This window comes from Patella vulgata, chromosome 7, assembly GCF_932274485.2.
Source record: "Patella vulgata chromosome 7, xgPatVulg1.2, whole genome shotgun sequence".
Classification (NCBI taxonomy): Eukaryota; Metazoa; Mollusca; class Gastropoda; family Patellidae; genus Patella; species Patella vulgata.
This window is the reverse complement of record NC_065885.2, coordinates 64,136,212-64,190,989: the sequence shown is the minus strand read 5'-3', so window position 1 is coordinate 64,190,989 and position 54,778 is coordinate 64,136,212. Positions and strand designations below refer to the sequence as shown.

Here is a 54,778-nt window from a genome sequence, read left to right as displayed (position 1 = left end):
ATTCGGAGAGAGAGAGAGAGAGAGAGAGAGAGAGAGTTTCGCGTCCTCTCGACACAAACTAGGTCATTTCGGGACTGACACTTGGTTCAATTTTATTTCAATAATTCGCTTGTCCATAGGGATCTTTAGCACTGGGAGGAAACCGGGGGATCCAGAAAAAAACCGCGAGGTTGGACAAGCGACCCTACTCCTTGTCACGTACAACCGGGGAATCTAAATCCCGCTAGTTGACTCAATGACAGACTTTATGATACAGCGCGCACGTGCTAACCATATACATCTACCATCCAAACGCCCCAAAAATGAACAAATGTGCGAGCCGTCAAGACGAATTCGACGATCCATCCTCAAATACAGGCCAATTCGGATATTTTCGATTTCCGGTACGAACTATCTCACAAGTGCCGGAAGTGGAATACATAAACAAAGCTTGAACGGGAAAATCGGAAAATGCCTGATGTTTCGGCGTGTTTAGCTGCGGCAACCTTTATGTTAATATCTATTATTCCTTTTTATTTTAGTAATGATGCCCAGCCTAAACCATATATGGATGAAATATTCCATGTTCCACAAGCCAAGCGATTCTGTGATGGCAATTATAGCTATGTAAGTACAGGGGGGCCGGGGATGATTATTCATTCAGTCATCATAATGTTATTGTTTAAGCAGACTACGTCAAATCCGACACGTGACCTATTGTTTCAGCTGTTCATTATTATTTCATTGCATGATTAGATAGATTTTACTACCTGATCAGCAGTGAATATTCGCTAGGCCGATCCAAGGATCACATCCGATGTGATTTTAAAATTTTAGAGACCCAAATATAGATTTTACTACACTGAATCTAATCAGATGCTAGGTCGCTACAATCACTGATAAGGATGACATCGATGCGACTCAATAAGCCCAAAATATTACCTTTTTTCCTCCGACAAATTAAATTCTTAAAAATATTTTTTTTATGTATTAGAAATATAAATAAACACGTTTGAAGTATTTGTACTAATTTGTAGGTAAAAATTTATTTCCTATTTAGTGTAAATGGGTATTGAAATGAGTAAAAGGCACCATTCTGCCCGAACCAGTAACGTCATATGTAAACAATGCACGAATGCATTCGCCATTGAGACAATGATTGACGCTGCGTGATATGACGTCACATGTTGAAGACAGTCATCTTTTACAGAGATTAGAAGACTTTTGTAATCCTCTGTGAAACAGATTCAGATTTTACATAAAAAACATCAAACTGTAATGGTCGACACATTTATATGGTCCAGAAAATAAAAACTATTTCGAAATTTGTTTCATGCCATTTGCCATGCATATTGAATTTCAAATCGATACATCTATCACATATAGCAATATTTACCACGCATGTAAGAAACCATTCGTCAGGACTTTCACTGAAAATGGGGGGTTGGATCAAATGTCTGTCATTGAGACGAGAGTCTTGGTTTTGTTTCCCCGCTTCGGCGATGACAAGAAGGGATACCTGTCTAGTTCAGCACTGAACGTAGGTCTCATTACACTCGCCCTGTACGTTCAGGAACCACCCTATTGAATTCTTGTCGAAAAAGTATCGGCCCCCAGTCAATTTTACTGGGCAACTTTTTACTGCTCAACGGTCATGTGTCAGTCTTTGTGAACGCCTGAACATTTTAGGGAGAAAAAGACCTTGCTTACTTCGCTAGAGCCAGTATTTGCATCACAACATGGTGTTGAAAATAGGGGATCACGTGGCTAAGTGGGTAAGACGCTAGCTCGCTAGCCTGGAGGTCGGGTGTTCGATCCCTGCATTGGCCAAGAAAGTTCATCCAGATTTTCCGGCGTGGTTCTCCCTTGTCAGTGATGCAGGACGGAGGGGCTGACAAGGAAAGCTGTCTAGTCGTTCGGATGGGACGAAAAACCGAGGTCCCGTGTACACATTGGCGTGCACGTAAAAGATCCCTTGGCAGTTGGAATTCGATATAAGAGTAGGCCGTAGTGCCGCTGTCCGGGCAAAATTTCCCTCATAGCACACTGTATGGCGTATGCCCGTCTTCATTAGCCCAGGTTAGGAGCAGAACAGTAGGACGTTAAACCCCATTTCATTTCATTTCATTTCGGTGTTGAAAATAGGTCTCCATCTGCTAAACGGCTTGGGAGAAGACATTGAAATTTGAATATAGGGTAACGCACAAATTTATGTAACTCGTCCATGGTAAGCAGGTGAAACAAAATTGGAATCTTTGAAAAAATTTGATTATAATTGGGCTAGGCAAAGCAATAAATGACTGAAGATTCTCAACTTTTCAAAAATTCCAATTTTTTCCTCCCTGCTTACCTGTGGGGGTTGGATGGTCGAATGGTAAGCACGTGCGCGCTGTATCATAAGACCTGTCATTGAGCCAACTGGCGTGGTTTCGAAACACCGGTTGGAGCGACAAGGAGTAGGGTCGCATGTCCATCCTCGTAGGTTTTCTCCGTTCTCCGGGTCCTCCGGTTTCCTCCCACTGTTAAAAAAAAAAACCTACGCGCAAGTGAATTATTGAAATAAAATTAATGTTAGTCCCGAAATGACCTAGCTTGTGTCAAGTGGACGTTAAACCAAATCTCTCTCTCTCTCTCTGCTTACCTGAATTCTAAAAATGACTAAATTTATTGATGTTTTGATTTCAGTGGGATCCAATGATTACAACACTTCCTGGTCTATATATAGTATCAGTAGTTATACTAAAACCATTGTCTCTAATACTACCACACACTCAAGATGTCTGCTCAACTCATAATCTACGAGCCGTTAATCTCCTGTTTATGGCGGGGAATATGTTCTTATTGTATCTCATTATCAAGAGGATTCACGTCAACAATAAGGTCAGTTACGTTATAGGAGTTTGGATGGTCGAATGGTTAGCACACGCGCGCTGTATCATCATAAGGTCTGTCATTGAGTCAACTGGCGTGGTTTCGATTTCCCGGTTGTACGTGACAAGGAGTAGGGTCGTCTGTCCTACCTCATGGGTTTTCTCCGGGTCCTTCGGTTTCCTCCCACTGCTAAAGACCCCTACAAACAAGCGAATAATTGAAATGAAATTGAACCACGTGTTAGTCTCAAAATGACCTAGTTTGTGTTGAGTGGATGTTAAACCCCATTTCTCTCTCTCTGTAAGGGGATCACGGTGGCTCGCTAGCCTCGAGGTATGGTGTTCGATCCCTGCATTGGCCGAGAAAGTACATCCAGATTTTCCGGTGTGATTCTCCCTTGTCAGTAATGCAGGGCGGCGGGCCTGACAAGGACAGCTGTCTAGTCGTTCGGATGGGACGAAAAACCGAGGTCCCGTGTACACATTGGTGTGTACGTAAAAGATCTCTTGACAGTTGGAATTCGATATAAGAGTAGGCCGTAGTGCCGCTGTCCGGTCAAAATTTCCCTCATAGCACACTGTATGGCGTATGCCCGTCTTCATTAGCCCAGTTCGTAGCAAAATAGTAGGACGTTAAACCACATTTCATTTCATTTCGTTTTCTCTCTTAGTAACTTCCCCCCATATCTCTCAACTAATCAGAGATGACAGATAGTCAAGTGGTCTAATGTGTTTGCTTCAGATCGTAAGGTCCGGCATCGAGGCAAGTTGTGTGGCTTCGATTGTCATGTGCCTATTAGTATGGTCACCTGACTAACTTCATTGGTTTTCTATGACGTGGTTTCCCCTTGTATATATATAAGAGTAGGCCATAGTGTCACTGCCTGGGCAAAATGTCCCTCATTTCGTTGGTTTTCTCTCCAGGTCCTTCAGTTTCCTAAAGATCCCTATTCACTATCAAATTATTCACTCATTATAAAAATTGAATGGTCAGCTTTAAACTGGACACAAGCACAAATTAGATGTTTTTTGGTGATTTTAAATGATTTTTTGAGTTTTTAACCAAAAAAAAAGGGTTATTGAATGAATTTGAAAGAAATTAGTGCAAAATACACGATTAAATGATATCCGGGTTACTGTAGTAATTTGCAGACAAATACGATAAAAATCCTTTTAAACTAAAAATATTTGTTGTTTGTATTTTTCAGATGATCTCAAATTCAACATTAGTTCTGAATGCGTGGACGCTTGCGTTTTTCCCAGTGTTATATTTCTTTTCGTGGATGTATTATACCGATCCAGGGGCTGTGTTTTTTACACTTTTAATGTACTATCTTAATCTCAAAAGTAGCCATTTTGTGTCGGCCATTTTTGGAGTGGTTGCCATAGTGTTCAGACAAACCAATATAATCTGGGTGCTGTTTGTGTTGGGCTTAACCAAGGGAAGACAACTCATAATTTGGATGGAGCAAGAAAAGAAAGATATTACACGGATGACAGACTTAAGAACTTTAATCACGTTATTCAATTTAATTTTCAAATCGGTCAGACACAAACCTTCTCGGATCTTTGAGCTGATCCAAGCCATCGTTAAATCAACTTGGTGTTATATTGCAGTGGTCATCAGCTTTATAACGTTCGTGTTTATAAATGGTGGGATTGTCGTGGGAGATAAAAGTCATCATCAAGCATGTTTAAACTTTCCACAGATCTTCTATTTTCTGTGTGTAACGTTAGCGTTTTCGTGTATGCATATCGCAAGTCCCTCGAAAATTGTCTACTTCTTGAAATTTTCGTTTCAGAGTCCCGTAAAAGTGTCTGTGTTTGTGTTATTAGCATATTATTTAATCGCAAATTACACCTACGTTCATGAATATTTATTAGCTGACAATCGTCACTATCCATTTTATGTCTGGTCAAAGATATTTAAACGTCATGAAAACGTCAAATATGGGCTTATAGTTGTTTATCTATTCGCTGCAATAGCCGTTTCCAAAGCACTCGAAAATAAAGACGTGTTTTGGAAGATTGTATTCTTAATATGTCTTTGTGCTTGTAGCATTCCTCAAAAACTGTTAGAATTTAGATATTTCATTATTCCATATTTAATATTTCGAGTTAATATTACAGTAACTTCTAAATTTAAATTATTTTTAGAATTGTTGTTATATATCAGTATTAACGTTCTCACCGTTTATATCTTTATTTATAAAACGTTTAAATGGAGCGATTCGGATGATCTTCAAAGATTTATGTGGTGATGGGATAGGAAACAAAATATTTATGTTGGTAATAGAGACAGATATATGCCATGCGGTGTGAGAGAGAGAGAGAGAGAGAGAGAGAGAGAGAGAGAGAGAGAGATCCACTGGACACAAACTAGGTTATTTTGAGACTAACATGGTTCAATTTTATTTCAATAATTCGCTTGCGCGTAGGAGTCTTTAGCAGTGGAGGGGGGTTGGATGGCCGAATGGTTAGCACGCGCGCGCTGTATCATACGGTCTGTCATTGAGTCAACTGGGGGACCCAGCAAAAACCCACGAGAATGGACAGACAACCCTGCTCCTGGTCACATCATGTACAACCGGGGAATCGATACCACGCCAGTTGACTCAATGACAGACCTTATGATACAGCGCGCAGGCACTAACCATTCGGCCATCCTATGTCCTATGAAGGAATTTCAGCAAGGGCACCAGCATTTTCATCTGCTCTACATCAAATTCCAACTGCAAGGAAAGGGTTCTTTTTTTTACATGCCTATGTATCCATGAAACCTCAGTTCTTGGTCCCATCAAACAACCTTGTTTTAAACATTTTGATTAGGCTTAATAATTTCTCTTACAGAGCTGTCATGACATTAGGAATTTTTAATGGGTTTGACAGGGTTTATAAGTTGCAAGCAAGAAATCCAAGACTGACTAACATGTACAATACATTATGAATTTTTAAAGAGTTTGACAGGGTTATCAGTTACAAGCATGAAATCCAAGACTAACTTACAATACAAATGAAATAATACTTAATTTATATTTCATCGAAAACAGGCGTATTTATTCATTGTTATCTGCTAGGCTTGATAGGAACTGACCATGTGATTGATCTATTTTCTATAAAAGTCTGGGACCAATAAAATCCAGTTTGATGTCACACAAAATTTTGATCAGCATACAATCTGAATAAAACACAGATCTTATTTCGTTTTGTTTTTTATAGTTCAATATTTCGTTTTACTTGTCTTTACTACGCCAGGATCTGGAAGAGTTGTTATATAACCCTCGTTCTGGTTGATGTGAGGGATAAGCCAATGAAACCGGTTTGTTGTAGCGAATTCTTGGCATACGATGCACGGAACTGTTGGTAATTTACCAGAAACATCAACGCTGATTGGTTAATCAAATATCTGATGTCATACGGTCGAAACCCACTCGTATGACTGCTGACGCGACCTTACACTACAACTGGTCAGATCTTCATGTAGTAGAGGCCATTGAAAGTATAAAAAAACCAAAACGAAATATAGATCTGTATTTTAATTACATGTAGATTGGATCAGCATATAGAATAGTATTTTTGTCATATCATCATTTATATATGTAGACTTGTATCATCGTGTTGTTAATAGGAAATATATATAGATTCCTACCTAACGTAAACTCATTTTTATCAACAGTCTTTTTAAATGTGTTCAGTTGTCTTACAATTTATAAATAATTCCATCTTTAATTAAAGATTATCTAAAAGCTAGATCTGCCTATTGCAGTCTTTCTTTTGGCTTCATTTGTTATATAAATTATTAATTAGTTATTTTTTAGAATGACAAGCCTATAATCAACACTCTAGATCATCCAAAGGTTACGTATTTAAGATTTTATTACTTACTTTGAAATGGTTAAATAATTTAGCTCCTGTTTACCTCTCCAATTTTTTGGAACTTTATACATCTAACCGAACATTACGTACATCAGATAAACTACTTTTAAAGCCCAAAACTGTTCAACTAGTCTCTTATGGTCAGCGCTCTTTTAGTTATCATACACCTGTTTTATGGAATAATCTACTAAGATATTGTACATCTCTATATTCTTTTAAAACACAACTTAAACACATTTATTTAATCAGGCTTTTAACTGACTCTGTATACAATCGTTAACATGTCCATAACCTTGTTGTTTATTTATGATTACATTGTCAATTTGAAAAGTGTCCCTAAGCATGTTATATAATAGGCATAGGCGTACGGGCTGGGGTGGCGGCCGTCCCCCCATTTTGGGCACCAAATGCTGGGAAAATTTGGGCACACAATTGTACTTTGTAAAAGTTGTATACAAAAATATTGTGTTCTTGAATGTGTCCAATTTAACAGCGAATTTATTATTATTATGTAACATACTAAGAACCTAACTACATTTTTGGGGCACCAACCACCACCGCCCCCCCCCCCCAGTCAAAAATTTCCCGTACGCCTATGATAATAAGATGCACTATAATAATAATAATTTAATCTGTTAAAATTAAAATGGAATATTAATTTTTTGTTGATTATTTGTTTATTATGTAGCAATATGGAAACTTCAAACAATTATAACTCAATTTGATTAAAACACAGATCGTATTTCGTTTTGTTTTTATAGTTCAAAATTTCGTTTTACTTGTCTTTACTTCACCAGGATCTGGAAGAGTTGTTATCATTGACGTGTTTTGGATGATATGAGGGATTAGCCAATGAAACGTTCTGTTACTGCAAGCTTTTGGTGTGTGGTGCACGAAACTGTGGGTAATCCACTAGAAACATCAATGCTGATTGGTTAATCAAATGTCTGACGTCGTAGGTTCAAAAGCCGCTCGTATGACCTCTGAAGAGGCCTTCCAAAGCAACCGGTCAATCTTCATGTAGTGTAGGCTACCGAAAGTATAAAAAACAAAACGAAATATAGATCTGTGTTTTAATCAGATTGATAATAACTTTTTCAGAATAAAGCAATTTGACTGAAATTTTCAATATATTCATTTTTCATTATCTATTTTAAAACTGTCAGCACTTTATCTAGAAGTGGGTTATATGCACATGATGGAAGACAGAGAGAAATGGGTCATTTCGGGACTAACAGCACTTAAATCATATGGTCAATAAAAAAAAAAAATTTATATAATAATAATACATGTATGTCCATTTATATAGCGCCAAATCCACGAAACATGTTCATAACGCAAACATACAACAACTATATACAAACGTTCATGATATGAGGTTGCCTTTCATATGACTGTAATAGTAAGTGCAGGAGGACCGCACTACACGCAAAACAAAAATCTACAAGATAAACCTGCGAACAAGACAGAAAATAGACATTGCACCAAATAAACAAATATCAAATCAAGTGAATGGATCCGGGGGCCAGCCATAAGCGTCCACTGCACTGTACAGTCCCAGGCCTGTAGTGACACAGACTTCACTCAACATTAAGACAAACAATCAGGAATACAAAAAAGACAAAACAGAAATAATGCGACCAATTTTGACAGTGGTCGTATTTTCTCAATTTTTGTAATGAATTTTTGAAATCAAGATTTGAAGATTGACAAAGAAGTCTCAAAACGCCATTCAAACATTTAGTGGTTTCTTCACATATAGCCCCATGTCCCCGGTTGTACGTGACAAGGAGTAGGGGCGCCTGTCCAACCTCGTGGGTTTTCTCCGGGTCCTCCGGTTTCCTCCCACTGCTAAAGACCCCTATGCGCAAGCGAATTATTGAAATAAAATTAAACCATATGTTAGTCCCGAAATGACCTAGTTTGTGTCGAGTGGACGTTAAACCCCATTTCTCTCTCTCTCTCTCTATAGCCCCATGTTTGGTCAAGTGTTCTATTAAAGATACATTATGTAAGATTTAAATAAAGAGTTGATTGTTCTTGCTATAATAGTTTAAAAATAGATAATGCAAAATGAATACGCTGTAAACTTGGTCGAATGATTCGTCTAATATGTCGACCGCTTTAGTTAAAGACCCCGTCATCAATTTTCGTACAATATCTAATTTTACATGGTTTAAAGATACATTATGTAACATTTAGATAAAGACTTGACCGTTCTTGCTATAATAATAGTTTGAAAATAGATACTGAAAATTGAATATACTGAAAATTTCATTCAAATTACTTTATTCTGAGCCAAGTAATTACAGGTGTACAGGTGTGTACACATATAGCAAAATATTTCGACGTGTGTTCTTGTGATATAAACTGTGTTTTAATTTTATTTATATTAAAGTTGCAATTTCATATTTTTACGTTATATTTTTAAAATTTATTAAAATAAAGCCTTAAAATAGATGGTATCTATAAACAGTCCTACCTTGTTAAAGAATAATCCTGTTAATCCTATAATTCACTATTGCCAGTTGAGAAATTGGCAAAAATATCATTTTCATCTTCAAATTCAATTGTTTGAAGATAACTACTCCATGGTGGAGAATAGAAAACAAGGGAGGTAATTGTGTTATTATTTTCGGTGTAAATAAGTTTTAAGTGTGAGAATGACGCCTATGATCGTATAATAGTGAGTTGACCACCTATTGAGCAAAAGACATAGAAATAATTATGTTTTGACTTTCTTAGAAAATATGAAATTGTGACTTTAAACATACATTAGGCAACGAGCTAAATCTACCTATTGCAGGTCTTTCTTTACCCTGAAATGGTTTCTAAATTATTAATTAGACATTAATTAACTTATCCAGGCCATAATCAACTCTTGATGGCATCGGATTTCTCTGATATTAAATAGATTAGAACAGTTCAGCCATATTTTGATTTAAGCTAAAAATGGAGGAGCGAGACTTAGCTTAGAACAACCAGTATTGTGGTTCGAAATTTTTGCACACGTCTTGTCAGACCTTCAAAGACTAATATCTTCGCTTGCAATAGAGTAATTTGAATGAAATTTTCAAATTATTCATTTTACATTATCTATTTTCGAACTATTATAACAAGAATGGCCAGCTCTTTAATGAAATCTTACATAATGTATCTTTAAACTATTATAGCAAGAATGGCTAGGTCTTTATCTAAATCTTACATAATGTATCTTTAGTGTAAAGTAAGGTATTTGTTTTTTGTTGTATTTTCTTGTCAGACGTTGACGTCCAGAATTAAACAAGACGGTTTAATAGTTTATGTCTCGTTTTTCTTGATCAAAATTATCTATACTATTATTTGTGACTGTCGTTTGTTTGTCTGTCAGTCTATTTAGGGTTGGCGGCTACACTAGGGGTGTTCCGAGGCTGAAATTTGGTGTATTGGGGTAGCTCAGAAAGGGGATTCTGCTTGTCTGTCTGTCTATTTAGGGTTGGCGGCTACACTAGGGGTGTCCCGAGGCTGAAATTTGGTGTATAGGGGTAGCTCGGACCAGGGATTAACATCAGCCTGCTGGCGTACCGTTGGACTTCCGGTTTCAGAGTTGACTACTTTCAACCCGTGCAGCTCTGGGTTATCCGCTGGTCTGTAATAAAAAAAACAAAATAATGGGTGTAGGGTTTAGGGCCCAGTGTCTAGTTGTTAGGATGGGTCAAAATCAAGATCCTGTGTACTGGACGGGCCCTGTTTCACAAAAACTTAAATCTCCTTAAAATCGTCTTAAACTAAAATCTATTTTAGTTTAAGTTTTTGTGAAACAGGGCCCTGTGCACATAAAAGAAACCTTGATAGTTTAAAATCGGGGCAGGATTTCTGATACAGCACACCTGTCTTCATTTCTACCGTCTCACACTGATCAGCAGTGAATATTAATTAGCTAGGCCGCTATAATCGCTGATAGGGATGACATCGATGCGACTTAATGAGCCCCCAATATTAACTTTTCTCCTTCCGCAAATTAAATTGTAGAACATTTTTTTTAAGCATTAGAAAAATAAATGTGTTTGAAGTATATGTACCAGTAGGTAAAAAATATGTCCCATTTGGTGTAAATGGGTATGTACAATGAGTAAAAGGCACCATTCTGCCCGTACCAATGATTGATGCCACGTGATGTGACGTCATGTGTTGAAAGCAGTCATTTTTTACTTTCGTAATCCTCTGTGAAACAAATCAGTACCGCCTATGAAAGACCGCCATGGAAACAAATTTTAAAGCTTTATAGTTAGAGTAACCAGATTAAGTTTCCAACCAAGTTCCGACATGGTTTCCCCTTGTCAGTGATGCATGACGGGAGGGTCTGACAAGGACAGCTGTCTAGTCGTTCGGATGGGACGAAAAACCAAGGTCCCATGTACACATTGGCGTGCACATAAAAGATCCCTTGACAGTTGGAATTTGATATAGGAGTAGGCCATAGTGCAGTTGTCCGGGAAAAATTTCCCCCATAGCACACTGTATGCCCGTATTCATTAGCCCAGTCCGGAGCATAACAGTAGGACATTTGTAACACTATGTCTTACAGATAACAGAATATCAGCATAATTATAAGACCTTTATTGAGAACATGAAATAGACATAAATCGAGAGGAGCTCTATTCCAAGTCTTACTTGCTGTCAGTAAACGTCTGTTTATAAAGCCTCTAACAATTAGCTGAGGTGGACAAGAGTAATAATCATATATGGTATTGTTTATTATCAATTATGGTGTTTGTAATTAAACTGCATATTTCTTTGAAAGTCATTGTCAGGTCAAGGTATAATGAACTGACCACTAATACATTCTCTTTGAAATTCAGTCTAGTGTTACATGCGGATCATGTGTAGCTTGTTAAAGAACATCTTGAATAAACTAGATGTTTATTAAGAACGTGTCTTCACAGAAGTTGTCGAGAGTTTAAACGTCAACTTCAGTTATAGATCAGATTGTCACACCAGGTTGCTTATTAAAAATAAATAACGAACATAATATAAACGTCAACTTCAGGTATAAATCACTCTGTTACAAGGTAAACTCCGTTTCATTTCCAACCAAAAGTCTGGGAATGTCGAGCAGATCAACGTGAACTTGTGTGGTCTTAAGACATACCTTAATTGGAGTTATCTCCCTTCTACAATGTTATTCAGTCAGTATTTGCTTAAAACTCATCAGTGGTAAATAATCGCTTAGAGTGTCTCTCCATAAAAATATTCCCAACCTCCATCCTTTGAGTGGTAATTTGTTTTAAAACTCTCGCCTATAATGGCTTAGTCTAGTATAGGTAGGACAGTGCCAATCTGATCAAAACACGGATCCTGTTTTGTTTCGTTTTAATTGTCTTTACTACACTAGGATCTGGAAGAGTTGTTTGTTATGTAACCCACGTTCTGGTTGATGTGAGGGATAAGCCAATGAAACGGTTTGTTGTGTCTGACGTCATAGGGTCAAAAGCTGCTCGTATGACTCCTCACGGGAACCCCCCGGTTCAAACTCAATTAAGAGTAGGCTAGGTCCACGGACACGCTGCCCGGGCAAAACTGCATCTATAGCAAACTGCATGACATAGACCCGCTCTTCGTTATCCTAGTTCGTGCAGATTAACTGTAGGACGCCATTTCATTCAAGAATTAACAAATCAGTCGAGAATATCAAAAAAACGGGATGACTGCACACTATATAGCTAGTTAATGCGTACGGTATACGAATGAGGTCGAAACAAAATGAAATGGGTTTTTTATGACCTACTGTTCTGCTCCGGCTGGGCTAATGATGATGGACATGCATCATACAGTGTGCTATGAGGGAAATTTTGCCGAGGCAGCGGCACTATATCGAATTCCAACTGCCAAGGAATCTTTTACCAATGTAGGCCTAAACACGGGACCTCAGTTTTTTGTCCGATCCGAACGAGTAGACAGCCGGAAATATGAACGCAACGAGATCCAACAATTTGTCGTTGGGCAATTTCATTAGAATGACCTAATAATGAATGATTTTGTTGTCGTTGCACGCTACTGTCGACGTTAGAAATAATATTTTATCGCCATGGTTTAATAGGGTTAGACTGATGACGGACTGTCTGTAGTCGCATCCACGTCTTGGAAACAAATTAATATATTCATATCTATTATAATCAAACTGTTTATTGATATAAAAATACAAATATATCCAGATATTATTTTAACGTGTACATTGTTAAATATGACTTAATAAAGAGGAAATATCACTTTCATAAAGAAAAAAAAATGCCTTGCGTTGCGCAGGTACGTAGAACAAAAACCGAAAGTAGTAGCCTATAGAATCCTGAAACCAGTAGCCTACAATCCGAAAACTGGAAGTAGTAGTGTATAATCCATAAAACGGAAATAGTAGCCTACAACCCCGAAACCGGAAGTAGTAGCCTATAACCCCGAAACCGGAAGAACTACAATAATACCAACTGATGGAAGAACAATCACTCGTTTAGCTTTAGATCATAAGGTCTGGCATTGAGTCAAGTGGTGTGGTTTTAATTCTAAGCGTGTACAGACAAGGAGTAAGGGTTGCCTGTTAAACCTTGTGGGTTTTCTCTGTGTCCTTCAGCTTCCTCCCGGCCGGCCCTACGCAGTGAATGATTGAAATTCAATTAAACCAGATCTGAAATGGAGAGAGAAATGGGGTTTAACATCCACTCGACACAAACTAGGTCATTTTGGGACTAACATATGGTTTAATTTTTATTTCAATAATTCGCTTGCGCGTAGGGGTCTTTAGCAGTGGAAGGAAACTGGAGAAAACCCACAAGGTTAGACAGGCGACCCTACTCCTTCTCACGTACAACCGGGGAATCGAAACCCCGCCAGTTGAGGGAAATTTTGCCCGGGCAGCGGCACTATAGCCTACTCTTATATCAAATTCCAATTGCCATGGGATCTTTTACGTGCATTCCAATGTATACACGGGACCTCGGTTTTTCGTCCCATCTGAACGACTAGACAGCTGTCCTTGTCAGCCCCTCCATATGTTATCAAACAGACCAGATCTTGAAACTATTAATACCTGTTTAAATAATGATTTGATTACCTGTAAATAATCAGAATACAAATATTAATCATATCTATATGTAAATTATATTTAAAATCAATTTATTTACTTGCACATATAATAAAATCGCAGGACTAAGGTTGATTTCAGCAAAAAACATGGACTAACATGGTTTAAAATCATTTTCTGTACTCGCACATATAAAAAAATCGTGGGACTAAGCTTGATTTTAGCAAAAACCATAGAATAACATGATTTAAAATCATTTCTTGTAATCACATTATATAAAAAAATTGCCGGACCAAGCTTGATTTCAGCAAAAACCAAAGACTGGCATGTTTTAAAATCTTTGCACATTAGCGAGAGTGGGTATAATCTCCTGGTAGATTTCAATGCCTCGTAAGAATATGTCTTCATTAAGATATTCATTATGATCATGTAGTAAGATTGGTGTATGATTCATTGGTGAGAACCCAATAGCTGGTATACCACACTGGAATAGAAAATATATTTTATTATTAAATCTCTCATCTATAAAAGTAACATGGTGTCTCACCTTTATAATAAATCTACGAGGGTAACATGGCGTCGCACCTTTCTAATAAATCTGTGAGGGTAACATGGTGTCTCACCTTTCTAATAAATCTACGAGGGTAACATGGTGTCTTACCTTTCTAATAAATCAATGAGAGTAACATGGTGTCTCACCTTTCAATAAATATGTGAGGGTAACATGGTGTCTCACCTTTCTAATAAATCTATGAGAGTAACATGGTGTCTCACTTTTCTAATAAATCTATGAATGTAACAGGGCGTCTCACCTTTCTATTAAATCTATGAGAGTAACATGGCGTCTTACCTTTCTAATAAATCTACGAGGGTAACATGGCGTCTCACCTTTCTATTAAATCTATGAGAGTAACATGGTGTCTCACCTTTCTAACACATCTGTTATCTATGAGAGTAACACAGTGTCTCACCTTTCTAATAAATCTGTGAGGGTAACATGATGTCTCACCTTTCTAATAAATCTATGAAAGTAACATGGTGTCTCACCTTTCTAATAAATCTATGAGAGTAACATGGTGTCTCACCCTTCTAACACATCTGTTACCTATGAGAGTAACATGGTGTCTCACAAATGTTTTTCTTAGAAACAGCATGGTGGCTCACCTTTCTAATAAATCTATGAATGTAACATGTACATGTATATCACCTTTCTAATGAATTTGTTATCTATGAGAGTAACATCATGTCTCATAAATGACATTTTTTTAAAAAACAGCATGGAGTCTCACCTTTCTAATGAATCTGCTATCTGTACCTGCTGGAAATATCTCTGTTTGTATTTTTAAATCCCTGTAGAATAATAAAACATTGATTTATCTTAGTTCTTCTATTTTCAATGTAATCATAAAAAATCAGAACGGATACCATCGCATTCTGATTAAATACAACCCAGTCATCAAGTTCCATCTCATTCTAATTAAAGGGACAATAACACTCTTGCTGGCTTGACAGCTCCAGTAAATAAATATTAGCCTTATTCTAAGTATTAGACGTTTAAGTGTCCTACCTGTTGTGTAAATTATCCATTACATCCTATTTTACTTGTCCAGAGAGGGTTCGAAAATATTTTTAAATCCAAGTCACATTTGAAAAGGTTTACGTTAGGCTTTTCAAATCATTTAGTTGAATTTTTCCAATTTTTTAAATTAGTTGTGTTAAGATGAAATTTGTATCATCAATTAATTGGAATACTGTAAAATAGTACAATTTGTTGACCAGAATAAAGATTGGGACATATTATTCTGTTACAACAAGAGTGGTATTGAGCCTTTAAAGTAGCTAAGTCTCAAACTCAATATCATCCAAAGTCTTCAACATTGAAAATACAAATTATTTTTCAATTTAAATCAACATTGATGCTGTGATCTTGTCGGGAAAAGATGGGTTTCTGATATCCAATATTAAAGACAAAATAAACATCGCGTACCATAATGCGTTTCAGTGCCATTTGTAAGAAGGTACAAGAAAGAACGAGGCTAGACAATCCTTAAATCATGTCAAACGGTGACGCAATATTCTTATCTGGATAGCAGGGAGATTGGAATAACCAGACGCTAGAGATTGCCATTCGATTGAGACTTCTTGTGTATCTCGCAGAACATAACTGATTTAAAATTACAGTATTAAAACAGAAACGACTGAATGTAAATCAGTTTATATACATTCAGATTACATTATTATATGCATTGCGACCCATTTCTTGTCAATATCTAGGTCCCAAATATTAGCGATTTAGCTCCTTCAAAGAGAGAGAGAGAGAGAGCGAGAGATTAACACATGGTTTAATGTTTTTTTCAATAATTTGCTTGAGTGTAGGGTTCTTTAGCAGTGGGAGGAAACCGGAGGACCCAGAGAAAACCCACGAGGTGGGACAGGCAACCAACGAGGTTGGACAGGTAACCCACAAGGTTGGACAGGCAACCCTACTACTTGTCACGTACAACCGGGGATTTGAAACCATGCCAGTTGACTCAATGACAGGCCTTATGATACAGCACGCATGTGCTAACCATTCTGCCATCCAACCCCCCCAATAATCAGAGAACAAAAGAAACCATTTACATAAAACACTGGTTGGTTTCATAATTCCATTCTATCTTATCTAATCCAATAAATCTATACTAATGACCAAAAGAAAGTATACACTCTAAAAATATGACTAAGTTTTGTTTAAGTAAAAAAAAATGTGATAAAACTACACTGAACATGTCCCGTGTGTCCAAACTCAATATTTCTAAGCAAATAAATGGCAAAACAAATGGACATTGCACCAAAATACCGCATAAAATGGAAAAACAACTTTGTTTGAAGCAGGACGAAATGAACAGTGTATACTTTCTTTTGGACATTAGTATATGTTTTAATGTTGACAATCTCACATGTTTAAACAGGCTTGGTGAAATGCACTCCACCATGGATCATTCTCATCAATGCTGGTTAATTCCTGGTGGCAACCTTTCTGTAAGGGAAGAAATAAAGAGGGTGTTATAAATGTACTATTAACACTGTAAGATTTTGATAAAGATCTGGTCGTTCTTTCTATAATAGTTCAAAAACAGATAACGAAAAATGTAGATATTGAAAATTTCATTCATGATCAAATTACTTTATTCAGGGCTTGAACGTCCTAATGTTCCGTACCAACTGGTTATACGCCATGCAGTGTGTGTAGCACTATCGTCGTTGCGACATTGTTTTTAAATTTATAGACAAGGAAATAAGATGGCTTTATATATCATTAATTAATATCTTTGGCAAGTTAGTAATTTCAAACATATTTACATATATAGTGTGTACTAAATCAACTTAGTCTGTAATTGACAGTTTGACACATAAAAAGAGCTATTTAGCCAAAACAGGTGTCAATAATTTAACACCAGATTACATGTGAGTGGAATTATTCTAATTGCATCATTTGGCATAAAGTAACCAATCATATCGTCAATTACACAAGTTCAGGGCCATGATCACACTTGATTGTGCGTGATATTCATATGGCTATAAAAGAAACCGTGGAACTCTGTAAGACACACTTCTATTAGATTCAAGAGAGGTTCCATCTGAGTTCCTAGACAGCCGCGAGGCTGGGTAGGGTGGAGAAATGGTTTTAGCTAGTATTGTAATCTGTGCTTGTATACATGTATTCGGCTATGCTATATAAAATGTAGAAGCAAACTGTTGCATTGTTATTCCTGGTAAGACAAACGTCTTAAGAAAACTGTAGAAGTAAATACACAACGTGAAGCAGAAGTAAAGACAGCTAGAGACAAATTCTAGACGATCACAAGGCTACAGGAATATGTAGTAAGAAAAGATGCATGGGTCTACGTAGGATGTGGCGACCGGTTTTCCCACCCCGCTCCCCGCTCTCCACGTCAGACAGAAAGACCTATGGTGCTACATGTGGTATGAAGGAAATTGTGCCCAGACAGATGAATGTATGCCTACTCTTTGTCTAATTCTATGTACCATGTATTCACACCTTGTATTCACACCACCATGTGTTAACACCATGTAGAGAGACAGAGAAAGATGGGATTTAACATCCACAAACTATGTCATTTCGGGACTAACATATGGTTCAATTTTATTTCAATAATTAGCTTGTGCATAGAGGTCTTTAATAGTGGGAGGAAACTGGAAGACTGGGAGAAAGTCCATGAGGTTGGACAGACGACCCCTCACCATGTCAAGTACAAGCAGGGAATTATAACCACGCCAACTGACTCAAAGACAGATCGTCTGATCCAACGCATACGCGTTAAACCACTCAACCACCCAATCCCCCTATACCACCATGTACACGGAACCCCAGCTTTTTGTCTCATCCAAACAACTAGACAATAATCCATAGCAGACAAGACTGTCTTAACAAGGAGACACCAGCCTAGAAAATCCTGAGGGAATTTCTTGGGTCAACGGCAGGATCGAATCTGGGGGACCTCGTGGGTAGTGAGTCAGTGCGTCTTACTCACTGAGCTGCTGTGGCTCCCCATTTTGGAGATAAATATACGGTTATATTTTTACTTCTATTGCCATGTGAGTTGGGAGAATTTTGCCCTGATAGTGGGTAGGATCCTTATTCACTGAGCCGCCCCAGCCCTAAGTTCACAAAGCATTCTCAGACTTAAGTTAAGACTATACTCAACTTTCAATCACTGTTTATGAGAAATATATTTGATCCAGAAACACAAAATTTTGTACATTGTTTCTTATTAATGTATTTGATACATTAAAACAACAGGTTTTGTAAAGGGCTATATTTTAGTTAGAATAAGGATAATAATTTTGAGTAAATTCTTAACTAAAGTCTGAGAATGCTTTGCAAACTCGAGGCATGGCCTCCCCACATCAAGACAATTTAATAAGAGCAATCAAAGACCAATCTGATTACAATACAGATCTATATTTCGTTTAGTTTTTTTATACTTTCGATGGCCTCTACTACATGAAGATTTGACCGGTTGTAGCGATAGGTCGCGTCAGAGGTCATACGAGCAGGTTTTGACCCTATGACGTCAGACATTTGATTAACCATTCAGCATTGATGTTATTAATGGATTACCCACAGTTCCGTGCAAAACACGCCTAAAGCTCGACGTAACAGACCTTTTCATTAGCTATTCCCTCACATTCAGAATACGTCAATGATAACAACTCTTCCAGATCCTAGTGTAGTAAAGACAAGTAAAACGAAATTTTGAACTATAAAAACAAAAGGAAATAAGATCAGTTTATTAATCAGATTGTGTTAATGCCATCATGGAACTTGATGACTGGTTTGTATTTAAAGGAGCTAAATCGCTAATATATGGGACCTAGATATTGACAAGTAATGGGTCTTCTATAAGTAGCATTTATTAATTGAACAGTACCTCACTAACACTATTTATAGAATAACAATTACTGGTTTATTAACATGCAACGTTTCCACGATCATACTCTCGTCTTTATCAAGCAAATGGGTCGCAACTCATATAATAATGTAATCTGAATGTATATAAACTGATTTACATTCAATCGTTTCTGTTTTTGAACTATAAAAACGAAATGAAATAGGATCTGTGTTTTATTCAGATTGATAATAATACTTACCACAACAAATGAATAAGAAACATCTGAACCTGCTTGATGACACCATGCTGCTATTTGTTTTTCAAACTCATCAAAATCTACATCAGGTGCTACTCGAATATCAAATCCTATTTAAAAACAGATCAATATAAGATTATTCTGGTTCTAAAATAATCCTTAAAAAATAAAGAGTCTCTTTAAAGATACATTATACAAGGCCTGAAATGTTATCTAAATTATTAATTAGACATTAATTAACTTATCCAGATCATAATCAACTCTCGATGGCATTGGGTTTCTCCGATATTAAATAGATTAGAACAGTTCAGCCATAATTTGATTTAGCTAAAAATGGAGGAGCGAGATTTAGCTTCGAACAACCAGTACAGTGGTTGAAATTATTGCACACTTCTTGTCATACGAGAGAGAGAGAGAGAGAGAGAGAGAGAGAGAGAGAGTTTAAGGTCCACTCGACTCAAAATAGGTCATTTTGGGACCAACATATGGTTCAATTTTATTTCAATAATTCGCTTGCGGTGTAGGGTTTTTTTATCAGTGAGAGGAGACCGGAGGTCCCGGAGAAAACCCTTGAGGTTGGATAGGCGACCCTACTCTTTGTCTCGTACAACTGTCGAATCAAAACCATGCCATTTCACTCAATGACAGACCTTATGATACAGCATGCAGGTGCTAACCATTCGGCAATCCAAACCCCACACCCCCAAATAACAGGAGGTAACTCTATAAAAAAATTAAGTACTCATTTATTAAGATCCATTCGACTCTAAGTCAATTCATTTCAATAATTCATTTCAATTAGCACCGGGCGAAAACTGGACGACTGGGAGAAAACCCATGATATTGGACAGCCCAACCTATTTCTTGTCATGTACAACACTCAGTGACAGATGCTATGATCACCTCAATGTCAAGTTGAACGTAGTTTTAAAGTTACACTCCCTCTAACTTCTATCTCAATGTCAAGTTTGACATAATTTTAAAGTTACACTCCCTCTAACTTCTAACTAGATGTCAAGTTTTGACATAGTTTTAAAGTTACACTCCCTCTAACTCTATGTAAATTTGGACACAGATTTAAAGTTACACTCCCTCTAACTTGATGTCAAGTTGGACATGATTTAATGTTACACTCCCTCTAACTCAATGCCAAGTTGGACATAATTTTAAAGTTACACTCCCCCTAACTCGATGTCAAGTCAGACACAGTTTTAAAGTTAAACCCTGTCTTTTTTCTAACTCGATGTCAATGATTAAAAAACTTATATTGACAATTTTACTGCTTACCAACACTGAGTTCAGCAGGAACAACATTAAACTGTATACCACCCTGAAAAAATATATTTATAAATAGTCCAGATCCCGGGGTCACAAAGCATTCTCAGACTTAAATATAGCTCTTTATAAAACTATTGTTGTTTTAATGTATCAAATACATCAAATGAAATGAAATGAAATGGAGTTTAACGTCCTACTGTTCTGCTCCTAACCTGGGCTAATGAAGACGGGCATACGCCATACAGTGTGCTATGAGGGAAATTTTGCCCGGACAGCGGCACTACGGCCTACTCTTATATCGAATTCCAATTGCCAAGGGATCTTTTACGTGCACGCCAATGTGTACACGGGACCTCGGTTTTTCGTCCCATCCGAACGACTAGACAGCTTTCCTTGTCAGCCCCTCAAATACATCAATAAGAAACTGTTCAAATTTTTGTGTTTCTGGATCAAAGATATTTCTTATAAACAGCAAATGAAAGTTTAGTAAATTCTTAACTTAAGTCTGAGAATGCTTAGTGAACATGAGGCCAGGTATATTTATTTCTTTAATGCATGCTACCTATATTTACAAATAGTCCAGATAAATTTATTACTTTAACTTAGGCTACCTATATTGGGAAAACTCGTAACATCACGAATCCAAAAATAATCATACATTTTGTTGGTAATTTATAACTAAAATATTCTCAGGGTCGTGCCAATGATAAAATGTTTGCTGAAATATTATACATAATTTGTCAAACATGTACTGATTTTAGAGCATTAATGATGCATTATGGGAGATAAGATGAAGAGCTGGCAGTTCTCACTATAATAGTTAAAGACTAGATAATGTAAAGGGAATATGCTGAAAATTTCATCAAATTGATCCCCTCTGAACCAAGATATTAGCAATTGAATTTTAAGCCTAGCCTCGATCATCATTACTAAAGTCGATACAATAAAAAACGTAAGTCTCGATTATCCATTTTTGCATTTAATCATCATTGAGTGTTGAGCAGCAGATATCATTCAAATTCGTGTACCAATGGTAAAATGTTTATTTTGTCTTGAATATTGGATATCAGAAGCCCATCTTTTCCTTGTAAGATCACAAGACCAATGTTGATTTGAATTGACAAATAATTCGTGTTTTCAATGTCGAAGATTTTTGATGATATTGAGTTAGAGACTTAGCTACTTTAAGAATATCATCATTTGCTTGACAACCTTTTTTTTTGTTCAACACCAGTGATATTTAGTATCAAATTGTACTTACAACCCACACACCTGATTCTGTTCCCTACACACCTGATTCTGTTCCCTATCACCTGATTCTGTTCCCTATCACCTGATTCTGTTCCCTATCACCTGATTCTGTTCCCTTACAACCCACACACCTGATTCTGTTACCTACAACCCATACACCTGATTCTGTTCCCTATGACCTACCTGATTCTGTTCCCAATGACCCACACACCTGATTCTGTTCCCAACGACCCACACACCTGATTCTGTTCCCAACGATCCACACACCTGATTCTGTTCCCTATGAACCACACACCTGATTCTGTTTCTTATAACCCACTGATTCTGTCCATACAGCTGATTCTGTCCCCTACAAAGGGGGCTGGATGGCCAAATGGTTAGCATGTGCGTGCTGTATCAAAAGGTCTGTCATTGAGTCAACTGGTGTGCTTTCGATTCACTGGTTGTATGTGACAAGCAGTAGGGTCACATGTCAAACCTCGTGGGTTTTCTCTGGGTCCTCTGGTTTCCTCCCACTGCTAAAAACCCCTACGCGCAAGCTGGTTATTGAAATAAAATTGAACCATGTGTTAGTCCCGAAATGAATTAGTTTGTGTTGAGTGGACGTTAAACCCCATCTCTCTCTCTCCCCCCCCCCCACCACAAAGTCATAATAAAATCTATACTTACATCCAACATTGTCATATTAACTGTCGTCACATGACCTAAACTCAATGACTTATCACCTTTTAACCTACAAATAAAAATTGCTTTTACTGTTTCTAATTCGTTACATTTTAAGCTAAAATTAGCAATCATAATATTTTAACCTAAAATTAGCAATCGTCCCAATTTATTCTAAAACAAGCCAAGAGTGAGCCTGATTTCCATCGCCACAATCCCAAAATAAATAACGGGTCTCGGAACCGTGCCAGGCACGCCAAATGTGGAACTCTTCACAGAAACTTTAATTTCAGTCCCTATGCAAATTACCCGTATGAAAACAATTATTACGGTCGATTTAGTTTGAGCAGCCATTTAGATAGACCTGACAAAGTTTGCGCGACAAAAGGTCAAAGTTCCTTTGGCGCATGCGCAGTAATCCAGACCCAAACCGTGCTCAGACAGAATAGCTTTTACACTACGAAAATTTAACCGTGCCATGCCTGCCACCATGCCGAGACCACCTCACTTCAGTGGGTCAGATTGGCACAGTACTCAGTACGGCACGCTTATGTTTGACCCGTTTACACTACAAAAAAATTAACCATGCCATGCCATGTCAAGACATTCACCTAATGAACATCTACACCAAGTTTAAACATTCTACCACAATTAAAAGCAGAGTTTATTTGGTCCAAAGTCTTGACCAATCAAATTACGTATTGCTACTTAGTCTGAGGGGGTGCTGGATGGCCAAATGGTTAGTGGTGCGTGTTGTATGATAAGGTCGGTCATTGAGTCAACAGGCGTGGTTTCGATTCCCGGTTGTACTTGACAAGGAGTAAGGTCACCTGTCCAACCTCGTGGGGTGTTCTCCGGTTCCTCCCACTGCTAAAGACCCCTACGCGAATTATTGAAATAAAATAGAACCATATGTTAGTCTTAAAATGGTCTAGTTTGTTCCAGTGGCCATTAACCCCCCCCCCCCCCCCCCGGCCCTCTCTCTCTCTCTCTCCCCACCCCCCCTGCTCAGCTACATAAAATTTTTTGTAAAACAGTACTTTTTATGAGAAAAGTTTCTCGGCTGTGTGCTGTATCCTTTATCGTCAGATGTGGGACAGCATGGGCATTCAAAGCACGAGATAATGATATAGACATTATGTGATATCACAATTAATGCTTTGCATCCATGAAATTGAATGACAAAGTCATTGTATTAATTCATAATAAAAATTGACATCAAACGAGGTGTTGAATTTCTCTGTTTAGAAAGCTCAATGTGTATGTATATACGCCAAAATGACCATAGAGACCATGCGGGAGGAGGGGGGGGGGTGGAGATACATTGTCTCAGAAACCTGGCAAACCCCCTCCTGCAAAAATTCCTGGATCCGCCCCTGCTCTCTCTCTCTCCATAAAAATACATTGTCACTCTTTATATTTCAATTTTTTGATAAGGTCCAGACTACGGTATACGGTATTAATATTAATCCTGGTTTGATAATGATCCAGGCTACGGTATTAATATTAATCCTGGTTTGATAATGATCCAGGCTACGGTATTAATATTAATCCTGGTTTGATAATGATCCAGGCTACGGTATTAATATTAATCCTGGTTTGATAATGATCCAGGCTACGGTATTAATATTAATCCTGGTTTGATAATGATCCAGGCTACGGTATTAATATTAATCCTGGTTTGATAATGATCCAGGCTACGGTATTAATATTAATCCTGGTTTGATAATGATCCAGGCTACGGTATTAATATTTATCCTGGTTTACCTTTTCTCTTGTTGATCTCGAAAACTTAAAAAACTGTTGATAACCTTTTGCTGAAAAATAAAATATCTCTAGAATAACATCATCATATGCACAATGTATTTGATTTCATCAATATTAAAAAGGTCATTTGGACTAGATATCATTTTGATGATTTTTTTTAACATTAAACTACATTTACAGTGAGAGAGAGAGAAATGTACCAAGGAATGGTGGAAAATATGATGCTTCGCAAGGCATTCAGTGTGAATCAATGAAGCATTCGTGGCACCAATTACTTTCATTTTACAAGAGAAAAATAACAAATGTTTTAGTCAGTTTATTAAAGACACATTATGGAAAATAAGATAAAGAGCTGGAAGTTATCACTATAATAGTTAAAAACTAGATAATGTAAATGGAATATGCTGAACCAAACAGGAAATTGGAACCTAATCCAATAAACATCGCAGGCTAGCGATGCCATTGAGAGTTAATTATGGTCTGGATAAGTTAATCAATGTCTAATTAATAATTTAGATAACATTTCAAGTCTAAAAAAAACCCTGCAATAGGCAGATTTAGCTCTTGCATAATGTATGTTTAAGGTATGTAACCAATTGGCCATCTATTTGATAAACTTACTTACTATTTTCTGTGCTGCTGTATTTTCAATAAATTGAGAACCATGGCCAGGCTGTCCTTGACATTTAACTTGTACCCCTAAATATATAACATCACAGTTCCCTTATTTTTTTAAATTGAAAAAAAAGTGTATTAAGGTGTCCAAGTCTCTATTTTTTGAAACCTTGAAATAGACAACATGCGGTTGCGATGCAAGATACACCCACATTTTGCAAGAGATAGACAGAGAACGAGCTAAAAAAAATAATGTGATTTTTTGTACAATCAGGGGCCATAATCCAGGAAGATATGGTCCGATATGCGCAAATATCGAAAGGATCTGAGAGCTTTGGGTTATTCGAACTCAAGCGACATTACAGTGTAACAGTGATATATTCGAACAATTTTTCAAAATCAGATTATAATTGTGATCTCTAGAGGGACCAACCACTAGCTAAAAAGCGATCTTTCATACAATCAGGGGCCATAATTCAGAAAGTGATGATCTGATATGCGCAAATATTCAAAGGAACCAAGATCTTTGGGTTATAAACATACATATCAAGTTTCATCACAATCAGATGAACATTGTGACTGCAAGAGTGTTCACAAGCTAAAAACGTGATTTTTTCATACAATCAGGGGCCATAACCCATGAAGTTATGGTCCGATACATGCCAATATCGAAAGGAACCAAGATCTTTGGTGGGAGATAGACCTGTAGAGTGTCCACAAACAAATTGCGGGCGGACATTCAGACGGACAGGGGTGACGCCATAATATGTCCATATGAAAAAGTTGGCGCATAAAAAATACCAGGCTTCATGATCTAGACAGATTAGTCAGACTGGATAAACAAGACGGATAAATCAGACTAGATGATCTAGACATATGAATCGGACTGGATGAACAAGACAAATAATGTAGACTTGATGAACAAGACAGATAAATTATATAATATAGTAACTTACACCATATAGATCTTTCTCCATAGAAAACACGAAACTCTTCACCAGGATTAGCAATACCTGTTGATGAAATATTTATATAATCATTTCTCATGGCTTGGGTAGAAATAATCTAAATGTTTAGACCACCATTCTCACACTTATGTTAAAGATACATTATGGGAGATTCGGTACCGAGTTGGCAGTTCTCACTATAATAGTTAAAAACTAGATAATGTAAAGGCAATTTGGTGAAAATTTCATTCAATTTGATCCACTATGAACCGAGAACTAAGAGACTGAAATTCCCATAAGCCTCGGTCATCATTACTAAAGTCAGTACGATAAACAGCATGGTCTCGATTTTCCATTTAATCGTTTAATCGAGAAGGAAAGTTATGCAGTAAATCGGCTTACAATCCACTAAAGACCGCAGGCTAGCGCTGCCATCTAGAGATGATTATGGTCTGGATAAGTTAATTAATGTCTAATTAATAATTTAGATAAGATTTCAGGCCTAAAGAAAGATCTGCAATAGACAGATTTAGCTCTTGCATAATGTATGTTTAAGAAGTTACTCAAAATTGTTCACCTTATTTCAAACATACATTATGCAAGAGCTAAATCTGTCTAGTGCAGGTGTTTCTTTAGGCCTGAAATGTTATCGAAATTATTAATTAGACATTAATTAACTTATCCAAACCACAATCAACTCTTGATGGCATCGCTAGCCTGCAATTTTTAGTGGATTATGAGCCGATTTACTGCATAACTTTCCTTCACAATTTAACAATTAAATGGATAATCGAGAATGTGCTGTTAATCATACTGACTTTAGTAATGATGATCGAGGCTAGGCGGAAATTTCATTCGCTTAAATTCTCGGTTGACAGTGGATCAATTTGATTGAAATTTTCAGCAAATTGCCTTTACATTATCTAGTTTTTAACTATTATAGTGAGAACTGCCAACTCGTTATCGAATTTCCCACAATGTATCTTTAACTAAAATATAGCCCTTTATAAAACCTTTGTTGTTTTAATGTATCAAATACATCAATAAGAAACTATGTGCAGAGTATTGTGTTTCTGAATCAAAAGTTAGCACGTGCGCACTGTATCACAAGTTCTGTCATTGAGTCAACTGGCATATTTTCGAATCCCCGGTTGTACATAACAAGGAGTAGGGTCGCCTGTCCAACCTCGTGGGTTTTCTCTGGGTCCTCTGGTTTCCACCCACTGCTAAAAAACCCTACGCCCAAGTGGATTATTGAAATAAAAATTAAACCATATGTTAGTCCCGAAATGACCTAGTTTGCGTCGAGTGGATGTTAAAAACCCTATTTCTCTCTCTCCAGCTAATCTGGATGTCTCGTGTTTAATCCCTGTGAAGAACGAGAGAGAGAGAAATGGGGTTTAACGTCCACTCGACACAAACTAGGTCATTTCGGGACTAACATATGGTTTAATTTTTATTTCAATAATTCGCTTGCGCGTATGGGTCTTTAGCAGTGGGAGGAAACCTTAGGACCATGAGAAAACCCACGAGGTTGGACAGGCGACCCTCATCCTTGTCACGTACAACCGGGGATTCGAAACCACGCCAGTTGACTCAATGACAGGCCTTATGATACAGCACGCACGTGCTAACCATTCGGCCATCCAACCCCCCCTGTGACGAACGAGAAACTTCATCTGGATTTTTCAGAGTGGTTTCGCCTTGTCAGTCATGCAGGATAGAAGGCCTGGCAAGGGAAACTTAATAGTTGTTGGAATGGGATGAAAAACCGAAGTCCCGTGTATTCAGTGGCGGCGCCAGCCGTCGGTGGTTGGAGGGGTAAAGCTGGGGCAAACTCCAAGGTTAAGGGGGTAAAGGGACGAGCTTCAACTAGGGGAAGGTGCCGGGCTCCCCCCAGAAAATTTTGAAAAACAAGTTGCCGGAAATGCAGTCTGACAGTATTTCAGGCACTGATTGTTGAGGTAAAGTGTCAAACAAACGGAGACTTGCGAACCTAGACGAAGGCCACTCAGGAGCCTCAAAGTAGGGAGTCTTTACAGAGGGTATGGGGGGACCTCGCCAAGAAAATTTTAAAAAATAGACTGCCGGAAATCTGACCAGATACCGTCTGTCGCCTGATCACTAGTTTATCCGACCAGAGAACAAAATGGGGATGTGGGATTTATTCACAGTAGAAGGAATTGATTACCGAAACATATCACAAACACTTTTTTTATTTTCTAAAATTATTGAGGGGGCAGACAGAGGTCAGACCAGATTTATGGGGGGGGTAATGCCCCCCCCCCCTTGGCGCCGCCACTGCGTGTATTCATTAGCATGCAAGTAAAAGAACCCTTGACAGTTGGGACTCGATATAAGAGTAGGCCATAGTGCCACTGTCCAGACCAAATTTCCCTCATAGCACACTTTATGGTGTATGCCCATCTTCATTAGCCCAGTCGGCGCAGAACAGTAGGATGTTAAACTCCATTTTATTTTACTTACCTTCGTCTAAAGCAAATCCAACATTTAATTTTTTGAATTCATCATGATGTACAAACAAACTTTGGGGTGTACTTCCGATTTCCTCATCTAAGAAAAAAAGTTATGCAATAAATTTATCTACAAGGCCAAGCATCTACTTGTTGGGTTCTACGAAATATCAGAGAGAGTGAGAGAGAGAAATGGGGTTTAACGTCCACTCGACACAAACCAGGTCATTTCGGGACTAACATATGGTTTAATTTTATTTCAATAATTCGCTTGCGCATAAGGGTCTTTAGCAGTGGGAGGAAACCGGAGGACCCGGAGAAAACCCACGAGGTTGGACAGGCACGAAATATCAAGGTCTTGGGTAAACTACTGACAGAAGGAAATCATAACAAAAGTAGATTGTAAAACCACTGTAAGGGCAAAATGTTCCTCATGGCACACTGAATGGCATATGCCCATCTTGATCACTGGTGTTGGTGCAGTAGACATTAAACCACATTTCATTTTCTTGACATAAAGGGCTATGCAATAACTACTTTCCCTATGAACAATACCTTTATACCAATTTCATTCTGTATTGTATTTTTAGAAAGATTTGTGATATTTTAAGAATAGTTTTACCTGATGTGAAGACCAGATGTAAAGTTCTAAGTAATCTTTTCCCACTTGATTTTATTCTTCTTATTGCTTCTATATACCTTATGAATTAATTAAAGGTTATATTTTGTTGAGGTCTTGATAAATCAGTCATTGAGTCAAATGGCGTGGTTTCGATTCCCTGGTTGAACTTGACTACTGATGTGAACACCTAGATATACCTAGGTGATCTAGGTTACTCATTTGAAAATCTAAACATACCTAATTAAAGTTATACTGATACAATGTATTATATATACTTAGTATATAGATACACACTCCGCAAACCTCAGACCAGTACCCTATATCTAGCCTCGGCGGTATGACAAAGTCAGCCATTGGAACTATTTTCAAGTTCCCGGATTACCAACGGCGTTGCCCATGACGACGCCTTTGAAGAATGTTTTATCATACAAATATTTCAAAGCCTAAAGCTGTTTTTCTTTCAAGTTTATCCGACTTTCTTTAGACAATGACAAGTTTGCACTGAAAATTCTACACACTCTTCGAACGATGCTATTGTGAGAACTTCTTTCTAAAAGCGGCAAGTTTTCCTAATAAGTAAACCGGTGCCGGTGATAGGTACATATCACTTACCGTCATCGTCATACAGCTGAAGCTTGATGTAGGGTACCGGAATCTGCCGAGGTTTGCCGAGTGTATAGATACAATGTATTATATATACCTACTATATAGATACAATGTATTATATATACCTACTATATTCATACAATGTATACTTACTGTATAGATACACACTTCATATCCTATAAAAAAATATAATTAATCATTAAATTACAGAGACAAAATATCTTAAAGGTTTCTAACTTTTTTAAAATTAAAAAGAAAAAAAGAACCTTGTCATTATTATAAAACCTTAATCATTGTAACCACTAACAAATCATTGTAGTCACTGACAAATCATTGTAATCACTGGCAAATCATTGTAATCACTGACAAATCATTGTAATCACTCAAAAATCATTGCAATCTCTGATAAATCATTGTAATCACTGATAAATCATTGTAATCACTGAAACAATCATTGTAATCACCCAAAAAGCATTGCAATATCCGATAAATCATTGTAATCACTGATAAAACATTGTAATCACCGATGACATATAATAGCCAATAAAAAATTATAAATATTATGATCACCAATGAATCATTATAACAGATAAAACAGTGTAATCACCAATGATTCATTGTTATCACCAATAAAACATTGTAATCACTAATGAATCATTGTAATCACCGATGAAACGTTGTCATCACCAATGAAACGTTGTCATTACCAATGAAACATTCTCATCATCAATGAATCATGGTAATCACCGGTGAAACGTTGTAATCACCATTGAAACATTGTCATCATCAATGAATCATTGTAATCACCGGTGAAACGTTGTAATCACCAATGAAACATTGTAATCACTAATGAATCATTGTAATCACCAATGAAACGATTGTAATCACCGGTGAAACGTTGTAATCACTAATGAAACATTGTAAAAACCAATTAATCATTGTAATCAACTCAGTGTTGAAAACATACAGTTGTCAGGTATTGTCATGGCTTGTGGTCGTGGTTTCGACCCCTGGTGTGAGCGTATGTGGCTTGGAGATAGGGGCGCCTTCTCAATCTTGTAGGTTCACTCAGGGTACTCTGGTTTCCTCTCACAGGAAAGATCCTGTGCATGCACAAAGTATAACAAAAACATAAGAGTTTAACATCCACTCGACACAAACTAAGTCATTTCGGGACTAACACGTGGTTCAACTTTATTTCAATAATTCGTTTGCGCATAGGGGTCTTTAGCAGTGGGAGGAAACCTGAGTACCCGGAGAAAACCCACAAGGCTGGACAGGCGATTCTACTCCTTGTCACATACAAGGTTGACTAACAGCTATCCCAGACTTCACATGCATACTCGAGAAGAGAACGTATATTATAGATATGATCAAGCGAGCTCCTAGTTGTAGTATGTTTTAGCTTTCTTAATATAATAAGTCGTTTAGAGGTTGATCCATTTGCAATCATTTGGTAAGTGTATGCTTGTCGGAATTAACAATATCGGGTTGGTTATTGCCGAGATCTGAGTTTGTTTGTTAAACAAATTGCGGCCTTAGTTTTATTGGGGTTGAATTTAATTGATCAATCTTTTAATCAATTACAGAGTCCAAATTTAAGTCTAAATTAAATGAGCTATCGAGGTAGTCGAAAGTATCGTTATTTAAAGATTTAGATGGAAGACAAACCTGCGATCCTCTAGCATAAATATTACCATCTATCTTCTCCGCACTGAATGGATCAACTCTCCAATGTTCCTACAATATATACAAAAACATGACATACATGACATATGTGACATACAAAACATACATGGCATATGTTATATACATGACATAGATGACATATGTGACATACATGACATATGTGACATACCAAGCATACATGACATATGTCACATGCATGACATATGTGGCATACCAAACATGGCATATGTGACATGCATGACATATGTGACATACCACATTACATATGTGACATACCAAATATACATGACGTGCATGACATATGTGACATGTATGGCATATGTGACATATGTGACATACAATACACCAGTGATAACATCGAGAGTTGATTATGGTCTAATTAATAATTTAGACAACATATCAGGCCTAAAGAAAGACCTGCCCTAGGTAGATTTAAATAAGAAAATACTACTTACCGAAAAAACTGGTACAACATCAATATGTGAACTAAGTAGAATGGAGGGTAGAGAAGGTTCCAGTCCCTCCCAAGTCATAATACATATTGGCTTTTTAGGGGCTACCTACAAAAACAAGTAAATGTGTCATTTGTGTTGTATTATAGGGCCTATATAGTCCGCATTCAAATATTACAATAAAAGCAAAACCAAATGAAAAGGGGTTTAACGTCCTACTGTTCTGCTCCGAACTGGGCAAATGAAGATGGGTATACGCCATACAGTGTGCTATGCGGGAAATTTTGCCCAAACAGAGGCACTACAGTCTACTCTTTATATTGAATTCCCACTGCAAAGGGTTCTTTTACGCATACGCCAACTTGTACACAGGACCGAACACGGGTCATCCAGGTCCGCAAGGCAATGCCTTACTCGCTGAGCCAACGTGGGCACCCTTTTGCCTGGTCAGCGGCACTACAGTCTATTCGTTATATTGAATTACAACTGCAAGGGGTTCTTTTACGCGTATGCTAACTTGCGCCTTACTCACTGGACCAATGTGGCCACCTTACCTCAAATGATTTAAGCGTGGCCATCTTACCTCAAATGATTTAAGCGTGGCCATCTTACCTCAAATGATTAAAACGTGGCCACCTTACCTCAAATGATTAAAACATGGCCACCTTACCTCAAATGATTAAAACGTGGCCACCTTACCTCAAATGATTTAAACGTGGCCATCTTACCCCAAATGATTTAACCGTGGCCACCTTACCTCAAATGATGTAAGCGTGGCCATCTTACCTCAAATGATTTAAGTGTGGCCATCTTACCTCAAATGATTAAACCGTGGCCACCTTACCTCAAATGATTAAACCGTGGCCACCGTACCTCAAATGATTAAACCGTGGCCACCTTACCCCAAATGATTTAAGTGTGGCCATCTTACCTCAAATAATTTAAGCGTGGCCACCTTACCTCAAATGATTTAACCGTGGCCACTTTACCTCAAATGATTAAAACGTGGCCACCTTACCTCAAATAATTTAAACGTGGCCATCTTACCCCAAATGATTTAACCGTGGCCACCTTACCTCAAATGAGGTAAGCGTGGCCATCTTACCTCAAATGATTTAAGTGTGGCCATCTTACCTCAAATAATTTAAGCGTGGCCACCTTACCTCAAATGATTTAACCGTGGCCACCTTACCTCAAATGATTAAAACGTGGCCACCTTACCTCAAATAATTTAAGCGTGGCCATCTTACCTCAAATGATTTAAGCGTGGCCATCTTACCTCAAATGATTTAACCATGGCCACCTTACCTCAAATGATTAAAACGTGGCCAAAATACCTCAAATGATTTAAACTGTAATCCTACATCTTCTGCCACTCTCTGTAAAAACTCAACTGATTTACCTTCAAAATAACAAAACAATTATTCTCTTCAGGCCAAATTAAAGTAATTTGGGGAGAATCATAAGGCCTGTCATTGAGTCAACGGGCGTAGTTTCCATTCCCCGGTTGTAAGTGACCAGGAGTAGGGTCGCCTGCCCATCTGTGTGGGGTTTTGCCAGGTCCTCAGGTTTCCTCCCACTGCTAAAGTAATTTGCGGGGTTGGATAGCCGAATGGTTAGCGTGTGCACGTTGTCAATGAAACAAATAGCGTGGCTTTGATTAACCGGTTGTTTGTGATTAGGAGTAGGGTCACTTGTCCAACTTCGTATGTTTTTTCCAGGTCCTCCGGTTTCCTCCCACTGCTAACCAGGTCATTTTGGTACTAACATATGGTTCAATTTTATTTCAATAGCAGTGGGAGAAAACCCACCTCGAGGTTGGACAGGCCACCCTACACCTTGTCACGTACAAATGGGGAATCGAAACCCCACTACTTGACACAATGACAAAGGGGAGAGACGTAGGTTTCTACCTCCATCCTTAATTAGCTCATGACAAGAGGATCGAAGGCTTAGAAAAACCTTAGGATCAGCCACATTAATATAATACATCAGTCATTACAGTTTTCCGGTGTGCTTTCCCCTTGTCAGTGATGCAGAACGGAGGGCCTGACAAGGGCAGCTGTCTAGGATGAAAAACAAATTGGATTGAACGTAAAAGATCCCTTGGCAGTTGGAATTCGATATAAGAGTAGGCCGTAGCGCCGCTGCCTGGGCAAAATTTCCTTCATAGCACACTGTATGGCGTATGCCCGTCTTCATTAGCCCAGTTTAGGAGCAAAACAGTAGGACGTTAAACCCCATTTCATTTCATTTCAGTCATTACAGATCACCGGTACTTTAAAATCTCCCTTGCAAAAGTGAGTGGCTGGGTGGTGGCATGAAATTAACTTGGTTTCGATTCCCTGCTTGTCCACAGTAAAATAAAATTTACCTCTCTCTGCTACAACCTTCAAGTTTATGTCTACTGTCACTGATCACTAGCCCAAGTCACTAGGGGGGGTGGATGGAAATGAAATGAAATGAAATGGAGTTAAACGTCCTACTCCTAACCTGGGCTAATGAAGACGGGCATACGCCATACGCAGTGTGCTATGAGGGAAATTTTACCTGCACAGCGGCACTACGGCCTACTCTTATATCGAATTCCAACTGCCAATGGATCTTTTACGTGCACGCCAATGTGTACACGGGACCTCGGTTTTTCGTCCCACCCCCCGAATGGTAATTAGCAAGTGAATGGTTATAGCAAGTGCACCTGTATGGATCGAGTAGGGTCGGGTGCCTGTCCAACCTCGTGGGTTTTCCCATAGGGTCCTCCGATTTCCTCCCACTGCTAAATCTACGCACAAGGCAAGAGAATTATTGAAATAAAATTGAACCATGTGTTAGTCCCGATATGACCTAGTTTGTGTGTCGAGTGGACCTTAAATCCCATCTCTCTCTCTCTCTCTCTCTCTCTCTCTCTCTCTCTAGACTCTAATACTACTAGATGATTTGAGAATTAAAGAAAGTCTATCAAGTCTTTACTTACTATAATCTACGTCCGGTTGAACCGTCTTAATCTTCAAATATTCTCGAAATAAACTGACAGCCGAATCTTCACCCATATTTCTTCTATTTTATACTTTTTAAATTGTTAAAATAAAATCTTCTGTCTGCTATGCTATGATCAGCTGGGTCAAAAGGGGAAATAACTGTAACAACAATGAAAGAACAGTCCTCAGTATCCAGTATGATAACTCATCTAGTTCTAGCATGGATCCACACTGATCCGCAGTGAATATTTGCTTGGCCGCGACAATCACTGATAAGGATGACATTGATGCGGCCTAATGAGCTAGAAATATTAACTTTTTTCCTGCGACAAATTAAATTCTAAAACATTTTTTGTATATATTGGAAAAATAAATAAAGCCGTTTGACGTATTTGTAGGTAAAAATTATTTCCGATTTAGTGTAAATGGGTATTAAATTGACTAAAATGCAGCATTCTCTCCGAAGCAGTTATGTCTTATGTAAACAATGCACGCGCCATTCAGCCAATGATTCACACCGCGTGCTGTGACAGCACGTGTTAAGGCAGTCATCTATGACAGAGATATTATACGAGACTCGTAATTCTCTGTGAAACAGATTGGCATGGATCGTGTACAGTTCTATGGTTCTAGTAATTATAATGAAATGAAATGGGATTTAACGTCCTAGCACCTATACTGTTCTGCTCCGAACTGGGCTAATGAAAATGGGCATACGCCACGCCATAAGTGTGTCATGAGGGCATGCCACGAGGGAAATTTTTGCCCGAACAGCGTGTGCGGCACTATACCCCTTATGAAAAAGTCCTATAGAAAAAGTACACGTTTCTATAGAAGTTTGTGGGATTCTATAGAATGCTATAGAATGCAGCAGGAAAACGAAATCATTCTGTATTTCAAAAACATGTACTATAGTTTTGTGTAGGATTGGTAGATGAATATTTTCCAAGTGTAATTTCCTATAGAATTCTATAGAATACTGTAAGAAACTATTGGAAAAAAAATAAACCTACAGATTCATTGGTGCTGCAATAATTTTCTGTAGAACTAACTTGTATCCTCGAGTCAGTTGAGTAATCCTTCAGTTTTCTATAGCCTTTGTGCTAAAAACTATAGTTTGCTATAGAACTAACTTGTATTCTCATGTCAGCTGTGATTCCTATAGATTTGGTGGTAAAAACTATAGTTTTGTATAGAACTAACTTATTGTCTCAAGTCAGTAGTATATTCCTATAGTTGTCTATGACATTCCGTTGAAAACTAAGAATTTATATGTATACTGTACTTAAACCATTTTAACAAATAGCCGACTATAGTTTCCTACATAATATTGTAGAAACAATGTTCTATACTACAGATTTCATAAATTGGCGATGTATTTTATTCATACTATAGTTTACAATAGAATTTACTGATTCACTTGTGTGAATAATGTAAACTTTTCCAACATAATTTTCCTGGATGCAGTTTTCCTTAATTTTTTATGATACCAAATGACAAACTAAAATATAAAGTATAAAATAGTGTATATAATATGAATGAAATAGTGATACATGTTGACACTCAAAGGAATTCCCCACCCCACCCTCCAAAAAATGCCAGTAAATGTAGATGTTCACAACAAAAATATCAGATAATAAATTATTCTTCAGAAGTCAATGAAATGAAGACACAGTTTATTTAGATTTTAATGACTATAGCAGATTCTGTACTCAGATTCTGTCAACCGTGAATACCTGTCGACAAATTATAATTAACAGCCAATGTACTCTCTTGAAATCTGTTTGGCCATTGGCTGAATTTAAAATTCAAAAATTCAGTGTATAACAACTTTAGTATTAACAAGAAACTGAAGAGAATGGTGGTGTTTTTTCACAGAGTCGATTAAAGATAGAAAGATAAGTATACTTTATTACTTTCTTAACAATAATATTAAATTACTTTAATTAGATAAGATTTATGTGATTTTGTTATCTATTTAACTTTATAACCTATTCTTTTCCCTATATTTCAGTTTTACCAAGAAAAGGACTTTTCATGGTTCGGGCTGGTGAATCATCAACAGAATTCAGATTAATCCATGAGAGAAAAAATGAGCTTATCAATTTAGAAGAAATCATGGGCCAACTATATTTATTCCCAAAATAAGATTTAATAAAAAAAAGTCTATAGAATTCTATAGTACCCATTCCTACAGAAAACTATAGTGGCCCAATTTCCAAACTGCAGAATACTACAGTATTCAATCCTATACATAACTGTAGAATTTCCTACAGAAAGTGCAATAAAAAAACCTATAGAATACTATATATTATTTTCCTATAGAAATTTTGCCATAAATCTGTAGGAAAAACTATAGGATGTGCGCTACAGAATCTGTAGAATATTTGGGGCCGTTATTTCCTACAGGCCCCCAAAATTCTGTAGAATACTATAGAATTTTATCCTATAGAACACGGGACACGCCCCCCAAAAAACTCTATAGATTTTCTATAGAATTCTACACTGCTATTCTGTAGGACTTTTTGCTAAGGGACGGCCTACTCATATCGAATTCCCAACTGTCAAGTGATCTTTTACGTGCACGCCAATGTGTACACGGGGCCCCCTGCAGCTCTGACAAGGGGGAACCACGCCGGAAAATCTAGACGAACTTTCTCGGCCAATGCAGGGATCGAACACCCGACCTCCATGCTATAAAGCGAGCCAACGTCTTACCCACTTAGTCACCGTGGCCCCAAACTCATCTAGTGGCCTATTAAGTATTCTGGCAGCTAGGCCTATATTTTGTATTGATAATCTTTACAGTTTACACTCTTTGTAAATTTTCATGGGTTAATACGGTGAAATTTAATAGATAAGATTGAGCCGACGGCGCCGTTCACAAGCCTTCTTAAAGAAAACACTTAAAAATTATTTATGTAAGATTGAGATAAAGAGCTAACCATTCTTGCTATAATAGTTCGAAAATAGATACTGAAAAATGATTGAAAATTTCTTTCAAATTATATTAGCCTTTGAAGGGTATAGCGACTTGCCTCCTTAAAATTAACTAAAGCAAATTTATTAGCTCAGATATAGATGAAGTTATAAATACAAGAACTCAACTGACTTGATCTGTATCATAATAGCCTATTATTACAGTTATAGTCGCTTATCAAAATGCATGGTCATTTGTAGACAGCTCAAACAATATGATAGGCCCTATGTTTATTTGTAAAATGTAGGACTACAATTCTTTTAAGTTATGATAAGTTATAAGTTGGTTAATTTAGTTACGGATATCATATCACATGGGCACTTGAAGAGATTTAAATAAATCTTCTAACTTTATCTCGAATAGTAAGCTACAATAGGGACAAGGTATATCACGCGCCATATTGTTTTTGACTTGATATAGCCTGGTTTCCACTTACAAGTGGTGCGTGACGTAGGCCTATACATAGGCGTTCGAGTCCGATCAGTTTGTGTGTGGGGGTGGGGTGGAATGGGGCAGAAATTGAATTGCCCCAATCTGATTAAAACACAGATCCTATTTCGTTTTGTTTCTTATAGTTCAAAATTTCATTTTACTTGACTTTACCACACTAGGATCTGGAAGAGTTGTTAAAGTACCGGCGTTTTGGTTGAAGTGAGGGATTAGCCAATGAAACAGTCTGATGCAGTCACTGATCTATATAGGCCTATAATATTATAAAGATCAGCGGTTGCATCGAGTTTTTGCGTGTGATGCACGTAACTGTGGGTATCCCACTAGAAACATCAATGCTGATTGGTTAATCAAATGTCTGACATCATAGGTCAAAAGCCACTCGTACGACCCCTGACACGACCCCCCAATACAACTTGTCAGCTCTTTATGTAGTAGAGGCCATCGGAAATATAAAAAAAACGAAAGGAAAATGTGTACACGGGACCTCGGTTTTTCGTCTCATCCGAATGACTAGACAGCTAGTCCGAGAAAGTTCATCCAGATTTTCCGGCGTGGTTTCCCCTTGTCAGTGATGCAGGACGGAGGGCCTGACAAGGACAGCTGTCTAGTCATTCGGATGAGACGAAAAACCGAGGTCCCGTGTACACATTGGCGTGCACGTAAAAGATCCCTTGGCAGTTGGAATTCGATATAAGAGTAGGCCATAGCGCCGCTGCCCGGGCAAAATTTCCCTCATAGCACACTGTATGGCGTATGCCCGTCTTCATTACCCCAGTTTAGGAGCAGAACAGTCGGACGTTAAACCCCATTTCATTTCATTTTATTTTATTACCCGTCTGCCCGACAAATCTGATCGCCGAGAATTTGGGGTTGCAGCTGCATCCGCCCCGCCCCCACTCCCGCTCCCGTCCCGCTTATGATGACGTAGGATATGAAACAGTGTCTCGGTTTTGATATGTGGGAGTAAATATTGTTTTGGTTTTGTAGACTTGTACTTATTCAAAACCATAGGCAACAAATTTGATTTGGATGGCTGAATAGTTAGCGTGTGCGCGCTGCATCATAAAGTCTGTCATTGTGTCAACTGGCGTGGTTTCGATTCCCAGGTTGTACGTGACAAGGAGGTAGGGTTGCCTGTACAACCTCGTGGGTTTTCTCCGGGTCCTCCGGTTTCCCCCCCACTGCTAAAGACCCCTACTTACAAGCGAATTATTGAAATAAAATTAAACCATATGTTAGTCCCGAAATGACCTAGTTTGTGTCTCTCTGTTTCTCCTACTGAAAAAGGAACTCCTCTACATCTTACGTTGGCAGCTAATAGATTTTCTTTGCTGCGAAATAACATATTTTATCTTATCTGACTAGACCATGCTGGAAACAAATAGGCTGGCTGATTCAATTCAGTAAGGCATTTTCGAAAAAAAACAATCAGGACTTGATAAAAACTTATGACATGATTTTGCGATAGTTTATCAGTATGTGTCATAACGTAATCATTAATGCTCAGAAAAACAAGCGGGGAAAATGTTCTTCAGTGGTTTTGATGTTGCGATGCTTGAAAACTTGAATGCGATTGAGTGTCCTGCTTTTCTGCATAAACTATGCTCGTGGGTATATTGGGGGTAATTTTACCCGGAAAGCGCAGTTTCATATGACAATTCATCGAATTCCAACTGTTAAGGATTCCCTTAGTGCACGCCATCACTGTTCCATGTCAGTCATGTGACAAAGGGATACAAAATCCTTAGATACTTTCTCGGTCAATACCGGGATTAAACCCTTTTCTCAGTTTAAACAATATTTTATTTCTTAGTGAGTGAAAGATATATCTAACATACTATATATGAATACAATAACAAGCATTGCTGCTTATGTAAAATCGCTTCCATAAACAATGATCATTGAGAAGATAGACGACTGGATATGTTTGATTTACAAATTTTACAGGGTGCAGAAGGTGAAAGTCAAGATCCCTTGGACTTAGTCTCCCCCACCCCACCCCCACCCCCGAGTTACGGACTTGGCCTTAATTTCGTATGGATGCATTGCAAAGATGGTACATGTGTATTAAGAAAGGCCAGTAATTAAAGACATAGGCGTACGAGCCAGGGGGGCAGGGGGGGCAAGCTGACTTTTCGGGCAGACGGGTAAAGTGAAAAAAAAAATTTCATCTACTTGGCAAAATAAAGTGCCCAAAATCTAATAAAACACTAATTTTACGGGCTGAAATAGCAGGAAAAGGCGTTTGCGGCTGTCAAATATTCCAAAATTTTCTTGCGGGGTCCATACAAGGTCAGTTCCGCTTCTTCGCCTCTCGAAGAAAGCCGGCGCCGCTGTCTGTAAACACGAAATTTTTTCGGGCATTTTTAGTTTTGCTTCCCTATAACACTAATTTTACTTTTCTTTAAATTGAATACCACGAATTTGTACTGAGTTGACTATGATTTAAAACATATTGTCTGGAGCCACTCTACTTTGTGCCACATTTTTCGGGCATCGATTATTATTTGTGAATGCATCTACAACAGTCTGATTGGATGGTTGGGATTCAGAGTGGGATTTCGGTTACAAAACCATTGGATACTTTTGGAGTTTACACAGGCTAGTATAGCAGTAAACGCATTTGCGGTGGTTAAATTTTCAAAATTTTCTCCGGAAGGGTATAACCCCGAACCCAGCGACGATTGATAGGTTGTTTGGAATTCCGGTCAGCCAGGTAGGCTATATTGGACCAAATTGAAGTTGCTGTATTCACAGGCTGGAATAGCAGGAAAACGCGTTTGCGGCAGTTAAAATTTCTAAATTTTCTCCCATCGGTCCCATCTTCGTGGACTGTAAACGATTGATTGGAATTCGAGTCAGCCACCTTAATAAGGCTATATTAGACCACTTTGAAGTTACTTTGTTCACGGGCTGAAATAGCAGGAAAACGTGTTTGCAGCCGTCAAATATTCCAAAATTTTCTTTTGAGGAGGGTCAGGGGGGCGGGGGCAAGGTAAGCTCCGCTCTCTTCGCCTGTCAAGGAAGACTGGCGCTCTCTGTAAACTCGAAATTTTTTGGGGCATTTCGGGTTCTGCCCCCCTAACTGTCATCGAGTCCGTACGCCTATGATTGAAGATGCATTATGTAAGATTTAGATAAAGAGTTGACTGTTCTCTCTATTCTGTGCGAGTGTTATGAATGTTTAAAGTTTTGACAATAATAGCTAAACGACGTTTCAATTTGCTATTTTAGGGTTAACATATTAAATGGGGCATGTGTTCTAATCCAATTAATACTTCAGCCATCCGATGGTCCAGAGAGTTGTTCATGGACTTTTCATTTAAATACAGGTTTAATTAATAGTTTATATAGCATTTGAGAGAGAGAGAGAGAGAGAGAGAGAGAGAGAGTTTAATGTCCACTCGACACAAACTAGGTCATTTCTGGACTAACATATGGTTCAATTATATTTCCATTGACAAAGGTCTAAATAATAATTTATATAGCATTTGAAGCCAACAAAAAGACCTGCAATAGGCCGATTTAGCTCTTACATGATGCATCTTTAATAATGTCTTAGGGCCTGACAAGGATAGCTGTCTAGTCCTTCGGATGAGACGAAAAACCGAGGTCCCGTGTATACATTGGAATGCACGTAAAATATCCCTTGGCAGTTGGAATTCGATATAAGAGTAGGCGATAGTGCCGCTGCCGGGGCAAAATTTCCCTCATAGCACACTGTATGGCGTATGCCCGTCTTCATTAGCCCAGTATAGGAGCAGAACAGTAGGACGTTAAACCCCATTTTATTTCATCTCTTAAAAAAGAAGTAGGTCTAATTAGAGGATGAGACGTCTTTGGCTCCAACACCGTGGGTTAGATCTAGGGTTAGTTAGTTGGGGTTTTTAATCATTGAGATGAATCATTTTAAAACAACAAAATATAGTTTGGGTTTCTTTAATTGTATATATGCATAATCTATTTAACCTTCAGTCGGAGCAGGTTCAGATGGCATAACTTTACAAGTTGGATTGGTGTAACTGTGGCTGCCGCTTACATGGACCTCCGTATCACCATGACACACAAATCCTTCAACACACGGACAGTGCCATTCGTGTAGTTTGGGGTTAAAAGGATCGTGGATTTCAGGTGGTTCACAGCTCCCACCCTCGGCAGCCTTTGACGTACACGTACCAGTTGAATGGACAAATGGACCATTCTCAAAAATAAATCTTTTGCCGAACATTGGATGAAGACAGCATTCGGTAACCTCACACTCGTCGTCCGATCCACAGTCTTTTGCCTTTAAAACAATTGAATCGGTATAGAGTTAAAATATTATGGAATGAAAAGGGATTTAACGTCCTACTATTCTGCTCCGATTGGATTAATAAAGACAGACATACGCCATACAGTGTGCTACGAGGGAAATGTTGCCCGGACAGTGGCGCTACGGCCTACTCTCTTTTACGTGCAAGCCAATGTGCATATACGGGACCTCGGTTTTTCGTCCCATCCGAACGACTATAATACGCCGTCCCTTGCCAGGCCCTCTATCCTGCAAGGGGGAACCACGTCAGGAAATCCTGAGGAAAACCGAGATCGAACACACTCAACCACTTTAAAACGACTATCCAGACACTGTATAATACAACTTTGGACACCGGTCTCCATTTCCAGGAGACTGGCGGGTTTAAGTTGTTTGAAAACGTAACAAAAATATTGAGTTAGTTGCACGGACCTTTGGTAGATGATTTTGATGGATTTTAACACAAAATTAAGCAGTTTATTCTCCCAAAAAATGTTGGAATTGGCCCTTTAAAATTCTCTAATTTACGTCATATAGACAACTACAGAGTATTTTTTCGCGGTCAACTGTGACGTAATTTCTAATGGCTGCCTCTCATAGTCATAGTACTTTCAGATAAATGGGGACCACGGTGGTTAAGTGGGTAAGACGCTGGCTCGCTAGCCTGAAGGTCGGGTGTTCAATCCCTGCATTGGCCGAGAGAGTTCATCCAGATTTCCCGGCGTGGTTCCCCTTTCGTCAGTGGTGCAGGACGGAGGGCCTGACAAGGACAGCTGTCTAGTCGTTCGGATTGAACGAAAAACCGAGGTCCCGTCCGTGTACACATTGGCTTGCACGTAAAAGATCCCTTGGCAGTTTGAATTCGATAGGAGTAGGCCGAAGCGCAATATTTCCCGCATAGAACACTGTATGGCGTATGCCCGTCTTCATTAGCCCAGTTCGGAACAGAACAGTAGGACGTTAAACCCTATTTCATTTCATTTCATTCCAAGTAAATCTGAATGACTTTACGTGTAATTTATTGTCTTTTAGAAAAATGATAAAATGTACAAAAAACTTACTGCTGTTAAGGCAACAAACAAAACCAAACACAGAAGTACCTTCATGATCATAAAGAGAACGATTAACTGGTGAACAAAACAACACCAGTGTTTTATATAATCAATGTTTTTTATCGATAAGCCTGTATTATCTGCAGGAGGTTACATTAGATAAACAAATGTGCGCTTTCCTACGCTTATCGGGATTACAAGGACAGCTGTCTAGTCATTCGGATGAGACGAAAAACCGAGGTCCCGTGTACACATTGGCGTGCACGTAAAAGATCCCTTGACAGTTGGAATTTGATATAAGAGTAGGCCGTAGTGCCGCTGTCCGGGCAAAATTTCCCTCATAGCACACTGTATGGCGTATGCCCGTCTTCATTAGTCCAGTTCGGAGCAAAACAGTAGGACGTTAAACCCCATTTCATTTCATTTCATTTCATTGCTTATCGGGATTAAATGCAGATTGCACATTTATAATTTAAACATACATTATGCAAGAGCTAAATCTATCCATTGCAGGTCTTTCTTTAGTCCTGAAATGTTATATAAACTATTCATTAGACATTAATTAAATGTTATCTAAATTATTAAAGATACATTATGGGAGATTTTTATAGAGAGTTGGCCATTCTTGCTATAACAGTTCAAAAGTAGATGATGAAAGAAGAATATATTGAAAAATTCAGTCAAATTACTTTATTCTGAACATAGTTATCATCGTTGTAATATTTGCCTAGAAATGGTAGCGAATTGTGTCTTCACCTTCGCTGATCGTTTGATTGACAGGCGTTAACTCCACCTACATATCTCGATTATCAAGTAAAGTTTTCATTGGAATACCGAAACGCTTTACAGCGGCCTCGCTAAGTACACTCTATCATTTAGCCTCGATCTAACTGACGTATTTTCATCAGGTTACCCCTTATTTGATTTAATCAATTAGTGAAATCCTATTTAAATCCGAGCTGTAGCCAAGCCATCCGTTGGTCTACAGAGTTGATTTTGGTCTTGTTGTTTAAATAAAGATCTAATTTATAATTTCTATAACATCTGAAGCCTACATTAAGACTTGCAATAATCAGATTTAGCTCTTGCATAATGCATGTTTAATTAGATATTAGTTAACTGAAATGAAATGAAATGAAATGGGGTTTAACGTCCCACTGTTCTGCTCCTAAACTGGGCTAATGAAGTCGGGCATACGCCATACAGTGTGCTATGAGGGAAATTTTTCCCGGGCAGCGGCGCTACGGCCTATACTCTTAGATCGAATTCCAACTGCCAAGGGATCTTTTACGTGCACGCCAATATGTACACGGGACCTCGGTTTTTCGTCCCATCCGAACGACTAGACAGCTGTCCTTGTCAGGCCCTCCGTCCTGCATCACTGACAAGAGGAAACCATGCCGGAAAAACTGGATGAACTTTCTCGGCCAATGTAGGGATCGAACACCCTATTAGTTAACTTATCCAGACCATAATCAACTCCAGATGTCATCGTTAACCTGCGATATTTACTTAATTAGGATCCGATCTGCTGCTCAACTCTCATTCATGATTAAAACAAGAAATGGATAATCGAGACAATGTTTTTTATCTTACCGACTTTAGTAACGATGATCGAGGCTAGGTCAAAAAGTCAATCGCTAAATGCTCGGTTCAGAGTGGATTAATTTGACTGAAATTTTCAGAAACTCCCCTTTACATTATCTAGTTTTTAACTATTATAGTAAGAACTGCCAGCTCTTTATCTAATCTCGCATAATGTATCTTTAAACAAGAGACAACTTTTCTGGAAGATTTAGCCCGGTCCTATCTGTGTGATTTATTAGGCGGTCATAATGGATCTGTGTGAAGGTGCAGATGCACCGGACATGATTTCCCACGTGGCATCTTGCATGACATACGCCCATCATCGGTTGGTACAGAAAAGAAGCACGGTAAATCCTATTTCATGCCATTTCACTTGAGATATATACTCAGCCAAATTAAAAACTTGACACTGATGAATTGCAACAATGTTTTTTTCTGGTAAGTCAAATAAATTTTAAAGTGTTTCTAACGATAGTAAGTAGTAAGAAGCCTTTAATTTCATAAAATTGTAAAGTCACGTGGATCACGTGACTTTTGAGCATATAAAGAAGAAAAACCTGAAAAACATGTGCACACGCACAAGTAACTTAAACTGGAAAAACAAATTTAAATTGTTATTTTCGTATTTGTTAGAAAACGCCGCGCCTTTCAAATGTAGAACGTCTACGTGCTATAGGTAGGCTCTATGCTGGTCAGTCTATGGTCACTGTTGCAAGACCCTTTAATTGTTCACGCCAGACAATAATTAATCTAAGAATGAGAGTGCTTCAAACTGGAACTATTGCCGACCGCCCAAGGGCGGGAGCGCCACGTGTGACGTCACTCCAGGAAAATCAAGCAATACGATTACGTCATCTTAGAAACACATTTGTCACTGCAACCTCCACAAGTAGAGAGGTGTTTGGTGGAAGGGTAACTGCACAAACTGTTCGGAGGCCCTATAATGGACCAATATTGACACCTCTTCATCGCCGTAACCGACTTGCGACTTGTGTGGGCCACAAGACACATAAGATTTACTCAAAGACAGTGGAATTCGGTTGTCTTTAGTGACGAATCTCGATTCACTTTGAGATTTGCCGATGGCAGGGTCCGGGTGTACCGCAGACGAGGTGAACGTTACGCTCAAGTATGCGTCAGAGAAGTTGACCGATTTGGTGGCGGCAGCGTCATGGTTTGGGGTTCTTTTTGTTCACATGGACGTTCTCCTCTTGTTGTTGTCCAAGGGAACTTAAATGCTGTCCAGTACAGGGATCAGATTTTGCAACCTGTTCTTCTTCCGTTTATGCAGAGACATGGGCCTGGACTAACGTTTCAACAAGACAATGCTCGACCCCATACAGCAATTGCTACCCAGAATTTTTTAAGAAATGCCGGTGGCCAAGTCCTGGATTGGCCGTCGCTTAGTCCCGACCTTAATCCTATTGAACACATCTGGGACGAACTGGGTCGACGTGTTCGTCAGCAAGTGAATCCACCACTGACGTTGCAGGACCTTCAACATGCTCTTGCTGAGCAGTGGCGACGTCTTCCGCGGGTAATGTTTACTATAATCAAGCCTCTAGATCATCGGATGGTCGTGATTTTTAATGGATTAAAACACCATAGACATTTAATAAGTTAATAATCTATACTCAAGATTTCGTTTATCATCGTAACAATGGTACTGTAGTAAGAATGCATAGTATATGTGCACTACTTTCCGTCGTCTGCTGCCACTGCACGCCACTTATTATATATAGCACGCCGCCTCTTTAGTCCGGATGAACGAGCCTGAACTATTTCACCATACACAACAGTTTTACTATAGATTTCAGCACGTAAGAAGTTCTCTTATTATCGATAACAAACAGTCTAGTTGATCGCCCCGGCTGGATCACGACATTTGCCAATTTGGCGTCGCCGATAGAGGAATTGATACCATTGTGGAATACAGTATACTCACCAGGTTTAGTTATATATAGCTATATCGAAATATTTTCTTTGTTTTGAATTTCGAGCCATTTTCTGCTCAGGTAAAATAGTCCCATTACTTAAAGCTTGAAATACGTAAATCAGACAAGTCTATTTCTTAAATTTAATTTATTATATCATAAATATACATTTTATGTGGATAAAACTGAGATTTACATCGAGATTTAAACATTAGTGAAAATCAGATTTCTGTTAGCGTCATCACGTGACATCCCTGGTTACAGCATCCATCTTGCTTCTGAGTTTATCTTGGAGGTTCTTGTTGGGTCAACTGTAAATTAAACTTGTATTATAATTACATATATATAAATCATTAATTTAATTTGTTTATCAATCCTGGCATTAATATTTTTCATGTTATAATCTAAAAGTAAGTTCCAAACAAACACGTTAATTTAAAGGGGGTGTTCCATCGCTGACAAATTTATTTTTGTTGGTTCAAGTGGAATATTCAAGTGCATTGTATATCGAATAAAAAAAAGAGATTTTATTATTTGTTGTTAAATTGATAATTATCTTACCAATATGGCAATCAACATACAAACTGCCACCATTGATCAGTTGATGTTAATTCCCCGCATTGGGCAAGCACGAGCTAAAAAAATAGTAGCGTTATAAGAACATTGGAGGGACCACTAACCATCAATCATCTTGTGCAAACGATTGGCATGCAAACTGACTGGCAGGATTGAGTGAATGAGGGTATCATTTCCTTTGACCTACCACAGGACCCATCTGTTGGTACTGCTGACGGAGAAGTCGCTGGTGCTGTAGGGGGAATGTTGTCACACCACCACTGGACCCTGACACGGCTTCAATTGCTAATGTGATGAGACTAATCCAGAATCTCAGCACTTCCATAGACTCTAAAATAGATAACTTATCAGATAAATTTGACAACAAAATTAGATAACCTGGGACAGCAGTTACGATCGGAATTTGCCTTATATGCAAGGCCTGCCAAATTTAAAGCAGAGTCAACACCTACCAGTACGCAATTAAAAAGGAAACTACCTTTAATGAGTTGACGGAAGATCCCAACGTAAATTCCAAATCAACCCAAAGACATCGATGTTCATCTTCTTCATCCTCTGGTCGTTCTCGTGAGCGTTCTTTTGTTCGGGAGGAGTCTTCTGCAGCAGAATCAGAATCTGAGGGTGAAACATCGCGGCAGTACAGTCCTAATCGTCCAAAAATGTTGTGTTTTGCGGGGATGACAAGACTTCATGGGAGTCGTTCTTTAATCAATTTGACCGCGTAGGACGGCGGTGTCATTGGTCTCAGAAGAGGCTATTTGAGAGAATGTCTGACTGCCTTCGTGGGTCAGCCCTTGAATATGTTAACAGACTACACATTCGTAAGTATCATGGGCTGGTAAAAGAGCTAAAGCGTCGTTTCAGCAGGAAAGATGCCCCTGTTATTTCTCGTAGAGAACTCCAAAATGCAAAGCAATTGGAGTGTAAGTCTTTGGATGATTTCGCTCAGAGAGTTCATTTCTTAGCACTTGATGGTTATGGGTCACCCTATCCTAATAACTCGTCGGTGGACTATATTGCTGTGGAAGCCTTTTTACGGGGATGTAAGGATAAAGCTGCTGCTAAATCTGCGCTGGAAAAATCCCCACGAAATATATATAAGGCGGTAAAATATATCAAATCTTCGCAGGCTAACTCCAAAGCTATTTTTGGCTCGCAGAAATCAGTGTCCTATAATCAAAGGCAGGTGAGTTGTCCGGAGGATTTCGAAGTAAGATTCACCAAACAAGAAGAGGGTTTTTGCAGAGAGGATATTTCATCCATGAAAGAGGTCTTAATAAATATCGGAAAGATATTAAAGGAGCAGGCACGCAATAATTCTCTTACTCCTGTTGATAATTTCAAGACCACAGCATCCAGGCCTTATGCTCCAAATTATCAGATTTATCATCAACAGCAACGGTCGAACAGTCTGATGTATAATTACCGACGCATGGATGATTTCATATCTAATAATCAGCCTTCGCCTAGTTCACCCTCTAATTACAGACGTAACGATTCTTCACAGTACAGTAATCCCCGCTCACCAAGTCCTTTGCCAAGTTTCCCATCAAATTATCAACGTTATGATTCTTCGCCGTACAATAATCCGCGTTCATCTAGTCCACGCATGGACGAAAACATATTCTCCCGTAGTCAAGTTCGAACTAGCAATATGTTTCGCAGTGATAGCCCTTTCTCGATTTCCAATGGGGAGTCCTCGGAATACCAGTCCTTTTCGGAATACTCAATCTTTATCGTCGGATGCTTCGAATATCAATTTCCAGCAGGAAGACAGATCTCGTAGGGATCAGCATCGTCGGAACACTGGACCGGTTAAGGACGAATCTTTAAACTGCTAGCAACTGAGGTTGGGGGCAAACCTTCAGTTGTAACCCATAGCCCAATTTCAACGGAAGTAGTTATTCGCGAAACATCTGGCGTGAGTTTGGTAGTTCCTGTTTCGATCTCAATAAGGACATTGATGCTGTCGTAGATACCGGAGCCATGATGTCTTGAATTCAGAAATCATACATTGTTAAGTTCAAGGGAATCATTCTGGGAAAATCTGTTCGACTCAAAGGGATTGGTTCTGGAACGATTGAAGGACAGATGGTAAATAATGTTCCTGTTCGTATTGGTTCCAAACTTTGTTTCATTAATGCGTGTTCTGCACCTATTGATGATGTTTTGCTGTTGGGAATAGATTTTATGCAGGCTCACGAATGCCTCGTCAACCTCCGTAATTCGACCCTTACAGTTGGAGACGATGTGGTATCTGCCAAATTTAAAACATCAGTTAAGACCTCCAATATTCGATCAGTAGTAAAGGTTCACATCGAAGAGGAACTTGAAGGAGCATATGTTATCGAGCCAATTGCCACGCCTTTGGAGGTTCTAATTTCTGCTTCTGTAGGTACAAATCCAACTGGCTACGGTAACATTCTATATGATTCTAATTCCTCTGTCAATATCAAAAACGGAGATCATATTGCCAATGCAGAGGAAATTCTGACGAACCAACTTGACTTTCCCCTTAATATCAAATCCGTCAATGTAAAACCATCTACTTCAAATGAGGACTGTAGGAGGGTTCTTGCTCATTTACAGGACTTTTTTGAGAGATCAGGTGACGAAATATCATGTAATGATAGTTCTCTTTTATCGAATTTGCTTGTTCAGTATGAAGATGTTTTTGTCAAGCACGATCTCGATCTGGGATGTCTAACGGCAGATCGACATAAGATCGGCATTGGCTAACATGCACCATCTAGCAAAGAACTAGAACACCTTTAGGTTTTCAGGGGGTATAGGAGGAACATCTTAAGAAATTATTAGCTGCTGGGGTTTCCCGCCTGTGTCAGTGCGCAAAAAGGACGGTTCCTGTCAATATTGTGTGGCTCAAACGATTACGTCAAAGCCTGGAAGACGAGCTAGACAGCACGATGCCTATGGAAAAAAAATATGTTAAACAACTGTAAATATTTGAACAATGTATATATATTATTTGTATATACTATTCAAAAAAAGTAGGGGATATTTGATTTTTAAGTGTTATTAAAGTCACCTAATGAAACTGACGAAGAAACAAATGACAAAATGAAATGAAGTTCACATTCATCGATTTATTCCAAATGATCGTTAGACTAAGTAAGGCACAGACTGACCATTATAAGGGTAAAATGATACCCGGGGTCAAACAGCAAAGTTACCACAGCATCACAACCAAGTCAGTAACGGGTAAATCCTCCTCTGTTTGCCAAACAAGCATTGATCCGACGTGGCATACTCCTAATGAGACGTCTAAGGTCATTTTGGTCCAGATTGTCCCATTCCTGTTGCAACGCAGCAGCAAGTTCTTGGACATTGGCAGGACGTTGTTGACGTTGACGTAACCTCTGTCCAAGCATGTCCCAGACATGCTCGATGGGGGAGAGGTCGGGACTCAGTGCTGGCCAAGGTAATGTGGTGATGTTCTGTTGTTGGAGGTAACCTGTAACGATCCTGGCCCTGTGACATCTTGCGTTGTCATCCTGGAAGATGAAACGGCGGCCATGACGTCGTGCGAACGGCACAACATGGACTGCCAAGATGTTGTCCCGGTAGTACTGGCCTGTAACACGCCCTGCAACAACATGTAAAGCCGTTCTTCCAGCAACAGTGATGCCTCCCCACACCATAACAGAACCACCCCCAAATCGATCATGTCTGATGACGTTAACGTCTTGGAAGCGCTCGTTTCGACGACGCCACACCCTCCTACGTCTGTCCAAAAAATCAACAGTGAACCTTGACTCATCTGAAAACATCACATTGCTCCAGCGTCGATTATCCCAGTGTTGACGATCCCTACACCAACGACGTCTTGCCTGAATGTGATGATCTCTCAAACAAGGGATCACGCGAGGACGTCGGGCGCGAAGGTGACCCCTATGCAGTCGATTCCGAATCGTCTGGCCACTCACTCTCACACCAGTGTCTGTTTGAAGACGAGCGCTGATCTGATTTGCTGTGATGACACGATTTCTCAAGGCCAAGGTACGGATAAATCGATCCTGGGCTTGAGTTGTCGCCCTTGGTCGACCTGAGCGTGGTCTGTCCTGTACAGATTGTGTATCACGGTATCTGGACCATAGCCTGCTTATGACAGACTGAGAAACATTCATCGTCCGCGCCACAACCGCCTGTGTTGTGCCGATCTGTAGCATGCCAAGGGCACGTAACCTTTCATTTTGGGTAAGCCGACGCATATCAAAATTTGTTTTCTGGTCACTAAAACAATTAAACTGATGTTTCCACCCTGGAATTCAATGCCACAATGACTGTAACATTCAAAGTCAGAGTCGTGCAAATCTTGGGTTGGACCCCCATGATGATCCCAAGCATCACCTGCATTCCATGCGGTAGCTATTGGTGCGTTTGGGCGTCACATGTAACTGGAAATGTTTCTTCTGTTTGGTTCTATAGTGACTTTTTTCGTTGTCATTTGCATATTTTAGTATTATGCCCCCAAAATCAAATATCCCCTACTTTTTTTGAATAGTATATTATCCACTTACCGCATGTACCTCTTCTTCACGATGGGGGAGAGTGTAGTAAGAATGCATAATATATTTGCACTACTTTCCGTCGTCTGCTGCCACTGCACGCCACTTATTATATATAGCACGCCTCCTCTTTAGTCCGGATGAACGAGCCGGAACTATTTCACCATACACATCAGTTTTACTATAGATTTCAGCACGTAAGAAGTTCTCTTATTATCGATAACAAACAGTCTAGTTGATCGCCCCGGCTGGATCACGACAATACTTGACATTTGAGACTATAACTGTGAAAACTTCAAAAACTGAAAACTTCATTCAGAATAAGGTGATTTGACAGCAATTTTCAATATATTCATTTTGAACTATCTTTTTTTGAACTAGTAGAGCATGAATGGTCAGCTCTTTATCTAAATCTCACATAATGCATCTTTAATGTCAACCGAGTTACGGAGTACAGACAAACCTTCATGATTAATTACACTAGCGTGTGGAATACAAGGGGGGGGGGGGAGAGAGAGAGACAGAGAGAGAGGGGGTTTAACCTCCACTCGACACTAACTAGGTCATTTTGGGACTAACATATGGTTCGATTTTATTTCAATAATTCGCGTGCGCGTAGGGGTATTTAGCAGTGGGAGGAAACCGGAGAACCTGGAGAAAACACACGAGGTGCCACAAGCGACCCTACTCCTTGTCACGTCCAACCGGAGAATCGAAACCACGCCAGTTGACTCAATGAAAGACCCCCGTGATGATACAGCGCGCACGTGCTAACCATGCGCCCACCCCAACCCCTGGAATACGATAAAAGACAGCTGAATGATTAATACTTCATTTATCCAAGACAAATCAAGATGGCGGTGTAAAATCAACCAATATACATTATAAACGGTTAAACATAATCAATCTGAATCATTTTTGACCAAAATGATTTTAGATACGTCTTTTTTTATTATTGTGTATGTTGTCTAAATTTAAACATAATTCTGGCATGTTGAGGGTTTAATTGTGATGAGGAATTTATATTTTCATACATTATTTTTTAAAAAAAACAGATATGATACAAATTATTGCACATTAGCGAGAGTGGGTATAATCTCCTGGTAGATTTCAATGCCTCGTAAGAATATGTCTTCATTAAGATATTCATTATGATCATGTAGTAAGATTGGTGTATGATTCATTGGTGAGAACCCAATAGCTGGTATACCACACTGGAATAGAAAATATATTTTATCATCATGTATAATCACATAACATTTCCAATTTAAAAACATAGGTTGCCAGGCAACAAAACATACGTTCACAGCAGCTAAATCGTCCGAGTAGTCGACAAGGGTTGTAGCATATTTTTTCTTTTATAGGTAATTGGGGGGCATTTACAAGACAATTTCATACAGATCAGATTATAATTTTTGTCGTTTGAGGGTTCACAAGGTGCTACAAACTGAAACAAGGGCCTTAACTCTGGAAGTAATTTAAAGCAAATTTTGAAGGTTCAACAAAGTGAAACAAGGGCAATAACTCTATATGTAATAAACAGAAATTATATATTACAACATATATCAATTTTAAAACAATCGGATGATGACTTTTGGCATTAGAGCATTCACAGGAAATTGTGGACGACGGAGGGGAGGGGGGGACACAGCAATATATGTCCACATATCCATGTGGGTGTATAAAAAACACACAATTTCAAACCTGCAAATATACAAGATAATACTCTTATAAAACCAGAGGCTGCCAGGAAGGATACGCCCACATTTTCGAGAGATGGATAGAGAACAAGCTAAAACGAAAGTGATTTTTCCTACAATCAAGGGCCATAATTCAGGAAATTACAATTCGATATGCGCAAATATCGAAAGAAACCGAGATCTTTGGGTTATAAACTTACATTTCAAGTTTCAACAAAATCGGATAAAAATTGTGACCTCTATAGGATCCACAACCTTGATATACCATATTTTTACGCTATTTGACAACGGAGGGCGGCCATTTTGTCTTGTCAGTTTTGAACCGATTTTCCCGAAATTCGAACTCAGCCGTCCTTAGGGTGTAACGGTGATATAATAATACGTTTTTTTAAATCGGATAAAAATTATGACCTCTATAGGGTCCACAAGCTAAAAACGCAATTTTTCGTACAATCGGGGGCCATAATTCAGGAAGTTACGTCAGTGGCGTCGTGCCCATTGGGGCCTGGGGTGGGGGGCTGGGCCCCCCCAAATTCTCAGTGAAATAAAAATATTTTTATTGATATTATTAAGACAGAAGACCTGTCCGTATGTTTTAGTCATCACATGGTCTCCAGGAATTGTATAATTTGTCATTATCCGTGTTTAGTTTATTGCACTTTAGTTTAGATATCATTTGTTAAGGCCTCGCCATAGAGCTATATTTCTATATAACTCGCTTCGTACACTCTATCATTTAGCCTCGATCTAAAATTTCCGGGAGTATGACATCAACGTAACGGTTAATCTCCGCTCACATCGCCATTTAATCAATCAATGAAATCCTGTTTAAATCCAAGCCGAATCCCAGCCATCCGGGGGTTTACGTACAGAGTTGATTTTGTGCTTGTTGTGTAAATCCCTATT

The 54,778-nt window shown here is 38.6% G+C and overlaps 3 protein-coding genes across 7 annotated transcripts in view; 1 reads left to right on the top strand and 2 right to left on the bottom strand.

Moving 5' to 3' along the window:
* Window positions 1-416: 416 nt before the first annotated feature.
* LOC126827251 (putative Dol-P-Glc:Glc(2)Man(9)GlcNAc(2)-PP-Dol alpha-1,2-glucosyltransferase) lies at window positions 417-10,026 on the top strand. The gene is made up of 3 exons (XM_050556514.1): window positions 417-606; window positions 2,665-2,859; window positions 4,058-10,026. The coding sequence occupies exons 1-3, from the start codon at window positions 451-453 to the stop codon at window positions 5,108-5,110; spliced, it is 1,404 nt and encodes a 467-aa protein (XP_050412471.1). The 5' UTR covers window positions 417-450; the 3' UTR covers window positions 5,111-10,026.
* A 3,893-nt stretch (window positions 10,027-13,919) lies between these two features.
* Window positions 13,920-34,966, bottom strand: LOC126827266 (aminoacylase-1). 3 transcript variants are annotated; one of them, XM_056102189.1, is made up of 16 exons: window positions 34,770-34,966; window positions 33,133-33,197; window positions 31,799-31,903; window positions 31,326-31,394; window positions 29,808-29,830; window positions 29,049-29,125; window positions 28,440-28,526; window positions 25,962-26,018; window positions 25,016-25,089; window positions 24,391-24,440; window positions 22,630-22,693; window positions 20,719-20,761; window positions 19,435-19,541; window positions 16,719-16,798; window positions 15,069-15,129; window positions 13,920-14,263 (listed from the first exon to the last, which is right to left on the bottom strand). In XM_056102189.1, the coding sequence occupies exons 1-16, from the start codon at window positions 34,843-34,845 to the stop codon at window positions 14,111-14,113; spliced, it is 1,191 nt and encodes a 396-aa protein (XP_055958164.1). In that variant the 5' UTR covers window positions 34,846-34,966; the 3' UTR covers window positions 13,920-14,110. The 3 variants fall into 3 exon arrangements, with proteins under 3 accessions (XP_055958164.1, XP_055958165.1, XP_055958166.1); XM_056102190.1 differs by lacking the exons at window positions 33,133-33,197; window positions 34,770-34,966 and adding an exon at window positions 32,495-32,533; XM_056102191.1 differs by lacking the exons at window positions 33,133-33,197; window positions 34,770-34,966 and adding an exon at window positions 32,350-32,357.
* Window positions 34,967-52,990: 18,024 nt separating this feature from the next.
* The window catches only part of LOC126827264 (aminoacylase-1), a 23,075-nt gene continuing 21,287 nt past the window's right edge, over window positions 52,991-54,778 (bottom strand). For all 3 annotated transcript variants that reach the window (XM_050556535.2, XM_050556534.2, XM_050556536.2), the window contains one exon: window positions 52,991-53,386. In XM_050556535.2, coding sequence (XP_050412492.2) covers window positions 53,240-53,386 — 147 coding nt within the window. In that variant the 3' untranslated portion in view covers window positions 52,991-53,239. The remainder of the gene's footprint in view (window positions 53,387-54,778) is intronic.

Bases quoted from the DNA above. Each gene is read 5' to 3' on its own strand.
- LOC126827251 (XM_050556514.1), top strand. From the start codon at position 451: ATGCCTGATGTTTCGGCGTGTTTAGCTGCGGCAACCTTTATGTTAATA. The intron at 607-2,664 runs GTAAGTACAGGG...TTTTGATTTCAG, and splicing joins GTGATGGCAATTATAGCTAT to TGGGATCCAATGATTACAAC. The intron at 2,860-4,057 runs GTCAGTTACGTT...TGTATTTTTCAG, and splicing joins GGATTCACGTCAACAATAAG to ATGATCTCAAATTCAACATT.
- LOC126827266 (XM_056102189.1), bottom strand. From the start codon at position 34,845: ATGGGTGAAGATTCGGCTGTCAGTTTATTTCGAGAATATTTGAAGATT. The intron at 33,198-34,769 runs GTAAGTAAAGAC...GTTATTTTGAAG, and splicing joins TCAACCGGACGTAGATTATA to GTAAATCAGTTGAGTTTTTA. The intron at 25,090-25,961 runs GTAAGTTACTAT...TTATATATTTAG, and splicing joins TGGAGAAAGATCTATATGGT to GGGTACAAGTTAAATGTCAA.